Genomic DNA, 72,089 nt, shown 5'->3' with positions numbered 1-72,089 from the left:
TCTGTTTTTCTATTTTGCGCTAGTTTACTTTCATAACCTATCTTCCCTCACTTTATCATTTGTTAAGTTGTTCTTTGCTGGCTTTTAAAAGTTTCCGAATCCTCTGGCCTCCCACTAGTCTTGGCCAGACTGTATGCCTTTGTTTCCAATTTGGTACCATCCCTTATTTCCTTAGTTATCCACGGATGGTTATCTCCTCTCTTGCAGTCTTACCTTCTCATTGGGATATCTTTTTGTTGCGAATTATGAAATATCTACTTAAATGTCTGCCACTGTTCATCAACCGTCCCATACTTTTATCTATTTTCCCAGTCCGCATTAGCAATTACTGACCTCAGACCTTTGTAGCCTCCTTTTTTTAAGGTTTGTACAATGGTTTGAGAACCAACTCTCGCACTCTCCAACTGAATTTGAAATTCAACCGTGTTCTGGTCACTGATAGATTAGTATGGCACAGAAGGTGACAATTCAGCCCATAGAGTCTGCGCCGGCTCTTTCGAAGAGCAATCCCGTTAGCCCCACTCCCGCGCACTTTCCCTATATCCCTGCATGTTTTCCTCCTTCAAGTATTTGTACACTTTCCTTTTAAGGGCAACTATTGAATCTATATCTACCACCCTATCAGGCAGTACAACCCAAATCCTAACCAGTGGTTGCATAGAACGTTTCGTCCAAATATCGCATCTGGTTCTTTTGTCAATCACCTTACATCTGAATCAAGTACGATTTATTTACTCTATCTAAACCAGTGGTTCTCCACCTTTTTGTGTTAGCGACGCACTTTTGTATACTAGAATTTTTGGTGGCACACTTGAAGGGATTAAAAGGTGAACACAAAGCAAGTTTCAGAAAATTTAAAAAACATTTTATTAATCACAGTATATGAAGATATACAACATTGTACACATGTATGTTATTAATTATTTTTTATTCTGAATGTAACAATAACATAATAAACTATAATAATAAATCCTCACGTTAATTATAGATTAATTAGTATTTTGATATGATACTTGTCCCTGACGTTTTTTTGGATATGTCACTAATATTAGTGCGTATAACCGATAAGGCCTCTCTCATTTCGTGTTCAAGTTCGCTAAGTTTTTCCCTTTTTTTGCATTTGATATTCGTAAGAGTTGAGAATCCTAATTCGCAGAGATGTTGAAAACTGCATCAGAATTATCAAAGCTGTTTTTAATATTGCAGGATATTCTTCTTTAATAGAAATCCAGATTGCATCAAGAGACATATTAAGGCTGTGGTCTGTCGAAATGGAAGTCAATTTTTCTTCTTCTTGCAATGTAAAATTAAAATCTGACGTGCTAGTTGGAGAAAATGGATTTCTTACCCAATCATATTCTCTACATCCAAAGATGGAAAATATTTTTTGATGTGGTCTTCCAGTGATGCCAAATGCTCTATCACAATAGGCAACCTTTTTAACACTGTGATTTGGTATCAAAGGGAACATTTCAAGATTTTGTTTCTGTTGCTCTCTTTTTCTAGGTAGAAATGTTTTTTCTGAAAAGCTAATAGCTTGTCTGTAGAGGTGAGAATGTTTTCATTTCGCCCTTGCATACTGGTATTAACGCTGTTTGGAAAATTAACTGTTGCTGCCAAATATGCCAACTTAGCACACCACATTTCACTCTTAAGGTATTTGCAAAATGTATCATTTCCTTCTTTTTCAAAAAATACTGACAATTATTCTTTAAGTTCAAATACACGACATAAGACTTTTCCCCTTGAAAGCCATCTTACCTCTGTATGCAAAAGTAAATATTCGTGCTCTGCATCCATCACTTTGCAGAGCTATTTAAACATGCAAGTTTTTAAAGGTCTTGATTTCATATAATTTATGATATTAACAACTTGATCGAACACAGATTTTAATTCTAGCAGTAATGTCTTTGTAACAAGTGCTTCTCTATGCAAAAAGCATTGGGTGAATAATATATTTGAATTATGTTTTTTTGCAAGCGTAATGAATCCTTTGACAAATCCCAATATAGACTGAACACCGTCCATGCAGATTCCAACACATGAGTCCCATGAAATGTTCAAGTCTTCTAAATAAGAATTCACGGAATCAAATATGTCTTCACCTCTAGTATTTTCCGGGAGTTCTATTCAGCAGAGAAATCGGTTAAATATCTCGTTTTCATGAATGAAGCGAGCAAATGCTAACATTTATCACTAATGTCGGTGGACACCTCGAGTTGCACAGCAAAATTCGAGTTTGTAAGTTTCTTGGCTACATGTTCCCTATATCCCTTGCTTTTTTCCTCCTTCAAGTATATGTACAATTTCTTTTTGAAGGAAACGATTGAGTCTGTATCTACCACCCTATCAGGCAATACAATACAAATCCTAACCAGTGGTTGCATAGAAAACTTCGTCCAAATATCGCCTCTGGTTCTTTTGTTAATCACCATACATCTGAAACAGTTTATATTTATTTACTCTATCTAAATCGTTGATGATTTTAAACAGCTCTATCAAATCTCTTCTTAGACTTCGCTCCTCCAAGGAGAACAATCCCATATTTTGCAGTCTCTAAACATTAACTGAAGTCCCTCATGCTTGGGTCTAATATTGGTTGGGAAATGTCGGAGTCCATTAAATAAGAAGCAGTAGCAGGACATTTGAAAAACAAAATTCGGTGAGGCAGAGTCAGCATGGATTTATGAAGGGGAAGTCGTGTTTGACAAATTTTCTGGCGTTCGTTGAGTATGTAGTGAACAGGGTGGATAGAAACATAGAAACATAGAAAACAGGTGCAGGAGTAGGCCATTCAGGCCTTCTAGCCTGCACCACCATTCAATGAGATCATGGCTGAACATGCAACTTCAGTACCCCATTCCTGCTTTCTCGCCATTCCCCTTGATCAACCTAATAGGAAGGACTCCATCTAACTCCCTTTTGAATATATTTAGTGAATTGGCCTCAACAACTTTCTGTGGTAGAGAATTCCACAGGTTCACCAGTCTCTGGGTGAATACGTTTCTCCTCATCTCAGTTCTAAATGGCTTACCCCTTATTCTTAGACTGAGACCCCTGGTTCTGGACTTCTCCAACATTGGGAACATTCTTCCTGCATCTAATCTGTCGAAACCGGTCAGAATTTTAAACGTTTCTATGAAGTCCCCTCTCATTCTTGTGAATTCCAGTGAATACAAGCCCAGTTGATCCAGTCTTTCTTGGTAGATCAGTCCCACCATCCCTGGAATCAGTCTGGTGCACCTTCGCTGCACTCCCTCAATAGCAAGAATGTCCCTCAAGTTAGGAGACCAAAACTGTACACAATACTTCAGGTGTGGCCTCACCAAGGCCCTGTACAACTGTAGCAACACCTCCCTGCCCCTGTACTCGCTATGAAGGCCAACATGCCATTTGCTTTCTTAACCGCCTGATGTACTGCATGCCAACCTTCAATGACTGATGTACCATGACACCCAGGTCTCGTTGCACCTCCCCTTTTCCTAATCTGTCACCATTCAGATAATAGTCTGCCTCTCTGTTTTTACCACCAAAGTGGATAACCTCATATTTATCCACATTATACTTAATCTGCCATGCATTTGCCCACTCAGCTAAAGTATCCAAATCGCTCTGCAGCCCCATAGCATCCTAATGGCAGCTCACACTGCCATTCAACTTAGTGTCATCCACAAATTTGGAGATACTACATTTAATCCCCTAGTCTAAATCATTAATGTACAGTGTAGACAGCTGGGGCCCCAGCAGATAACCTTGCGGTACCCCACTAGTCACTGCCTGCCATACAGAAAAGTACCCATTTACTCCTACTCTTTGCTTCCTGTCGGACAACCAGTTCTCAATCCACGTCAGCACACTACCCCCAATCCCATGTGCTTTTACTTTGCACAATAATCTCTTGTGTCGGACCTTGTCGAAAGCCTTCTGAAAGTCCAAATATTCCACATCAACTGGTTCTCCCTTGTCCACTTTACTGGAAACATCCTCAAAAAATTCCATAAGATTTGTCAATCATGATTCCCCTTTCACAAATCCATGCTGACTTGGACCTATCATGTCACCTCTTTCCAAGTGCGCTGCTATGACATCCTTAATAATTGATTCCATCATTTTACCCACTACTGAGGTCAGGCTGACCGGTCTATAATTCCCTGTTTTCTCTCTTCCTCCTTTTTTAAAAAGTGGGGTTACATTGTTTACCCTCCATTCGATAGGAACTGATCCAGAGTCAATGGAATGTTGGAAAATGATTGTCAATGCATCCGCTATTTCCAAGGCCACCTCCTTCAGTACTCTGGGATCGAGTCCATCAGGCCCTGGGGATTTATCGGCCTTCAATCCCATCAATTTCCCCAACATAATTTCCCAACTAATAAAGATTTCTCTCAGTTCCTCCTCCTTACTAGACCCTCTGACCGCTTTTATATCCGGAAAGTTGTTTGTGTCCTCCTTAGTGAATACCGAACCAAAGTACCTGTTAAATTAGTCTGCCATTTCTTTGATCCCGGTTATGACTTCCCCCGATTCCGACTGCAGAGGACCTACGTTTGCCTTTACTAACCTTTTTCTCTTTACATATCTATAGAAACTTTTGCAATCTGCCTTAATGTTCCCTGCAAGCTTCTTCTCGTACTCCATTTGCCCTGCCCTAATCAAGTCCTTTCTCCTCCTCTGCTGAGTTCTAAATTTCTCCTAGTCCACGGGTTCGCTGCTATTTCTGGCCAATTTGTATGCCACTTCCTTGGCTTTAATACTATCCGTGATTTCCCTTGATTGCCACGGTTGAGCCACCTTCCCTTTTTTATTTTTACGCCAGACAGGAATGTACAATTGTTGTAGTTCATCCATGCGGTCTCTAAATGTCTGCCATTGCCCATCCACAGTCAACCCCTTAAGTATCATTCGGCAATCTATCCTAGCCAATTCACACCTCATCCCTTCAAAGTTACCCTACTTTAAGTGCTGGAGCATGGTCTCTGAATTAACTGTTTCATTCTCAATCCTAATGCAGAATTCCACCATATTATGGTCACTCTTCCCCAAGGGGCCTCGCACAATGAGATTGCTAATTAATCCTCTCTCATTACACAACACCCAGTCGAAGATAGCCTCCCCCCTAGTTGGTTCCTCGACATATTCCTTCTGCACTCCAGGAAATCCTCCTCCACCGTATTGCTTCTAGTTTGGCTAGCCCAATCTATGTGCATATTAAAGTCACCCATTATAACTGCTGCACCTTTATTGCATGCACCCCTAATTTCCTGTTTGATGCCCTCCCCGACATCACTACTACTGTTTGGAGGTCTGTACACAACTCCCACTAACGTTTTTTGCCCTTTGGTGTTCTGCAGCTCTACCCTTATAGATTCCACATCATCCAAGCTAATGTCTTTCCGAACAATTGCATTAATCTCCTCTTTAACCAGCAATGCTACCCCACCTCCTTTTCCTTTTATTCTATCCTTCCTGAATGTTGAATACCCCTGGATGTTGAGTTCCCAGCCCTGATCATCCTGGTGCCACGTCTCCGTAATCCCAATCGCACCATATTTGTTAACATCTTTTTGCGCAGTTACTTCATCCACTTTATTGCGGATACTCCTTGCATTAAGACACAAAGCCTTCAGGCTTGTTTTTTTAACACCCTTTGTCCTTTTAGAATTTTTCTGTACAGTAGCCCTTTTTGTTTTTTGCCTTGGGTTTCTCTGCCCTCCACTTTTCCTCATCTCCTTTCTGTCTTTTGCTTTTGCCTCCTTTTTGTTTCCCTCTGTCTCCCTGCATTGGTTCCCATCCCCCTGCATTTTTAGTTTAACTCCTCCCCAACAGCACTAGCAAACACTGCCCCGAGGACATTGGTTCTGGTCCTGCCCACGTGCAGACCGTCTGGTTTGTCCTGGCCCCAACTTCCTCAGAACCGGTTCCAATGCCCCAGGAATTTGAATCCCTCCCTGCTGCACTCTGCTCAAGCCACGTATTCATCTGCGCTATCCTGCGATTCCTACTCTGACTAGCACGTGGCATTGGTAGCATCCCGAGATTACTACTTTTGAGGTCCTACTTTTTAATTTAGCTCCTAGCACATTAAATTCGTTTCGTAGGACCTCATCCCTTTTTTTAACCAATGTCGTTGGTACCAATGTGCACCACGACAACTGGCTGTTCTCCCTCCCTTTTTAGAATGTCCTGCACCCGCTCCAAGACATCTTTGACCCTTGCACCAGGTAGGCAACATAACATCCTGGAGTCTCGGTTGCGGCCGCAGCAACGCCTATCTATTCCCCTCACAATTGAATCCGCTATCACTATCTCTCTCCCACTCTTTTTCGTGCTCTCCTGTGCAACAGAGCCAGCCACGGTGTCATGAACTTGGCTGCTGCTGCCCTCGCCTGATGAGTCATCCCCCCCAACAGCACCTAAAGCAGTATATCTGTTTTGCAGGGGGATGACCACAGGGGACCCCTGCACTACCTTCCTTGCACTACTCTTCCTGCTGGTCTTCCATTCCCTATCTGGCTGTGGAACCTTCTCCTGCGGTAAGACCAACTCGCAACACGTGCTACTCACGTCATTCTCAGCATCGCGGATGCTCCAGAGTTAATGCACACTCAGCTCCAATTCCGCAACGCGGTCCGTCAGGAGCTGGAGGCGGATACACTTCCCACACACATAGTCGTCAGGGACACCGGAAGTGTCCCTGAGTTCCCACATGATACAGCAGGAGCATTACACCCAAGCGAGTTCTCCTGCCATGAATTAACACTTAGATACACTTAAATTGGCAACAACAATGTTAAAAGTTACTGACTGATAAAAAAAAAGAAAAAGCAAAGCTACTCACCAATCACCAGTCAATCACTTACCTCCTAGGCTGTGACGTCAACTTTATGTTCCTTTTTTTTCCTTCTCCCTGTAGCTGCACAAGTACGCCTGTATAGGCCTCTGCTGATCCCCGGACTCACGCCTCAGCGACCACGAACTCCCGCTACCTCGCGCGGCCTTTATTGGCCTCTGCTGATCCCCGGACTCAAGCCTCAGCGACCACGAACTCCCGCTGCATTTATAGGCCTGTGCTGATCCGCGGACTCGCGCTGCCTCTCGCGGCCTTTATAGGCCTCTGCTGATCCCCGGACTCCCGCTGACTCTCGCGGTCTTTATAGGCCTCTGCTGATCCCCAGACTCACGCCTCAGCGACCACGAACTCTCGCGGCGTTTATAGGCCTCTGCTGATCCCCGGACTCACGCCTCAGCGACCACGACCTCCCGCTGCCTCTCGCGGCCTTTCTAGGCCTCTGCTGATCCTCGGACTCACGCCTCAGCGACCACGAACTCCCGCTGCCTCTCGCGGCATTTTATAAGCCGCTGCTGATCCCAAGACTCACGCCTCAGCGACCACGAACTTCCGCTGCCTCTCGCGGCCTTTTATAGGCCTCTGCCGATCCCCGGACTCACGCCTCAGCGACCACGAACTCCCGCTGCCTCTCGGATAAAGGGGAACCATTGGATAGGGTTCTTTGGACTTCCAGAAAGCATTTGACAAAGTGCCACATAAAAGGTTACTGCACATGATAAAAGATCACGGGGCTAGGGGTAATATATTACCATGGATAGAGGATTGGAACAAAGAACAGAGAGTCGGGACAAATGGTCCATTCTCTAGTTGGCAACCAGTAACTAGTGGCATGCCGCAGGGATCAGTGCTGCGACCTCAACTAATTACAATCTACATTTACTACTTGGAATAAGGGACTGAGTGTAACGTAGCCAAGCTTGCTGGCGATAAAAAGATGGAAGGAAAAGTAGTGTGTGAGGAGGATACAAGAAATCTGCAAAAAGACATAGACAGGCTAAGTAAGTGAGAAAACAATTGCCAGATGGAGTCTGATGTTGTAAAATGAGAGGTCATGCACTTTGGCCGAAAGAAAATAAACAACATTATTATTTAAATGGAGATAGATTGCAATGTGCCGCAGTACAGCGGGACCTGGGGTTACTTGTGCATGAAACACAAAAGGATAGTATGCAGGTATAGCAAGTGATCAGGAAGGCCAATGGAATTTTGGTCTTCATTGCAAAGGAGATGGAGTATAAAAGCAGGGAAGTCATGCTACACCTATATAAGGTATTGCTGAGGCCACATTTGGAATACTGCGTGCAGTTTTTGTTTCCGTATTTACAGAAGGATTTACTTGCTTTGCAGGCAGTTCAGAGAAGTTTCACTAGGTTGATTCTGGGGATGAGGGGTTTGACTTATGAGGAAAGGTTGAGTAGGTTGGGTCTCTACTCATTGGAATTCAGAAGAATGAGAGGTGATCTTATCGAAACGTATACGATTATGAAGGGGCTTGACAAAGTGGATGCAGAGAGGATGTTTCCACTGATGGGGCAGACTAGAACTAGAGGGCCCGATCTTAGAATGGGGGCACCCATTTAAAACAGATATGAGGAGAAATTTCTTCTCTCAGAGAGTTGTAAGTTTGTGGAATTCGCTGCCGCAGAGAGCTGTGGAAGTGGGATATTGAATAAATTTAAGACAGATTTGATCTTTTCTTAAACGATAAGGGGATAAAGGTTTATAGGGAGCGGACGGGGAAGTGGAGATCAGTCCATGGTCAGATCAGCCATGATTGTATTGAGTGGCGCAAAAGGCTCGAGGGGCTGTATGGCCGACTCCAGCTCCTTTTTATTATGTTCTTATGTGCTTATCATTTACTAAATCTCCTCTCCTCTTAACCTTTTCTGGTCTAAGGACAACAGCTCCAGTTTCTCTAGTCTCTCCATATAATTTCAATCCTCCATCCCTGATACATTTCCAGTAAATCTCTTCTAGATCCTCTCGGAATTCTTCACGTCCTACCAAAAGTATGGTGCCCAAATTTAGACACAATACTCTAGCTGGGGCTGAACTAGGGTTTCCAGTCATTCATCCCTGGTACCAATCTGGTAAATCTCCCCTCAACCTTCTCTGCTGTAAGGAGAACAACCCCAGCTTCTCCAAGTCTGGCCACGTAGTGAGAGCTTGCGTCCTACCATCCCGTGCACACAATGCAGCGAGCTCCAGGCTGGCGCTGGCCAGTCCTCAACAGCGAAATGACGGAGGAAAAAAGAGCAGCTGAAAGCCGACGATGTCTTGTAATTTTTAAAAAATTGTTAACTTATTTTTTTTATTTAAAAAAGGAAATATATCGTGACTGCCGCAGCCAGAACTTCGACCCAGTGACAGTTCCCCAGCCAACTACCTCTCCTGAAAGGTAAGCATTTTTTTTCTTGTCTGTTTTTTTCGGGTGGGGGCTTCAATATATATATTTGCCATCGCTCTGTCTCTTATTTGTTAATACATATGAAAACCCGCTGAAGGAATTGTGTGCAGAAAATTCCAGCTGGGGAATCGTCATCGATGGAAGCAGAAACTCTGCAAAGGGAACAATAATAATCGTTTGGACTGAGGGAGGAAAGAGTGGAGGGTGGAGTGGAGCAAGGGAGGGATGAAGTGATGGAACGGTGGAGGGATGGGCGGAGGGAGGGAGGGATGGTTGCAGGAAGGGAGCGCTTGATAGAGGTAGGGATGGAGGTATGTACGGAGGTAAGAATGAAGGGAGGGAAGGAAGGAGAGACGGGTGGATGGCGAGAGGGATGATGGGGGAAGTGATGGAGTATCTCCCAATTTACCCCATCAAAACTCTTCATGATTTGGAACACCTCTATTAAGTGGCCCATAACGTGATCGTCTCTAAGGAGAACAATCCTAGCTTCCAGTTGCTTTGATGGTGCAGCTCAAGTTCCGTGAGTCCTTCTACCTAAGGCACATCCAGATGTTCCTTGCGGAGTCGGTGTCACTTTTATATCGAACCAGTGGAAATCCCAGTGTGAGAATGACATCCCAGGCAAAATAAGAGAATTCGCCCCTGAAACTAAATAGATCGCTATAAGACTGGGCTCAGGCCCTGAACTTCAGACACGATGAGCTGAATGTGAACATTTTAAAGTACACGCTGTTAGATGTTCAAGGCTCGGCTCAGTGGGTTCACTCTGGCCTGCGAATCAGAAGGTCACAGATATTAATCCACACTCCAGAAACCTGAGCCAATAATCTATGCCGACACGCCCGGCGCCAGTACTGAGGGAGTGCTGCACTGTCAGAGATAACGTCTTTCGGGGCAGACAATAAGTTGAGGATTCAACTTTCTGCTCAGTTGGATTTAAAGGATTCATGGCACTATACTGAAGAGCACATGAGTTCTCCAGGGTTTCCAGTGCAAATATTTACACTTCAACCAACATCTGAAAAACAAATTATCTGATCAATATTTCATGCTCTTTGTTGGAGCTTGCTGCACACACATTGGCTGCCGCGTTTCCTACATTACAACAGTGAGCACACTTCCAAAGTAATTCATTGGCTGTAAAACAATTTGGGACATCATGAGGTCAAGAAAGTCACTATATAAATGCAAGGTGTTTCTAAATGTCAACATTTGTAAATACAAGTTGCGATATGTGAAAAGCCCAGATATTAATGTGATTGTAGGACACTCCTCTGGTCACCCATTTTACTTGTTTATTTTCAATGGTTTAAATCTTCCACTAAATGGAGATCCAGTGGAATAGCAGCCTTTTCAGAGATGTTCCATTAATTTTGGCAGTAGAGCTGTCAGAACTGAATTATTCATTTTACTATATATTCCTTTGGTATGAATGACATCTGTTCTAATTGAACAAAACTGAAGCAAACCTCACTGTTGGGAGAATTTTCTATTAATGTTGTACCAACTTTCAATATTTTTAAAATAAACACTTGTTGTGAGAGGAGACGCATCAATAAATAACTCTGTTGATCTGATTTTACAGCCATGAACATTTCATGGGACCCAGTGAGTCGGTTATGTAAATAAACACAGCAATAGAAGTCCCAGATTAGAGTATTGAGTGACAGAAACAATTTAAATGTTTCCCCACCAACACAGCATAGAAATAAACAGAGAAATAAATGCAAATTTCTTAACGGATTCCAGTAGAAATTTTTTGGGGGGGCATTTCTCTAAATTATAGGAGAATAAAGTAAAGATGATACCCATGGACAGAATGGGGAAAGATCCTATTCACCGCCTACAGTAACATCACAAATGTGTAAGTGGAGATTCCCTGTATCCTCTCCCTCTCCTATTCCTACTTTTCCTATTGTCTCTCAAGAATGGATAATTGGCCATCTCCCACAACTAGATATTAAAATCTAACAAAAGTTTTCCTTGAACCCTAATGTTACGCCTCGAATCAACTTGATTGGAATGCGTAGAGGGAGCTTTAACCAAGATGTGACCTCTGCATTAAACTACCTGGGAGTATTTAAACTGTGCTCTTCCTGCCCCAGTGTTTGATGGGACAGTGTAGAGCTCGCTTTACTCTGGATCTGACTCGTGCTGCACCTGCCCTGGGAGTGTTTGATGGGACAGAGTCGCGGGAGCTTTACACTGTATGTAACCTGTACGGTACCTACCTTGTAAGTATTTAATGGGACTGTGTATATAGTCCATTTTTCTGTATCTAACCCGTACTGTACCTGTCCTGGGAATGTTCGATGTGACAGTGTAGAGGTCGGTTTACTCTGTATCTGGCACATGCTGTACCTGACCTGTGAGTTACAGTGCTTAGTGCATTAATAACGATGACAGGGTCAAATTTAACAGAAGCAGAGACATTGTCTATTTTACTAAAGTGAAATGATGGGTCTAGAGTAATATATACAGCGTCCGTGTCTAGTTTAATATTAACAGAGACGGGGACTTGTGTAATAGAATCAAAGGCATTGCCTATTCCAGTAATATATGAGACAGGGCCTAATACAATATTAATAGTTCTATTACTGTAATAACTGAGGTAGGGCCTAGTGCAGTAATTGCTGATACAGGGACATTGTTTTATTCATTCCTGTCATGCGGGGGTGAGAGTCATTCGGCCCATATAGAGCATGCCGCTCTCTGCAAGAGTATTTCAGCTGGTCCACTCGACTGCCCTTTCACGTAGCCCTGTGATTGTTCTTTCTTCAGGAACATATCCAATTCCATGCCATGATTGAATCTGTCTCAGCAATCATTCAGACAGTGCAATCAAAGCCAACATTAATTGCCTATCCATAATAGGTCTTGAGAAGCAGGTTGTGAGCTGCCCCTTTGACCCGCTGTAGACCGTGTGGTGAAGGCACTCCCACAGTGTTAGAGAGCGGGTTGCACGAATTTGACCCAGCGATTATTAAGCAATGGTAATAAATTTCCAAGTCAAGATGGTGTGTGATTTGGAGGCGAACTTGGAGGTGATTGTGATCCCAGGAGCCTGCGGCCTTTGTTCTTCTAGGTGAAAGAGGTCGTAGGTTTGGAAAGTGCTGTCGAAGATGTCTTGGCGAGTTGCTGCAATGCACCTTGTGGATAGTAATCACTGCAGACATGGTGCGCCGGTGGTGGAGCGAGTAAATTTTTAACGTTGTGGCAGGGGTAATATAAACTTGAAGAGGGTCTCGCATAGTAATACCTGAGACAGTCCCTGGTGTATAGAATTATAGAATTATGGCACAGAAGAGAGTCATTCGGCCCGTATAGAGCATGCCGCCCTCTGCAAGAGTATTTCAGCTAGTCCACTCCCCTGCCCTTTCCGGTAACCCTGTGATTGTTCTTCCTTCAGGAACTTATCCAATTCCATGCCATGATTGAATCTGTCTCCACCACTCTTTCAGGCAGTGCATTCCAGATCCTAATTTTTCCACATGTAAATTTAGGTTGTTCTGCAATTGTGATAAATCTGTATCCTGTTCTCGACCCTTCCGCCAATGGGAACGGTTTCTCTCCAGCTACTCTGTCTCGACCCCTTATGATTCAGAACACCTCTATTTTGTCTCATCTCAAAATTCTGTGCTCTAAGGAGAACAACCCCAGCTTCTCCAGTCTATCCACATAACTGCAGTACCTTATCCGTGGAACCACAAGTAAATATTTTCTGCACCCGCTCTAAGGCGTTCACATCCTTCCTAAAGTACGGTGCGCAGAATTGGACACAGTAATAGGTTGAGGTCGAAACCGTGTTTTACACAGGTTCATCATAAATTCTTTGCTTATATATTCTATTCCTCTATTTATGAAGCCCAGGATCCCATATGTTTTTTAAAACACTTTCTCAACCTGCCCTGCCACCTTCAAAGATTTTTGCATATATAGCCCCAGGTCCCTACGTTCATCACAGCTTTTAGTATTGTACCCTTCAGTTAATGTTCCTCTCTTCGTTCTTCCTACCAAAATGTATAACTTCACACTTTTCTGCGTTTCATTTGCCACGTGTCCGTCTATTCCACCAGCATGTCGCTGCCCTCTTGAAGTCATCACTATCCTCCTCTCCTCACTGTTCACTAAACTTCCAAGCTTTGAATCGTTTGAAAATGTTGAACTTGTGCCCAGTACACCCGAATCCAGGTCATGAATATAAATCAAGAAAAGCAATGTTCCTAGAACCAGCCGCTGCGAAACACCACTGTATACCTCCCTCCAGTCCAAAAAAAACCCACAGCTCTCTGACTCCTGTCACTCAGCCAATTTCATATCCATGATGCCACTGTCCCTTATATTCTATGGGTTTCAACTTTGCTGGCAAGGATATTATCAAAGCACTTTATCAAATGCCTTTTGGAAGTCCATCACATCAACCAAAAAAACTGAGTCTGAGTCTACTGCAGTAAAAACTGCGAAGGGGTCTGGCGTAATGAGAGAGACAATAAGTCCGATCGTTACAGATTTATTAACCTCATGCCAGGTACAGGTGAAGTTTCATGCTTACCATCACTTGCACCAATAATCATACACTTGACGTGTATATCAGCGGATTCTGTGTGATGGTGAGGTGATCACTGGACAATAAAGCGCTGAGACTGGTGGCTGGATGCTCATTATTCTCGGTGTGATTTAATCCACTTTCCCACTGAATACTGCGGACATACATGGTCAACTTGATAACAGAATGGTCAGTGTGACATCGCTTTCTAAAGAAGAGCAAGCAAGACAATGTGTTATCAATAAATGTTAAAGGTATTAAACGATCTGCAATTAGCTGTTAAATAAAATAAAATGCTGAAAAATAATGGTTGGAGCTAATAGTTTACCTTTGTGGAATGCACTTGCACACCTTATGAATGATGTGCATTGTACATACACACACACACAAACACACACATATATACACACACACATGCAGACACTCACACGTATATACACACACATACATACACACACACATACACATGCATACATACACACACACACACACACACGTACATATACACACCCATACATACACACGCACACACACACACACACACACACACATACACACGCACACACACACACACACACACACACACACACACACACACACACACACACACAGCAAACACACAGACAGCAAACACTGTGTGTGTGCTCTTTTCAGTTGTTCGTCTTAAGCAGATGATTTATATTCCGGTGGATGTTTGGACCCTGCGGCCGCACATCCGGCGGTACTCTGAGATCACGGTTCCAGGCTCGGTCTGACACAATCAATGGGTCACGTGAAAGCTCAATAGAAAATACTGCAGGAAAAACAATCCTTAACATTAAAGAACTGGGAGCAATTGGCACAGGACAACACAAGTGTGAATTAGTAATCTTTAACACACCGAGTGCCACTAAGTAGTGCAAAGTGCAGTGAATTGCTCCCCTTCAGTCCTGTCCCTCAATCCCAGTCCATCTCTGGGAGATTGTTACAATGTTCACCCCATCCGCTCACACAAATATTACAGACACAATACCAGATCAATTTGACATTGCCCACAACTCTTGTTACCTATTAGTGAAACGAAACCTATGTTCTAACCAAAAAAGTATTGCATCCTCCCACCCACACACATAAATATCTTTATTTTTATTAATATCTATCCACCGTCTATATATCTTTGTCTATCTAACAGACGCATGGTCAAGTGCACAAATAACGAAGACAGGGTCTGTTCTACAATAAATAGAGATACATTCCTTGGCGTGCGAGTTTATCCCAAAACTATCTGAGACCGGAGCGAAGTGAGACACACTGAGCCTAGGCCGACACAAACAGATATTGTAACATTAGAAAACCATAAGCATATAAGAAATAGAAGCAGGAGTCGGCCATACGGCCCCTCGAGCCTGCTCCGCCATTCAATATGATCATGGCTGATCCGATCATGGATTCAGATCCAATTCCTTGTGTGCTCGCCGTAACCCATTAATCTCTTATCGCATAAAAACTGTCTATCTCTGTCTTAAAATTATTCAATTTCTCGGAATCCACAGCTCTCTGAGGCAATGAATTCCACAGATTTACAACCCTCTGAGAAAAGAAGTTCCTCCTCATCTCAGTGTTAACTGGTCGGCCCCTTATTCTAAGATTATGCCCCGAGCTCCAGTCTACCCTATCAGTGGAAAGATCCTCTCTGTCGCCACCTTTTCGATAAGATCACTACTCATTCTTCTGAATTCCAATGAGTAGATGCCGAACCTCCTCAACCATTCCTCGTCAGTTAAGCCCCTCATCTCCGCATTCAACCTAGTGAACATTCTCTGGACTGCCTACAAAGCAAGTATAATCTTTCGTAAATGTGGAAAACAAAGCTGTACGCATTTTTCCAGGTGTGGCCTCACCAATACTTTGTACAACTGTAGCAAGACCAACCTGCTGTTATACTCCATCCCCTTTGTAATAAAGGCCAAAATTCCATTTACCTTCCTGATCACTTCCTTTACCTGCATATTAACCTTTTGTGTTTCATGCACAAGTACCCCCAGGTCCCGCTGTACTGCAGCACTTGGCAATATTTCTTCATTTAATTAAAACGTTGCTCTTTGATTTGTAATGCCAAAGTGCATGATCTCACACTTTCTTACATTATACTCCATCTGTCAAAGTTTTTCCCACTCACATGGCCTGTCTATGTCCTTTTGCAGATATTTTGTGTCCTCCTTACATATTGCTTTTCCTCACATCTTTCTATCGTCAACGAGCTTCTCTGTGTTATACTCGGTCCCTTCATTCAATTCGTTAGTATTGATTGTAAATAGCTGGGACCCCAGCACTGATCCCTGCGGCACGCCACCATTTACTGATTGCCAAACCGAGAATGAACAATTTAGCCCGAATCTCTGTTTTCTTTTAATTAGACAATCCTCTATCAATACTAATATATAAACCCAACCCCGTGAAGGTTTATCTTGTGAAGTAACCTTTTATGTGGCACCATGTCAAATGCCTTCTGGAAGTCGAAATACACCACATTCACTAGTTCCCCTTTATCCACCCTGTTCGTTACATCCTCAAAGATTTCCAGCAATTTTTGCAAACATGACTTCCTCTTCATAAATTTATGCTGACTCTGCCTGACCGAATTATGCTTTTCCAAATATCCTGCTAAAGCTTATTTAACAATTTCCCAAACACAGATTTTAGGCTACCTGGTCTATAGTTTCCTGCTTTCCGGCTTCCTCCTTTTTTAAATAGGCGCTTTACATTTGCAGTTTTCCAATCTGCTGGGACTTCTTTTGAAGTGCAATGATACACGACCTAGTGCAACATGAAGGGAGACTGGGTCTAGTGTAATATAAACAGAGGCAGGGCCCAGTGTAATACACACAGAGTCAGGGTCTAGTGTATTATAAAGACAAGGTCTAGTGTAATATAAACAGCTACTGTGCCCAGTGCAATATACATAAAAAATAAGAAATATCCTCTCTGGATTCACCTTGTTGAGCCCCCTCGTTATCCTATGTTTCAGTAAAATCACTTCTCATTCTTCTGAACTCCAATGTGTACCGGCTCAACCTACTCAACCTATCTTCATAAGTCAGCCTCCTCATCTCCGGACTCATCCTAGTAAACCTTCTCTGGACAGCCTCCAATGTAATTATATCGTTCCTGAAATATGGAGACCAAAACCTTACGCAGTACTCTCGTACAATATCCTCTACAGTTCTGCCCACTCACTTAGCCTGTCTAAATCCCTTTGCAGATTTTTGTGTCGACGTCACAATTTGCTTTCTCACCCATCTTTGTATCATCAGCAAACTTGGCAACATTACACTCAGTGGCTTCATCCTAGTCATTACTACAGATTGTTAATAGTTGAGGACCAAGTACCGATCCCTGCGGCACCCCACTAGTCACTGTTTGCAAACCAGAAAATAACCCAAATATCCCGATTAACCGATCAGCTAGTTAGCCAATACGCTATCCATGCGAGTATATTAACCACAACTCCGTGAACTTTTATCTTGTGCAATAACCTTTTATATGGCACCTTATCGAATGCATTCTGGAAATACAAATACACCACATCCACTGGTCCCCCCTTATCCACTCTGCTCGTTACATCTTCAAAGAACTCCAGCAAATTTTTCAAACATGATTTCCCTTTCATTAAACCATGCTGACTCTGCTTGATTGAATGATGCTTTTCCAAATGTCCCGCTACTGCTTCCTGAATGGACTCCAACTTTTTTCCCAATGGCTGACGTTCGTCTCATATAGTTTCTTGCTTTTTGTCTGCCTTCAGTTTTAAATTGTGACGTTATATTTGCAATTTTCCAATCTGCTGGGCCCGCCCCAGAATCCAGGACATTTTGGTAGATTACAGCCAAAGCATCCACTATCTCTGCAGTCACTACTTTTAGGACCCGAAGATGTAATCCGTCAGCTCCAGGGGACTTGTCCGTCTTGAGTTCCATTATTTTACCAAGTACTACTTCATTAGTGATCATGATTGTAATAACTTCCTCCCTCCCTATAGCCATTGATGTTCCACTATTGGAATGTTTTTAATGTATTATACCGTGAAGACAAATACAACATATTTCTTCAACGACTTTGCCATTTCCTTGGTCTCCGTAATTAATTGCCCAGTCTCATTGTCTCGGTGACCAATATTTACTTTAGCCAAACTTTTCCTTTTTATGCACCTGTAGAAACTCTTACTATCTGTTTTTATATTTCGTGCTAGTTTACTTTCAGAATATATCTTCCCTCTCTTTATCATTTATTATTTCTTTGCTAGCTTTTAAAAGTTTCCCAATCCTCTGACCTCCCACTAGTCTTAAATTTGATACCTTCCCTTATTTCCTTAGTTAGCCACGGATGGTTATCCCTATCTCATGCAGTGTTGCCTTCTCATTGGGATATATTTTTGTTTCGAGTTATGAAATATCTCCTTAAATATCTGCCTCTGCTCATCATCTGTCCCATCCCTTTATCTATTTTCCCAGTCCACTTTGGCCAACTCTGCCCTCATAGTATCCTTCATTTAAACTTAGGACGCTGGTTTGTGAACCAACTCTCACCCACCAGCTCCCCCCACCCCACCCTCCACTAATTGAATGTGAAATTCAACCATGTTATGGTCACTCATCGATTAGTACAGCACAGACGGTGGCCATTCAGCCGATATAGTCTGTGGCAGCTCTTTCAAAGAATAATCCAGTTAATGTCAATCCCAAGCTCCTTCCCTATATCACTGCATTTTTTCTCCTTCAAATATTTACACAATTTCCTTTTGAAGGCTACTATTGAATCTGTATCTACCACCCTATCATGCAGTACATTCTAAATCCTAATTCGTGGTTGGGTAGAGAATTTCGTCGACATATAACTTCTTGTTCCTTTGTCAATCGCAATCCCTCTGAAACATTTTCTGTTTATATACTCTGTCTAATCCATTGATGATTTCAAAACCGTCCATCAAATCTTCTCTTAGACTTTCATCCTCTAAATGGGGAATCCCATCTTCTCCTGTCTCACCACATTAACTGAAGTCCCTCATCCCTGGTACCATTCTATTACATATGCCCTCAATCTTGCCCACTCCAAGGAGAGCAATCCCATCTTCTCCAGTCTCCACTTTAACTGAAGTCCCTCATGCAGGTACCAATCTACTGAATCTCCCCTCACCCTTCTCTGCTGTATGGAGAACAGCCCCAGCTTCTCCAAGTCTGTCCGTGTAGCGAGAGCTTGCGAGCTACCATACCATACACACAATGGCAACAAGCTCCAGGCGGGCACTGACCCATCCTCAACAGCGAGAATGGGGAGGGAAAACGAGAAGTGAAATTCGACGATGACTTAAAACAATTTTTAAAGATGTTACCCATATTTTTTTTTATTTATATAAAGGAAAATTATCCCGACTGCCCCAACTCGAATTTCTACCTAGTGCCATTTCTCCAGCCAACTCCCTCTCTGGAAAGGTCACCATTTTATTTCTCATCAGTTAAATATATCGATTTGCTGTCGCTCTCTCTCTTATTTATTAATATATATGAAAGCCCGGTGGAGGAATTGGGTGCAGAACATTCCAGCTCAGGAATCCTCATCGTTGGAAGCAGAAACACTGCAAAGGGAAAATAAGAATCGGCTGAGCTGAGGGAGGGATGGAGGTAGGGAGGAGTGGAGCATGGGCGGGGTGGTGTGATGGAGGGGTGGAGGGATGTTTGGACGGTGGGAGCGATGGGTGCGGGGAGGGAGAGATTGATGTGTGGAACAATGGAGGTATGGAGGACTGGAAATGGAAGGAGGGTGGCAGGGATGGTGGGACGGATTGATGAAGGGAGGGAGGAAAGGAGAGATGGGTGGAGGGTGGGAGGGATGGAGGGAGAGAGGGATGATGGGTGGGAGGGAAGGAGAGACGGGTGGTGTGAGGGAAGGATAGTGGGAGGGAGTGATGGAGTATCTCCCATTTTACCCGATCAAAACTCTTCATATTCTTGAGCACCTCGAATAAGAGGCCCATAACCTACGCGGCTCTAAGGAGAACAATCCTAGCTTTCAGCTGCTCTGATGTTGCAGCTCACACAGTGTAAAACTCAAGTTCCGTGAGTCCTTCTGCCTCGGGCACTTCCAGATGTTCCTTGTGGAATCGCTGGCACTTTTATATAGACCCAGTGGAAACCTCAGTGTGGAAATGACATCCCGGACAAGATAAGAGACCTCACGCATGATAATAAACTGATCGGAGTAATACTGTGCTCAGGCCCTGAACTTCAGGCAGGATGAACTGAATGGCAACATTTTAAAATACAAGCTGTGATATGTTCAAGCCTCGGCTCAGTGGGATCACTCTCGCCTCTGACTCAGAAGTTCACAGATACTAAACCCCACTCCAGAGACCTGAGGCCATAATATGTGCCGTATGACCGATGCCAGTACTGAGGGTGTGCTGCACGGTCAGAGCTGCCGGCTTTTGGGGCAAACATTAAGCTGATGCCCCATCTTCCCATTCAGGTGGATTTAAAGGATTCATTTCACTATCTTAAACAGCTGAGGAGTTCTCCAGGGTTTCCACGGAAAACATTTGTCCCTCAAAGAACATCTGAAAAACAGATCATCTGATCATTATTCATTGCTGTGTATGGGATCTTGCTGTGCACAGAATGGTTGCCACATTTCCAACAATACAACACTTCCAAAGTAATTCATTGGCTGTAAAGCATTTGGGACATCATGAGGTCACGAAGGGCGCTATATAAATGCTAGCTTTTCTAAATGTCAACATTCTTAAATAGAAGTTGCGATACGTGAAACGCTCAGATATTACTGATGGTCACCGGTTGAAATTGCTTAGTTTCAATGCGTTTAATCTTCCACAAAATGGAGATCCAGTGGAATAGCAGCGTGTTCAGAGATGTTCCACTGATTTCAGCAGCAGAACTTTCAGAACTGAATTATTCATTTTAATATTTATTTCCTTTGATATAAATCACATCTGTTCTAATTAAACAAAACTGAAGCCAACGTCACTGTTCGACATATTGCTACTTCTGTGTACCCACAGTCAATATTCTTAAAATATGCCCTTGTTGTGAGTTGAGACTAATCAATAAGTGACTCTGTTGTCATGATTTTGCTGCCATGAAAAATTCATAGGAACCATTCAGGCCTTTATGTAAATAATCACAGAAATAGATGTCCCAGATTAGAGTATTGAGCGACAGAGACACAATAATGTTTCCCCACCAACACAGCATAGAAATAAAGATAGATAGAAATGCAAATCTCTCAACAGACTCGCAACAATTGTTTTTTGGTACATTTCACTAAATTTTATTAGAATAAAGGAAAGATGATATAATGGAAAGAATGGGGAAATACTCCTTCTCGTCAGCATGTACAGCAACATCACTAATGTGATACTGGAGGTTTATGCTTAAAGGTATACCTGCCCTGGGAGTGTGTAATGGGACATAGTACAGTGAGCGTTACTCTGTATCTAACACGTGCTATACCTGCCATGGGAGTATGTGATGGGGCAGAATAGAGGGCACTTTACTCTGTACCTGACACATGCTGTCCCTGGCCTGGGAATGTTTGATGGTGCAGTGTAGAGGGCGCTTTATTATGTAGCTAACACATGCTGAACCTGGCCTGGAAGTTACAAAGTTTAGTGCAGTAATAACTGAGACAGGGTCCAGTGGAATATAAACAGAGATATGGTCTTGTTTAATAATGTAAAAGGATGGGGCTAGTGTAATACAATCCATGTCCTGGTCTAGTTTAATATAAACAGAGACAGGGTCTTGTGTAATAGGAACAAAGACATGATATATTCCAGTAATATCTGCTCCCGGGCCGAGTACAATATTAATAGTTCTAGTGCAGTAATAACTGAGATAGGGCCCCGTGCAGGATTACTGATACAGGGACATTTCTTTATTCGCTCCTTGCATATGGGTGTGGGTGTCGCTGACAAGGCAAACATTGATGGTCCATCCCGAATTGGCCGAGCTGCCACCTTGAACCGCTGCAGTCCATGTGGTGATGGAACCCCCCACATTGTTCGGGAGGGGGTTCCACGAATTTGACCCAGCGACTATGAAGGAACGGTAATAAGTTTCCAAGTCAGGTTGATGTGTGATTTGGAGGGATACATGGAGATGATGGTGTTCCCATGACCACGCTACCCTTGCCCTTCCAGGTGGAAGAGGTCGCAGGTCTGGAAAGGGTTGTCGAGGATGTCTTGGGGAGTTGCTGCAAAGCATCTTGGCGATTTTAATCATTGCAGGCATGCTGCACCGTTGGAGGAGGGAGGGAATATTTAACGTGATGGATAGGGTAAAATAAACTTGAGAATGGTCTACTGAGATGTAGTGGAGTATTCTTGTGTCCTCGTCACACATTGCTTTTTCTCCCATCTTTGTATCATCATAAAACTTGGCTATGTTACTCTCGATCCCTTCTTCAAAGTTGGTAGATTGTATACAGATGGGTTCCCAGCACTGATCCCTGCAGCACCCCAATATTTACTGATTGCCAACCCTAGAATGAACCATTGATCCTGACTCTCTGTTTTCTGTCAGTTAGCTAATCCTCTATCCTTGCTATAATTTCAGCCCCAACCCCGTCAATGTTTATCTTGTGCAGTAACCTTTTATGTGGCACCTTGTCAAATGCCTTCTAAAAGCCCAAACACATCACATCCACTGGTTCCTCTTTATCCACCCTGTGTGTTACATCCTCAAAGATTTCCAGAAAATGTGTCAAACATGACTTCCCCTTCATAAATCCATGCCAACTCTGCCTGACCGAATTTTTATTTTCCAAATATTCTGCCACTGCTTCTTTAATAATGGATTCCAACATTTTCCCAAGCACAGCTGTTAGACTAACTGGTTTATAGTTTCCAGCTTTTAGCCTGTCAATAGGGGCATTATATTTGCAGTTTTCCAATCTGCTAATCACCGTAAATCTGTGCCCTTTGTTCTCGATCTTTCCACCAATGGGAACAGTTTCTCGATATCTACTCTGTCTCGTCCCATTATGTTCTGAACACCTCTATGAAATCTCATCTCAACCTTCCTGCTCCAAGGAGAACAATTCCATCTTCTCCAGACTATCCACTTAAACGAAGTACCGTGTCACTGGAACCACAATTGTAAATATTTTCTGAATCCTCTCTAAGGCCTTATATCCTTCCTAAAGAATTGGACACAATACTCCAGGTGAGGCTTAACCAGTGTTTTATAAACGTTCATCATAACTTCCTTTCTTTTGTACTTTATGTGTGTATTTTTGATGCCTAGGATCATGTAAGCTTTTTTGACCATTTTCTCAACCGGCCCTGCCACCTTCAATGATTTGTGCACATATACCATCAGGTCACTGTGTTCATGCAACTCCTTTAGAATTGTACGCTTTGGTTTATTTTTCCTCTCCTCATTCGTCTTATAAAAGTGATTAATTGCATACTTTTCTCCGTTTCATTTGCCACGAGTGCACCCCTTTCATCAGCATGTCTATGTCCTCTTGAAGTCATCACTATCCTCCTCACTGTTCACTGTATTTGCAAGTTTTGTATCATCTGCAAATTTCGAAATTTTACCCTGTACTCCTAAGTCTAAGTCATGAATATAAATGAAGAAACGCAGTGTTCCTTGTACCAAACGCTGCAGAATATCACAGTATACCTTCCCCCAGTCCAGCAAAAAATAACTGGTAACCACTACTCTGTCATATATCATGCTGTCACTGTCCACTTTATTCTATGGGTTTAAATTTTTATGGCACTTTATCAAACAACTTTTAGAAGTCTACCACATAAACCGTATAAACTGAGACTGGGTCTAGTGCACTAAAACCTGCGACGGGGTCGGGATCTGGTGTAATGAGAGAAATAATGCCAGATAATTACGGATTTATTAACCTCCTGCCAGGTACAGGTGCACTAATCATAGAAGTATAGAAACATAGAAAATATGTGTAAGAGCAGGCCATTCGGCCCTTCGAGCCTGCAGCACCATTCAATATGATCATGGCTGATCATATATCTTCAGTACCCCACTCCAGTCTTCTCTCCATACCCCCTGATCCCTTTAGCCGTAAGGGCCACATCTAACTCCCTTTTGAATATATCCAACTAACTGGACTCAAAAACTTTCTGTGGCAGAGAATTCCATCGGTTCACATTTCTCTGGGTGAAGAAGATTCTCCTCATCTCTGTCCTAAATGGCTTACCCCTTATCCTTAGACTGTGACTCCTAGTTCTAGACTTCCCCAACATCGGGAACATTCTTCCTACTTCTAACCTGTCCAATCCCGTCAGAATTGTATATGATTCTATGAGATCCCCTCTCATTCTTCTAAATTCCAGCGAATATAAGGCTAGTCAATCCAATCTTTTTTCATAGGTCAATCCTGCCATCCCGCGAATCAGTTTTGTGAACTTTGGCTGCGCTCCCTCAAGGAGTACATCAGTGTTTTCTGGGTGATGATGAGGTGATTACAAGACGATAAAGCGCAGAGACTGGCGTCTGGATGCTCATTATCCTAGGTGTGATTTAATCCCGTTTCACACTGAATACTGCTGACAGAAATGGTCACCTGGTAACAGAATGGTCAGATTGACATTATTTTCTAAACAAGATCAAGCAAGAGAATGGGTTATCAATACATTTTAAAGCTATTAACCGACCTGTGATTGCATTTTGAATAAAGTAAAATGCTGGAAAATATTGGCTGAAGCTAATCATTTATCTTTGTGGAATGCACTTGCACACATTATGAATGTCTGCAATTGTTTTGTACACACTCACATACATCACACACACACACGCACACACACACACACACACACACACACACACATTCATAAACACACAAACGTACATATACACAAACACACATACACATATACCAAACACTTTTTGTGTTCTCTTTTCAGTTGTTCATTTCACTAGGTGAGAATTTTTTTCCGGTGAATATTAGGACCCTGCGGCCGCCCATCCGGCGGTGCTCTGAGGTCACGGTTCCAGGCTCTGTCTGACACACTCAGTGGGTCACGTCACAGCTAAATAGAAAATACTGGATGAAAAACAATCGTTAATGTTAAAGAACTTGGAGAAATGGACACAGGAAAACACATTGTGATTTAGTAACCTCCAACACACGGATGTTGCCAGTAGTTCAAAGTGCACACCTTCCGTCCTGTCCCTCAATTCCAGTCCATCTCTGGGAGATTGTTACAAGGTTCACCCCATCCTCGCAACGCAAATATTATCGTCATAATACCAGATCAATTAGAGATTGCACACACGTGTTGATAGCTGTTAACAAATCTAAACATATACTTCCAAACAAAAAAGTATTGCATCCTCACACCTACACATATACACATCTTTATTTATATTAATATCTATCGATCTCTCTTCATATCGTCTGCTTATGTAACAGACGCATGTGCAAGTGCAGTAATAACTGAGGCAGGTTCTATGGTATAAGAAATAGAGACAGGATCCAGCGCACTAATAGTTTAGACAAGATCCAAAGTAACATGAAGAGAGACAGGAATTTATTATAATATATTTCAGCCATGGTCTATGGCAGGAATAACTGAGACAGTGCCTAGTATAATATAAACAGAGCCATGGTCCAGTGTAATATAAATAAGGAACGAGTCTAGTGTAATATACACTGAGATAGGGACGAGTGTAATATAAATAGAGACAGGGCCTAGTGTAACATAAACAGAGACAGGGGCTTGTGTAATATAAACCATGACTGGGTCTAGTGTAATATAAACAGAGACTGGGGCTAGTGTAATATAAACAGAGACAGGTTCTGGTGTAATATAAACAGGGGCAGGTTCTAATGTAACATAAATAGAGACAAGGTCTAGTATAATATAAATAGAGATAGGGACGTGTGTTAATTAAACAGAGACAGGGTCCAGTGTAATATAAACAGAGACTGGGTCTAGTGCAGTAATAACTGTGACAGGGTCCAGGGTATCGATAACCAAGAGAGGGACTGCTGGGAGGATGAGTAAACTGACCACAACACGGAGTTAATGGGGCCATTCAAGTGGTTGGGTAAAAATACATTTTGGGTGCAATAGCAAATTGTGATGAAGACACTAAAAAAATCTGCAAGGTGATATAGACAGGCTAATTGAGTGGACAAAAATTTGGCAGATGGATTATAACGGTGAAAATCTCAGATTATCTACTTTGGCAGAAAAAAATGAGAAAGCAAATTATAATTTAAATGGAAATAAATTGCAAAGTGCTGCGGTACAGAGGGACCTGGGTGTACTTGTGCATGAAACGCAAAATATTACTATGCAGGTAAAGCAAGTAATCAGGAAGACAAATGGAATGTTGGCCTTTATTGCAAATGGAATTGAGTACAAAAGCAGAGACGTCCTGCTACAACTCGACAGGGTATTGGTGAGGCCACAGCTGGAGTACTGCGTAAAGTTTCGTTCTCCGAATGTAAGGAAGGTTATACATGCATTGGAGACTTTTCAGAGGAGGTTCATTAGGTTGATTCCGGAGAAGAGCGGATTGATGTATGAAGAAAAGTTGAGTAGGTTGGGCCTATACATGTTGGAGTTCAGAAGAATGTGAGATGATCTTATCGAAACTTATAACATAATGAAGGGGCTCGAGAAGGTTGATGCAGAGAGGACATTTCCACTCACAGGGGAAACTAAAATTAGGAGGCTTAATCTCAGAATAAGGTGCTGCCATTTAAAACTGAGATGAGGAGGAATTTCTTCTCTCAGAGACTTGTAAATCTGTGTAATTTTCTGCAACAGAGAGGTGTGAAGGCTGGGTCATTGAATGTATGTGAGGCAGAGATGGACAGATTTTTGAGCAATAAGTGATTAAAGGGTTAGGAGGAGCGGGCAGGGCATTGGAGCTGTGTCCATGATCAGACCAGCCATGAACTTATTAAATGGCAGAGCAGGCTTGAGGGGACAAATGGCCTACTCCTGCTCCTATTTCTTATATTCTTATGTTCTTGTGTTCTAAAGTCTTAGCGTGATATATAAAAAATGCCTTGACTAGTGCAATAATAACTGCGGCAGGAACAAGTGTTTTATAAACCGAGAGGGGCCTTAGTGTAATATGAACCGAGAGATGATGTAGATATAGAATCGCAGAATGGAAGAATGATACAGCACACACCGTGCACATTCAGCTCTCTGGTGCCTATCCCTGACTGAGTTGAAACAGCTAACCAATTGGTCCCACTACCCCTGCTATTTCCCAATAACCCTGCATTATTTCCAGTTCAACTATTTATCCAATTCACTTTTGAAATTTATTACCGAAAGCAGCACCCTATCAGATAGAGTATTCTAGATCATAACAGCACATTGTGTATTTCTTTTTCCTCATTTCGCCTCGGGCTCTTTTGCCAATTCCTTAAATGTGTGTCATCTTGTTACAGACCCGTCAGCCACTGCAAAATTGTCTTCTTATTTCAAGTGTCAGAATCATTCACGGTCTTGAACATGTTTGTAAAAGCTCCTTTTAACCTTCTCCGCTCTAATGACAACAATCTCAATGCCCCGAGTGTCTTCACTGAATTGAAGTATTTTATCCAAGGTACTATTCTAGTAAATTCCCCAAGCACCCTTTCCAAGGCCGTTCAATCTTTCCTAAATGTGGCTCTCAGAATTAAACACAATACTCCAGCTGGACTATAACCAATATTTTACAGATGCTTAGCTGTATGTTCCTTGCATTTGCACCCTATATCTCTATTCATAAAAACGAACGATAGTGTATATCTTCTGCATTCCAGATCAGAACCACTTGCTACATTAAAACATCTCCACATCTCCCTTCTGTTTTTTTGTTGCAAATGATCTTAAATATGTATCCTCTGGTTACCGACACTCCTGTCAGTGTAAACACTGTCTCACTTTTAACCGTATCAAATCCCTTCATAAAGGGAAGGCTATAACAGGCAGAGGCATTATTTTCTAATTGCTGCCAGAGATTGATTGGTAGATTTTGGTTCGGTTAGGAGATTACGGGTGACGGAACCAAAGCTGGTCGATGGAGTTAAGATGTCGATCATCCGTCATCTAATTGAATAGAGGCATGGCATAGTTCAGTACTAATTGAGAAAGTGTATCGTGTAATTTAAAGAGAAGAATGGTCTAATGCATTATTAACAGAGACAAAACCTACAGCAATATAAAGAGGAGACGTCGTTTCGTGTAGTATTAACTGTGACAGTGCCGAATGTCATATAACTAGAGAGATGGTATCGATTGTAATAACGGAGAGTACCCAGTGTAGTATAAACATAGACATTGCTTAGTGCATTATAACTGAGGCAAGGTTTCATGTAATATGAGAGATACATACCAGAGGGCAGCAACAAATGAGATAGTATTTAATATAAGACTATATGAAAAGGGGCACAGCGCAGTGCTGTAATAACTGAGACAGGGCCTAATGTATTATGAAGAGAGACGTGTTCTCATGCAGTATAACAGAGAGAACATTGTGTAATATAAACAGAGACATGGTTTAGTGCAGTAATAACTGAGGCATGGCCCAGTGTAATATGAACAGATGCAGGGCATAATGCAATATAACTAGACACCGGGTCAAGAGCAATAATAAATGAGGCAGGGCACTGTGCAATATTAACATAAGCAGAGTCTAGTACAGTACCAATAAAGGTCAACATACCATTTGTCTTCCTGATTATCTGCGGTAACTGCATGCTAACCTTTTGTGTTTCATGCACAAGGACACCCAGGTCCCTCTGTATTGCAGCACTTTGCAATTTTTCTTCATTTATATTAGAATTTGCTTTGCTATTTTTTCTGCCAAAATGGATAACATCACATTTGCCCACATTATATTCCATCTGCCAAATTTTGACCACTCACTTAGCCTGGCTATATCGCTTTGCAGATCTTTTGTATTCTCCTCATAGTTTGCTTTCCCATCCATCTTTCTATCATCAGCAAATTTGGCTATATTACACTCAGTCCCTTCATCCATGTCATTAATATAGAATGTAAATAGTTGAGGCCACAGCACGATCCCTGCGGCACCACACAACACTATTTGCCAACCGGAAAATGACCCATTTAAGTCAGTTCTCTGTTTTCTGTTATTTAACCAATACTCTATCTATGCTAATATATCACCCCCAAACCCTGTGAAATTTTATCATGTGCAGGAACCTTTTATGTAGCAGCTAATCGATTGCCTTCTGGAAATGCAAATACACTGCATTCACTTGTTCTACTTTATCCAGCCTGCTCGTTACAACCTTAAAGACATCCAACAAATTTGTCAAACATTATTTCCCTTTCATAAAACCATGTTGACTCTGCTTGATTGAATTATACTTTTCCAAATGCCCGTTCCTGCTTCCTTAATAATGGACTACAGCATTTTCCCAACGACAGATGTTAGCCAAACTGGTCTATCGTTTACTGCTTTTGTCTACGTCCTTTTTTAGATGGCGACAGGATCTAGCATGAAATAAACAGTGACAACTTCTAGTGTAATATAAACAGAGACAGGCGTTGTGTAATATAAACATAGGCAGGGTCTAGTGTAAGATAAACAGGGAAATGGGCTCGTGTAATATATAGCAAAAGACAGGGTCTAGTGCAGTAATAACTAAGACAGGGCCCTACTTTATATAAACAGAAATACCGTTGAATGTAATGTAAAAAGAAACATGGTTTAGCAGAATGGTAACTTAGACAGGGCCTAGAGGCCTTTAAAAAGAGACAGGTTCTAATTTAACATAAACAGAGACAGATTTGAGTGTAATATAAAAAGGGACATGGTCTAGTGTACTGTAAACAGGGACAGGGCCTAATGTAACATAAACAGAGACAGGGTGTAATGTAATATAAGCAGAGGCAGCGTCTAGTGTAAAATAAACGGAGGCAGGTTCGAGTTTAATACAAACAGAGGCAGGGTCTAATGTGACATAAACCGAGAGAGGATCTAGTGTAATATAAACAGAGATATGTTCTCGTGTAATATAAATACGGACAGTATCTAGTGCATTATAAACAGAGACGTGGTCTAGTGTAATATAAACAGAGACAGAAAGTCTAGTGTAATATAACCAGAAACAGGGTCGAGTGTATTATAAACAGAGACATGGTCTAGTGTAATAAAAACTGAGACAGGGTCGAGTGTAATATATACAGAGACAGGTTGTAGTATAATGGAAACTGAGACAGCATCTCTTGTAATATAAACAGAGACGTGGTCTAGTGTAATATAAACAGAGACATGATATAGTGCAATATAAACAGTAACATGATCTAGCGTAGTATAAACAGAGACAGGGTCTAGTGTAATATAAACAGAGGCAGGATGTAGAGTAATATAAACAGTGACATGGTCGAGCATAGTATAAACAGAGACAGGATCTAGTTTAATATAAACGAGACAGGGTCTAGTGTATATTAAACAGAGACAGGATCTAGTGTAATTTAACAGAGATCGGTTCTAGTAGAATAGAAACAGAAAGATCTTGTGTAATTTTTAAAAAACGGGCCTAGTACAGTCAATACTAAGAGAGGGCCCAATGTAATATAAACAGAGACACTGTTGAATGTAATATAAAGAGAAACATTGTTTAGCAGAAAGGTAACTGCGTCCGTGCCTACAGCCCTGAAATCAGAGAAAGGTTCTGTGTAATGTAAACAGAGACTGGACTAGTGCAGTAATAACTGAGACAGGGTTTAATATAATAAAAAGAGAAACAGGCTCTGATCTAATATAAACAAAGACAGAGTCTAGTGCAGAAATAACTGTGACAGGGTCTAATATAATATCAACGGAGTCAGGGCCCTGTGCAGTAATAAATGAGACAGGTCTTAATAAAATCAAAACAAAGACAGTGCCTAGTACAATATAACCTGAGGCATGGTCTTGGGCAGTAATAGCTGTGTCCTCCGGATAATAGCCCTCCTGCAAGTGTAAACATTGTCATAGAATCGTAAGAACATAAGAACATAAGAAATAGGAGCAGGTGTAGGCTGACCTGATCATGGACAGAGCTGCACTTCCCTGCCCGCTCCCCATAACCGTTCATTCCCTTATCGCTCAAAAATCTGCTGATCTCCGCCTTAAATATAATCAATGATCCTTCCTCCACAGATCTCTGGGACAGCGAATTACACAGATTTGCAATCCTCTGAGAGAAGAAATTCCTCCTCATATCAGCTTTAAATCGGCAGTCCCTTATTCTAAAACTATGTCCCAAATTTTATTTTCCCCGATGAGTGCAAATATCCTCTCTGCATCCACCCTGTCGAGGCCCACATTACCTTATGCGTTTCGATAAGATCCCTTCCCATTGTACTTAAATCCAATGTGTATATGCCCAACCTACTCAACCTATCTTCATAAGTCATCCGCATCATATCCGGAATCAACTTAGTGAATCTTCTCTGAACAGCCTCCAATGCACGTATATCCTTCCTTCAATACAGGGACGAAAACTGTACGCTGTGCATCAGGTGTGGCCTCACCTATACCCTGTACAGTTGCAGCAGGCCTCCTTTGCTTACATACTTTATGCCCCTTGCAATAAAGGCCAGAATTCCATTTGCCTTCCTGATTACTTGCAGTACGTGCATACTAACGTTTTGTGTTTCAAGCACAAGGACACACAGGTCTCTCTGTCCTGCAGCACTTAGCAATTTTTCTCCATTTAAATTAAAATTTGCTTTTCTAATTTTTCCAGCAAAAGTGGATAACCTCACATTTTCCCACATTATACTCCATCTGCCAAACTTTTGCCCACTCACTTAGCCTGTATATATCCCTTTGCCGATATTTTGTGTCCTCCTCACAATTTGTTTTCCCACCCATCTTTTTATCATCAGCAAACTTGGCTACATTACACTCTGTCCCTTCATCCAAGACATTAAAATAGATTGTAAAATTTGAGGACACAGCACCGATCCCTGCGGCACCACACTAGTCACTGTTTCCCTACCGGAAAATGACCCATTTATCCCGACTCTCTGTTTTCTGTTAGTTATCCAAAGCTCTATCTATGCTAAGACTTTCGCCCCAACCCCTTGAACTTTTATCTTGTGCAGGAACCTTTTATGTGGCACCTAATCGATTGCTTTCTGGAAATCCAAATATAACACATCCACTGGTTCTCCCTTATCTACCCTAATCGTTACATCCTCAATGAACACAAGCAAATATGTCAAACATGAATTCCTTTTCATAAAACCATGCTGACTTTGCTTAATTGAATTATGCATTTCCAAATATCTCGCTACTACTTCCTTAATAATGGAGTCCTGTATTTTCCCAACGACAGATGTTAGGCTAACTTGCCTATAGTTTCCTGCTTTTTGCAGTCTCCTTTTTAAAATCGCACAGGATCTCGTGTATTATAAACAGAGATAGGGTCTAGGGTAATTTAAACAGTGACAATGTCTAGTGTAATATAAAAAGAAACAGGATCCAGTGCAATATAAATCGAGACAGGATCCAGTGCAATATAAACACAGACAGGATCTGGTGTAAAATAAACAGAGACAGGGTCTCGTGTAATATATAAAGAGACATGGTCCAGTCTAATATAACAGATACAGGGTCTAGTATAATGTAAACAGAGACAGGCTCTACTGTAATATATAAAGAGACATGGACTAGGGTAATATAAACAGAGACAGGGCCTGGTGTAAAAGAAACAGAGGTAGGGTCTCATGCAATGTATACAGAGGCATGGTATATAAACAGAGTTAGGCTCTGGTATATTATATACACAGACAGGATCCAGTGTAGCATGAGCAGAGACAGGGTCTAGTGTAAAGTAAACAGAGACAGGGTCGAGGGTAATGTAGACAGACACAGGGTCTAATGAAATATAAACAGAGATAGGGTCTCGTGTAATATAAACAGAGACATGATCTGGTGTAATATAAACAGAGACGGGGTCTAATTATAATATAAACAGAGGCAGGGTCTGGTGTAATATAAACAGAGACAGGGTCTGGTGTAATATAAACAGAGACAGGGTCTAGTGTCATTATTACAGCGAGAGCATCTAGCGTAATATAAACAGAGACAGGGTTTGGTGTAATATAAACAGAGACAGGGTCTGGTGCAATATAAACAGAGACAGGGTCTAGTGTAACATAAACAGCGAGAGGGTCTAGCGTAATATAAACAGAGACAGGGCCTAGTGTAATATAAAGAGCGACAGGGTCCAGTGTAATATAAACAGAGACATGGTGTAGTGGAGTAAAAACTGAGAAACAATCTGCCGTGATTTCATAGTGTCACAGACAATTATAGCTTAAAGGAAGCTATTCGGTCCATCGTGCCTCTGCTGACCCTGAGTGAAAACCAATTCTGCACTTCTCGGCTCCTGATCTTATGCCAATGCTATAAAATCTAGGACCTCTGCTTAGTGGGAGCCGATATAATATATCATAGAATCTTAGAAATTGACAGCATGGAAGGAGGCCATTTCAGCTCATTATATAGCGCCAGCCAACCAAGAGCTATCCTGCCGTGTTCAGTAGCCTGTAGGTTACGACACGTTAACTGAACATTCAAGAATCTTTTATATATGGTGAGATTTCCTGCCTCTACCAATATTTCATATAGTGCGTTTCAGACTCCACCACCCTCTCGGTGAAGACATGTCCCCTCATATCTCCTCTACATTAGAAAACTAGTTATCATGTTGAAGACATCTATTAGGTCGCTAGTTAAACTTCTCTGTTACAAGGAGAACAGTTCTAACTTTTGAACTCTCTAATTGAAGTCCCTCATCGCTGGTAACAACCGGTTAAACCTCTTCAGTACCCTTTTTAGTGTCTGTACATCGTTATGGAAATGTGGTGCTCAAAACTGTCCATAATATTCCATCTGAGGTCTAAGGCCTAATATAAGCAGAGATAAGTTGCAATGAATTAATAACTGAGACAGCGTCTAGAGTGATTTAAATAGAGACTGGGCCTAGTGCAAGATATAGAGAGACAGGCTCTAGTGTAACATAAAAAGAGACAGGTTCTAGTGTGAAATAAATAGATATATGGGCGAGTGTAACATAACCAACGAAAGGGTCTAGTGTAATATAAACAGAGACAGGGTCGTGTAATATAAACTGAGACAGGTTCTAGGGTAATATAAACTGAGACAGGGTCTAGTGTAATATAAACAGAGACAGGGTCTGGTGTAATATAAACAGTGACAGGGTCTGGTGCAATATAAACAGAGACAGGGTCTAGTGTAACATAAACAGCGAGAGGGTCTAGCGTAATATAAAGAGAGACAGGGTCTAGCGTAATATAAACAGAGACAGGGTCTAGTATAATATAAACAGAGACATGGTGTAGTTGAGTAAAAGCTGAGAAACAATCTGCTTTGATTTTATAGTGTCACAGACAATTACAGCTTAAAGGAAGCTATTCGGTCCATCGTGCCTCTGCTGACCCTGAGTGAAAACCAATTCTGCTTTTCTCCGCTCCTGATCTTATGCCAATGCTTTTAAATCTAGGACCTCTGCTTAGTGGGAGCCGATATAATATATCATAGAATCTTAGAAATTGACAGCGTGGAAGGAGGCCATTTCAGCTCATTGTATAGTGCCAGTCGACCAAGAGCTATCTTGCCAAATCCCACTTTCCAGCTCGTGTTCAGTAGCCTGCAGGTTACGACACATTAACTGAACATTCAAGAATCTTTTATATATGGTGAGAATTCCTGCCTCTACCAATATTTCATATCGTGCTTTTCACCACCCTCTCGGTGAAGACATGCCCCATCATATTGCCTCTACATTAGAAAACTAGTTATCATGTTGAAGACATCTATTAGGTCGCTAGATAAACTTCTCTTTTACAGGAGAACAGCTCTAACTTTTGAACTCTCTAATTGAAGTCCCTCATCGCTGGTAACAACCAGTTAAACCTCTTCAGTACCCTTTTTAATGTCTGTACATCGTTATGGAAATGTGGTGCACAAAATTGCCCATAATATTCCATCTGAGATGTAAGGCCTAATATAAGCATAGATAAGTTGCAATGAATTATAACTGAGCCAGCGTCTAGAGTGATTTAAATAGAGACTGGGCCGAGTGCAAGATAAACAGAGACATGCCCTTGTCTAACATAAAAAGAAACAGGTTCTAGTGTAATATAAAGAGATATATGGGCGAGTGTAACTTAACCAGCGAAAGGGTCTAGTGTAATATAAACAGAGACAGGGTCGTGTAATATAAACTGAGACAGGTTCTAGGGTAATATAAACAGAGACAGGGTCTAGTGTAATATAAACAGAGACAGGGTCTGGTGAAATATAAACAGAGACAGGGTCTAGTGTAACATAAACAGCGAGAGGTTCTAGCGTAATATAAACAGAGACAGGGTCTAGTGTAATATAAACAGAGACATGGTGTAGTGGAGTAGAAACTGAGACAGAGTCTCGTGAAATATAAACGGAGAAAGGGTCTCGTGTAATATAAACAGAAACAGGGCCTGGTGTACTATAAACAGAGACAATATCTAGTGTAATATAAAGAGAGATGGGGTCCAAGTTAATATAAACAGAGACAGGGTCTCGAGTAATGTAAACAGGGATAGGATCTAGTGTAATCTCAGCAGGGACAGGATCTAGTGCAGTAATACATATTAAATCTCTGGCTTGTGGTTAATGTACGTCCTACCAGTGGAAAAGATTTCTAACTATTTACTCGATTAAAGCTCCTCATAATTTTGATCACCCCTATTAAATCACCCTAAACATTCTCGGATCTAAGGAGCACCGTCCCAGTTTCCTGCTGCTCGACTGATGCACCTCACGGACATCCAGATGCGAAGTCGCTAAGATTTGATATGGAAATCACATTTTACAAGTGCCGGAATATCATCCCAGGCAAGATAAGAGCATTATCCCCGGGAAATAAACCGACTGTGCAGGACTAGTCTCAGGCACTGAACTTTGGACACTCGGAACTAAATTACAACATCTAACAAATAAAGCTGTGGTGTGCTAAAGCCCCGCTACAATGGGATTACAGTAGCCTCTGAGTGAGAAGGCTGTGGGTTCAAACCCCTCTCCAAAGACTGAGCACATAATCTCGGTTGACACTCCTGGTACCAGTACCGGGGTGGCGGGGTGGGGGAGGGGGTAGTCTTTCGGATGAGACGTTACATCTGCTGACTCTTCCCTCACAGTTGGATGTAAGAGATTGAATGGTACGATTTTAAATAACAGTGGAGTTCAACCCGATGTCCATTACACATATTTATCCATTAACCAGCATCACTAAAATATAGATTCTGTGGTTATTATCACATTACGTTTGTGGGAGCTTCCTGTGCGCAATTTACCTCCACGTTTCCTACATTACAAAAGTGACTACACTTCAAATGTACTTCATTGTAAAGTGCTTTTGGACAGTCCGAGGACATGAAAGTCGTGAAAGTTATTTCTAAATGTCAACATTTAAATACACTTTGCAATGGGTTACTCCTCTGGTTGCAGTTTTTACTTGTTTAGTTTACATGGCTGGAATCTTATGCTAAATGGACATCCAGTGAATTACTGATCTGTTCAGAGAAGTTCCACTGACTTTGGGAGCAGAATATTCAGAATTGAATTTTTAATTTTAATATTTTCTCTTTGATATAAATCACATCTCTTCTAATTGAACAAACCAAAAACCGATGTCACTGCTGGAGATATTTCCATTTCTTCATACCAACTGTCAATATTCATAAAATAAACCCGTGCTGTGTGTTAAACTAATCAGTTAATGACTTTGTGGATCTGGTCTTGCTGCCATGAACACGTCATGGAAACCAGTGAGGTGTTTATGTAAATAAACACATAAATAGAAGTCCCAGATTAGAATAGTGAATGATAGAAACACAATAAATGTTTCCTCATCAATACAGAATAGAAATAAACAGAGAGAGAAATGCTAATGTCTCAACGGATTCCAGCAACAATTGATGTTTCGGAGATTTCTTTCAGTTATTGGTGAACAAATTAACGATGATATCCACGGTCAGAATGGGGAAAGATTCTAGTCACCGTATATAGTGACAGCTCAAATGCATTAGTGGCAATTCCCTGTTTCCCCTCCCTCTCTGCTTCTCTCTGCTATCCCCACCTTCTGCCTTGCCTCTAAAGAATGCGTCATTATCTTTACCTCACAATACGAAGTCAATGTCTATCACAAATGTTCCCTAAGGTCTATTTCCAGGCCTCAAACCAAATTGGTGGGTGTGCGGAGAGGCAGCATTATAATAAAATATATTGTGTGAACTCAATGATTTGGGGGTGTTTGATGGGACTCTGTAGCGAGACCTTTACTCTGCATCTAACCATTGATGTACCTGCCCTGGGTGTGTTTGATCAGATGGGGTAGAGGGAGCTTTACTCTGTAGCTAACTTGTGCTGTACCATCCCTGGGAGTGCTTGATGGGACAATGTGGAGGGAGCTTTACTCTGCATAGACCAGTGCTGTACCTGCCCTGGGAGAGTTTGATGGGTCGGTGCAGAACAACCTTTACTCTCTATCTAAACCGTGCTGTACGTGTACTGGGAGTGTCTGATGGGACGATGTAGAGGGAGCTTTACTGTTTCTCGACTCATGCTGTAACTGCGCTGGGAGTGTTTGCTGGGACAACATCGAGGGAGCTTTACTCTGCATAGACCCGCGCTGTACGTGCCCTGGGAATGTTTGATGGCACAGTGTGACATCACTATCCCAGAAAAATGTTATTATCAGTGCACCTTCCTGAAACTTGCATTTCGTTTTTGCCTGTTTGACATGTTCACGTCAGCAACACGTAAACAAAGGGTGACATCATTGTTCACAACAATGCAGCGTCATCAACGTGAATTGGTCGCCATAGCTACATCAGTGCGACCTATGACCCTCAGCCACTCGGATTGTTCAATTTGAACTATGTAGACACATCTATACCCCAAGCTGCAGTGTCGTAATAACCGAGACAGGTCCAATTGTAACATAGACAGAGAGAGCATATAGTGTAATATATACAGTGGCAGGGTCTAGTGTAAAATAAGCAGACACAGCGTCTAGTGTAATATGAACAGAGGCAGCGTCTAGTGTAATATAAACAGATACAGGGTCTCGTGAAATATGAAAAGAGACAGGGTCTTGTGTAATATAAACAGATACAGGGTCCAGTGTAACATGAAAAATACAGAGTCTAGTTTAACATAAACAGAGGCAGTGTCGAGTTTATTAAAAAAAATACAGGTTCTAGTATAATATAAACTGAGACAGGGTCTAGTGAATAAAAATAGAGACAGGGGCTAGTGTAATATAAACAGAGACAGGGTCTAGTATAATATAAACAGAGGCAGGGCCTATCTATTATAAAGAGACAGGGGCTAGAATAATATAAACTGTGTCAGGGTTCAACATAACATAATAAAGGATATCTTGCTGTAATAATAACTAATACATGATCTATTGTATTATAAACGTTGACATTTTCTATTGCAATGTAAACTGAGACAGAGTCCAGTGTAATATAAACAGCACAAGGACTAGTGAAATATTGACAGAAATAGGGTATATGGTAATATAAACAGAGGCAGCGTCTAGTTCAGTAGTAACTGTGACAGAATCTAATGTATTATAACGGACGGTCAGGTACTGTGATAACTGATACAGAGCCTTGCATAATATGAACAGGGACAGGATCTAGTGCAGTGTAACTGAGACAGGATCTACAGTAATAAAATAGATCCCGAGACTAGTGCAGTAATAACTGAGACAGGGCCTTGTGCAATCTGAATAGAGAGATGGTCCACAGCAGTTATAATTAAACAGAGTCTAGGGTAATTTAACCACGCAGAATGTCTAGAATAATTTGATAGCAACATTCCAACCTTGCAAATCTTCATGTCTTTCTGACTGTCTATCCGTCTGTCTATCTGTCGTTTGGTCGGTCGGACTGTCCGTCTGTCCATCCGTCATTCGATTCGTACTTCTATCCATCTATCTGTACTTCTATCTAATATTGCACTAGACCCTGTTCCTGTTTATATTACATTATAACCAGTCTCTGTTTATATTACACAAGATCCTGTCTCTGTTTATATTACACTAGACCCTGTCCCTGTTTATATTACCCTAGACCCTGTCCCTGTTTATATTACCCTAGACTCTGTCCCTGATTATATTACGCTACACCCTGTCTCTGCTTATATTACACTAGACGCTGCCTCTGTTAATATTGTACTAAACCCTGCCCCAGTTTATATTACACTAGACCCTGTCTCTCTTTTCAATTACACTAGATACTGTATCTGTTTATAATTATCTAGACACGATCCCTGTTTATATTACACTAGACCATGTCTCTATTTAAATTACAGTAGAATTTGTCCCTCTGTATATTATACTAGACCCTGTATAGAAACATAGAAACATAGAAAATAGGTGCAGGAGAAGGCCATTCGGCCCTTCTAGCCTGCAACGCCATTCAATGAGTTCATGGCTGAACATGCAACTTCAGTACCCCATTCCTGCTTTCTCACCATATCCCTTGATTCCCCTAGTAGTAAGGACTTCATCTCACTCCTTTTTGAATATATTTAGTGAATTGGCCTCAACAACTTTCTCTGGTAGAAAATTCCACAGGTTCACCACTCTCTGGGTGAAGAAATTCCTCCTCATCTCGGTCCTAAATGGCTTCCCCCTTATCCTTAGACTGTGTCCCCTGGTTCTGGACTTCCCCAACATTGGGAACATTCTTCCTGCATCTAACCTGTCTAACCCCGTCAGAATTTTAAACGTTTCTTTGAGGTCCCCTCTCATTCTTCTGAACTCCAGTGAATACAAGGCCAGTTGATCCAATCTTTCTTGATAGGTCAGTCCCGCCATCCCGGGAATCAGTCTGGTGAACCTTCGCTGCACTCCCTCAATAGTAAGAATGTCCTTCCTCAGGTTAGGAGACCAAAACTGTACACAATACTCCAGGTGTGGCCTCACCAAGGCCCTGTACAATTGTAGCAACACGTCCCTGCTCTTGTACTCAAATCCCCTCGCTATGAAGGCCAACATGCCATTTGCTTTCTTAACCGCCTGCTGTACCTGCATGCCAACCTTCAATGACTGATGTACCATGACACCCAGGTCTCTTTGCACCTCCCCTTTTCCTAATCTGTCACCATTCATATAATAGTCTGTCTCTCTGTTTTTACCACCAAAGTGGATAACCTCACATTTATCCACATTATTCTTCATCTGCCATGCATGTGCCCACTCACCTAACCTATCCAAGTCGCTCTGCAGCCTCATAGAATCCTCCGTGCAGCTCACACTGCCACCCAACTTAGTGTCATCCGCAAATTTGGATTTACTACATTTAATCCCATCGTCTAAATCATTAATGTACAGTGTAAACAGCTGGGGCCCCAGCACAGAACCTTGCGGTACCCCACTAGTCACTGCCTGCCATTCTGAAAGGTCCCCATTTACTCCTACTCTTTGCTTCCTGTCTGACAACCAGTTCTCAATCCATGTCAGCACACTACCCCCAATCCCATGTGCTTTAACTTTGCACATTAATCTCTTGTGTGGGACCTTGTCGAAAGCCTTCTGTAAGTCCAAATATACCACATCAACTGGTTCTCCCTTGTCCACTCTACTGGAAACATCCTCAAAAAATTCCAGAAGATTTGTCAAGCATGATTTCCCTTTCGCAACTCCATGCTGACTTGGACCTATCATATTACCTCTTTCCAAATGCACTGCTATGACATCCTTAATAATCGATTCCATCATTTTACCCACTACCGATGTCAGGCTGACCGGTCTGTAATTCCCTGTTTTCTCTCTCCCTCCTTTTTTAAAAAGTGGGGTTACATTGGCTACCCTCCACTCCATAGGAACTGATCCAGATTCAATGGAATGTTGGAAAATGACTGTCAATGCATCCACTATTTCCAAGGCCACCTCCTTAAGTACTGACCCTGTCTCTTTTTACATTAAACTGAATGCTGTCTCTGTTTTTTTACACTCGATCCAGTCTCTGTTTATATTACGCCAGGCACTGTCTCTGTTTATATTATCCTCGACACTGTCTCTCTTTTTATTACACAGATCATCTTTCATTTTCAAATATATATCATTTCCCGATTTGAAAGTTATAATTGAATCTGCTGCCATCACCCTTTAAGACAATACATTCCAGGTTATTACAACTCGCTGCATAAAAAATCTCCTTATCTCCCATCTTTTATTTATTTTATCAATCATCTTAATCTTTGTCCTCTGGTTAGTCCTGCCGATGGAAACCCTACCTTCCTATCAACACTATGAAACCCCTTCACAATTTTGAAAACCTCTGTTAATTCCGCCCTAAGCATTCCCTGCTATAATAAGAATAATCCCATCCTCTCTCGTGTCTACATAATTGAACTCCCTCATGCCTTGCAGCAATCTCCACTGCATCCTCGGCAACAGCCCGACAATCTTCCTAAAGTGTGCATTGAAATAATGCTATCTTTCTTTGCCCTTCAGATTATTTCGAAGGATACATGCTCCTTTCAAATTTGACTAACTGAGAAGTAATCTGAGCATTAATTATATTGTTAAAATGCTATTACTTGTGTTGACAATGCAGACGGTGACTGAAATGCTCAGCAACATCCGTCTCCACATGACTCATCTTTCAATATGATCACTGACGCCACCTGCTGATAAAGGATATCAGCTGTAGGCCCCAGAGCTTAATTTAAACATGATTCACAATTCCAACCACTATAACGTACTTGAACGTTTACGCAGAGGATTTGTTTTTAGAGCGAACCACAAGAGGTGCAGATGATCAAAAAGTATCAAGGGCGGAATTTGCAAAATGATTTTGCAAATTCACCTTCAGTTCATAATACAGAGCCGTCAGATTAGATAAACTTCCATAATGAATAAAAACCTGACAGGAAAAATGGTGCAAATGTGGCTAACAAAGGAAATTAAAGATAGTATTCAATTAATTGAACTTGCGTAGAATGTTGACAAAACCAGTAGTAAGCCCGAAAATTGGGAAGATATTAGAATTCTGCAAAAGATGCACATGCAACTGATAATATGGGAGAAAATATAAAATTAAATAAGCTATCAAAAACCTAAAAACAGACTGTTTGTACTTCTACACGTGTATAGAAAGATGACTTAAATTAGTGTACTTTACAAAACAAAGTTAGGTAGGACAGTAAACAGTGAGGAGCAAGTAAGGAGGCCGCAAAGGCATATTGACAAGGTAGGTGAGTGGGCAAGGACATGACAGATTGAATATAATGTGGAGAAGTGTGAAGTTACGCATTTTGATAGGACAAATAGAAACGCAGAATATTTTTTGGATGCTGTGAAAGTGGGTAATGTTGCTACTCAGAAAGACCTGGATGGGCTTGTACACGAATCACAGAAAGCTAACATAGAGACAAAGTGACCAATTAGGAAAGCAAATGGTAAGCAACATTTTATTGCAAAAGGATTGGAGTATTAGAGCAAAGAAGCCTTTATGCACTTCTATAGGGCGCTGCTGAGACTACACCTGGTGTATTGTGTGCAGTTTATTTCTCCTAAACTAAGGAAGGATATACTTGCCTTAGAGGGAGTGCATCAAAGGTGCATCAGCCTGATTCCTGGGATGGCGGAGCAGGGGTCGGGGGGGTGGGGCGGCGGCTGTCCTATGAGGAGAGATTGTGTATCTAAGGACCATATTTTCTAGAAAATCAGAACATAAGAACATAAGAATTGGGAGCAGGAGTAGGCCATACGGTTCCTCGAGCATGTCCCATCATTCAACGGGATCATAGCTGAACTTCTACCTCAACTGCACTTCCCTGCACTATCCACATATCTAAATGGAAACATATGCAGGGCTTCGGAGAAAGGGCGTGGGTTTGGCACAATTGTACAAAGTACTTCAAATGTGGTATCACCAAGTTTAGCATAACTTTTGCACTTTTCAATTCTATCCCTCCAGAAATAAACCCGCGTGCATGTTTCCTTCTTTTTATGGTATTATTAATTGTGTTGCTACTTTTAATGATGTGTGTATTTGCACTCTCAGAGACTTTGGTTCCTCCATCTCACTAGGATTCTTATTTTATAAGTGATAAGTGACCTTATTTTTCTTACCAAAACATAATACCTCATAATTATCTGTGTTGAAATTAATTAGTCAATTCATGCATTCTTGCAATTCGTAGCAGTGTTCCACAGTATTTAAACCCCGACCCGCCCCCCACTCGTGCATTTGAAAATTTAGAAATTGTGTTTTCGACTCCAAAATCGAAATCATTAATATAAAATGTGAACAGTCGTAGACCCAGCACTGATCCATGTGGGATCCCCCTTTCTTTCTTTCTTTCTATCTATCTATCTATCTATCTATCTATCTATCTATCTATCTATCTATCTATCTATCTATCTATCTATCTATCTATCTATCTATCTATCTATCTATCTATCTATCTATCTATCTATCTATCTATCTATCTATCTATCTATCTATCTATCTATATCTCTCTATATATATCTCTATATCTCTATCTCTCTATCTATTACAGGGTTATGTGCGGTACTGATACTCCAGCTGACTGCCACTACTGACATTGTATCTGAGACATTGGATATATTTCCTTTCCTGGGATATGGGAACAGTTACACACATTTACATGTCGAAAAAAATTAAACTTAACTCCAGTACTGTTACTGGGCAGATGTGTATAAAAATGTGTATTTTGATAATGTAAAGGTTTTAAAGTTGGCTTCCAGGTATGCGGTCAGTAGTGAGAAAACAGACCTTTGATGGACTGCACAGAACCCCACATGCTTCATGTAAATGCCACTGGTGTTCGATGCTCGCTGACGGCAGTCGGTTGGGTTACTGCCAAAAGTTGTGTGATTCAGATTAGCGTGAACAAGAATGGGAGAAAGATCGTATTTAACTGTTTGAACATTAAATTATTCAGTAGCACTTTTAAAACAAGAAACATTTTACATGGTATAACATCTCGAGAATGATTGTCCGTAAATTTCATGCTCACCATTTTATAAAATAGGATTGGAAAATAATGAATTGATCCACACGGTATCGACTGTAAACTATTTCCAAATAAAGACCATTCTAGACATCCAGTCCCGTTAATCAGTACAGCATGAAGTACTGGAGTGAGGTTTAATGGCCCCACCCTACATTGCAGAGAGATGAGTGAGATTCGCAAAGTAACTAAAACAGATTTAATTGCTTTGAATATTCTCACAGAGAAGTGCCAGCTGCACTTCTTTAATATTCTCACAGAATTCTGCGCCTGGTCTAAACTAATGTCTCCATTATTCCTCATTAGTAGCCGCGCAGTGTGCGGTGTAATTTGAGCTGATTTGGATCCCTGAATAACCCCTCTCATAGCCCGGCTACCATTGGGTTGTGAAATGCCCAGATTGTGATCTGTTTCTGCTGGAGATGAAGCATTTGTTCCTGTGATATTCTGTAACATACCGCTATGTCCTGATACACCGTGTTCCTGTTACCCGTGTCTGTTACACATTCGGTCGCTGATAAAGTTAGCTGCAAGGGTTTGGATGTCGAGGTTTGCTGATCACATTATCGGTTCTGATTCACAAGTTTCTCTCATAAAACACTGGTCAGAAGCGGGCACACCTTTCTTATGTGTCTCCTTCAACATCTGTGCTTAGTGATCAGGCAAGCGGATTCATTTTACAGCTAATTTTATAAAGGACTGTCTGGGGTTCGCAGACTAATGGGCAGTTAGTGAAATGCAATGAGAATAAATTGTATAATGTGAGAAGTATGATCTCATCTCCAGACCAAAAGTGTGTAGCTTTAGCCAAGTGCACCGTAAATAGAATCACATTACATAGAAACATAGACACATAGAAACATAGAAAATAGGTGCAGGAGTAGGCCATTCGGCCCTTCTAGCCTGCACCGCCATTCAATGAGTTCATGGCTGAACATTCAACTTCAGTACCCCATTCCTGCTTTCTCGCCATACCCCTTGATCCCCCTAGTAGTAAGGACCTCATCTATCTCCTTTTTGAATATATTTAGTGAATTGGCCTCAACAACTTTCTATGGTAGAGAATTCCACAGGTTCACCACTCTCTGGGTGAAGAAGTTCCTCCGCATCTCGGTCCTAAATGGCTTACCCCTTATCCTTAGACTGTGACCTCTGGTTATGGACTTCCCCAACATTGGGAACATTCTTCCTGCATCTAACCTGTCTAACCCCGTCAGAATTTTAAATGTTTGTATGAGGTCCCCTCTCATTCTTCTGAACTCCAGTGAATACAAGCCCAGTTGATCCAGTCTTTCTTGATAGGTCAGTCCCGCCATCCTGGGAATCAGTCTGGTGAACCGTCGCTGCACTCCCTCAATAGCAAGAATGTCCTTTCTCAGGTTAGGAGACCAAAACTGTACACAATACTTCAGGTGTGGCCTCACCAATGCCCTGTACAACTGTAGCAACACATCCCTGCCCCTGTACTCAAATCCCCTTGCTATGAAGGCCAACATGCCATTTGCTTTCTTAACCGCCTGCTGCACCTGCATGCCAACCTTCAATGACTGATGTACCATGACACCCAGGTCTTTTTGCACCTCCCCTTTTCCTAATCTGTCACCATTCAGATAATAGTCTGTCTCTCTGTTTTTACCACCAAAGTGGATAACCTCACATTTATCCACATTATACTTCATGTGCCATGCATTTGCCCACTCACCTAACATATCCAAGTCGCTCTCCAGCCTCACAGCATCCTCCTCGCAGCTCACACTGCCACCCAACTCAGTGTCATCCGCAAATTTGGAGATACTACATTTAATCCCCTCATCTAAATCATTAATGTACAGTGTAAACAGCTGGGGCCCCAGCACAGAACCTTGCGTTACCCCACTAGTCACTGCCTGCCATTCTGAAAAGTACCCATTTACTCCGACTCTTTGTTTCCTGTCTGACAACCAGTTCTCAATCCATGTCAGTACACTACCCCCAATCCCATGTGCTCTAACTTTGCGCATCAATCTCTTGTGTGGGACCTTGTCGAACGCCTTCTGAAAGTCCAAATATACCACATCAACTGGTTCTCCCTTATCCACTCTACTGGAAACATCCTCAAAAAATTCCAGAAGATTTGTCAAGCATGATTTCCCTTTCACAAATCCATGCTGACTTGGACCTATCATGTCACCTCTTTCCAAATGCACTGCTGTGACATCCTTAATAATTGATTCCATCATTTTACCCACTACCGATGTCAGACTGACCGGTCTATAATTCCCTTTTTTCTCTCTCCTTCCTTTTTTAAAAAGTGGGGTTACATTGGCTACCCTCCACTCCATAGGAACTGATCCAGAGTCAATGGAATGTTGGAAAATGACTGTCAACGCATCCACTATTTCCAAGGCCACCTCCTTAAGTACTCTGGGATGCAGTCCATCAGGCCCTGGGGATTTATCGGCCTTCCATCCCATCAATTTCCCCAACACAATTTCCCGGCTAATAAGGATTTCCCCCAGATCCTCCTCCTTACTAGACTCCCCGACCCCTTTTTTAACCGGAAGGTTGTTCGTGTCCTCCTTCGTGAATACCGAACCAAAGTACTTGTTCAATTGGTCCGCCATTTCTTTGTTCCCCGTTATGACTTCCCCTGATTCTGACTGTAGGGGACCTACGTTTGTCTTTATGAACCTTTTTCTCTTTACATATCTATAGAATCTTTTGCAATCCGTCGTAATGTTCCCTGCAAGCTTCTTCTCATACTCCATTTTCCCTGCCCTAATCAAACCCTTTGTCCTCCTCTGCTGAGTTCTAAATTTCTCCCAGTCCCCAGATTCGCTGCTATTATTGGCCAATTTGTATGCCACTTCCTTGGCTTTAATACTATCCCTGATTTCCCTTGATAGCCACGGTTGAGCCACCTTCCCTTTTTTATTTTTATGCCAGACATGAATGTACAATTGTTGTAGTTCATCCATGCGGTCTCTAAATGTCTGCCATTGCCCATCCACAGTCAACCCCTTAAGTATCATTCGCCAATCCATCCCAGCCAATTCACGCCTCATAACTTCAAAGTTAGCCTTCTTTAAGTTCTGGACCATGGTCTCTGAATTAACTGTTTTATTCTCAATACCAATGCAGAATTCCACCATATTATGGTCACTCTTCCCCAAGGGGCCTCGCACAACGAGATTGCTAATTAACCCTCTCTCATTACATAACACCCAGTCTAAGATGGCCTCCCCCCTAATTGGTTCCTCGACATATTGGTCTAAAAAACCATCCCTTATGCACTCCAGAAAATCCTTCTCCACCGTATTGCTTCCAGTTTGGTTAGCCCAATCTATGTGCATATTAAAGTCACCCATTATAACTGCTGCACCTTTATTGCACGCACCCCTAATTTCATGTTTGATGCCTCCCCAACATCACTACTACTGTTTGGAGGTCTGTACACAACTCCCACTAACGTTTTTTGCCCTTTAGTGTTCTGCAGCTCTACCCATATAGATTCCACATCATCCAAGCTAATGTCCTTCCTACCTATTGCCTTAATCTCCTCCTTAACCAGCAATGCTACCCCACCTCCTTTTTCTTTTATTCTATCCTTCCTGAATGTTGAATACCCCTGGATGTTGAGTTCCCAGCCCTGATCATCCTGGAGCCACGTCTCCGTAATCCCAATCACATCATATTTTTTAACATCTATTTGCACAGTTAATTCATCCACCTTATTGCGGATACTCCTTGCATTAAGACACAAAGCCTTTAGGCTTGTTTTTTTAACACCCTCTGTCCTTTTAGAATTTTGCTGTACAATGGCCCTTTTTGTTCTTTGCCTTGGGTTTCTCTGCCCTCCACTTTTCCTCATCTCCTTTCTGTCATATGTTTTTGCCTCCTTTTTGTTTCCCTCTATTTCCCTGCATTGGTTCCCATCCCCCTGCCATATTAGTTGAACTCCTCCCCAACAGCACTAGCAAACACTCCCCCGAGGACATTGGTTCCGGTCCTGCCCAGGTGCAGACCGTCCGGTTTGTACTGGTCCCACCTCCCCCAGAACCGGTTCCAATGCCCCAGGAATTTGAATCCCTCCCTGCTGCACCATTCCTCAAGCCACGTATTCATCTGAGCTCTCCTGCGATTCCTACTCTGACTAGCACGTGGCACTGGTAGCAATCCCGAGATTACTACTTTTGAGGTCCTACTTTTTAATTTAGCTCCTAGCTTCTTAAGTTCATTTCGTAGGAACTCATCCCTTTTTTTACCTATGTCTTTGGTACCAACGTGCACCACGACAACTGGCTGTTCTCCCTCCCTTTTTAGAATGTCCTGCACCCGCTCCGAGACATCCTTGACCCTTTCAGCAGGGAGGCAACATACCATCCTGGAGTCTCGGTTGCGACCGCAGAAACGCCTATCTATTCCCCTTACAATTGAATCCCCTATCACTATCGCTCGCCCACTCTTTTTCCTGCCCTCCTGTGCAACAGAGCCAGCCACGGTGCCATGAACTTGGCTGCTGCTGCCCGCTCCTGATGAGTCATCCCCCTCAACAGCACTCAAAGCAGTGTATCTGTTTTGCAGTGGGATGACCACAGGGGACCCCTGCACTACCTTCCTTGCACTACTCTTCCTGCTGGTCTTCCATTCCCTCGCTGGCTGTGGACCCTTCTCCTGCGGTAAGACCAACTCGCTACACGTGATACTCACGTCGTTCTCAGCATCGTGGATGCTCCAGAGTGAATCCACCTTCAGCTCCAACTCCGCAACGCGGACCGTCAGTAGCCGGAGGTGGACACACTTTCCGCACATGTAGTCGTCAGGGACACTGGTTTTGTCCCCGTGTTCCCACATGGTACAGGAGGAGCATATCACGTGACCGAGCTGTCCTGCCATGACTCAACCCTTAGATACACTTAAATTGCCGACAACAATGTTAAAAGTTACTGACTAAAAAGAAAAAGAAAAACTACTCACCAATCAGCAGCCAATCACTTCCCACGTTGGCTGTGACGTCACCTATTGATTTCTTTCTACTTCTTTTTTGACTTCTCTCAGCTGGAGCTGCACAAGTACGCCTCTCTCGACTCCCGCCTCTCTCGACGCTCCCCGGACTGCTGAGCCTTTTATAGGCCGCTGCCTCTCTCGACTCCCGCGTCTCTCGACGCTCCCCGGACTGCTGAGCCTTTTATAGGCCGCTGCCTCTCTCGACTCCCGCGTCTCCCGACGCTCCCCGGACTGCTGAGCCTTTTATACCCATCTTTTATACCCATCTCCCGCACTCGGTTACATAGAGTGATAACAATTCAGATTATAGGGGATACTTTATTGGTACAGATGCATGGATATATAGCAGGAGATGGAGAAACACAAACTGGCCGTGTCTTTAGAACCTGATAATGTATTTCAATCTCAGAGATTCACGACCCTGTGAAGCAGTGAGGAAATAAATTGATTTTATTTACAGTCCAGATGTGAGTCCATTCTGTTGGTGATGTGGAAGGAGTGACGTGGACCCAGAATCCGCCTCTATCAGGGAATCAACGGGCGGCGCCTGTAACCTCGCCCCCACCTCCCGGGTATTTAACTGCCGGTCACTGGGACCGCAATACAACAGTCTGGGAGTGCGTTTGCCCAGTGAGTTCTTGCCGAAATCATTCACCACACATTGCCAGGAGGATGAGGTCGGCTATTTCTCTCAGTCTGTTGCTGGCTTTCTTTTCCCGTGAGTAGTTTTTATTGTCCAAGTCTTTCATTGTTCCTGTCTCAGTGTTAGTCTCTCTGGAATGTTACAGAATTAGGAATCGTTTCAACAGGATTGATCCTCGGGGTTTCTGATTATTTCTACAGGTGTCCAGTCGGATATGGTGTTGACTCAGCCCGAGGCAGAGACCAGGATTCCCGGGGGCTCCCTGAGACTGACCTGTAAAACCAGCGGCTTAGATCTTGGTGGCAGCTACATGTACTGGGTCCGCCACGTTCCCGGACAGGGGCTGGAGTGGCTGATTAGATATTACAGTTCATCGGACAAGCATTACACCCCGGGGACTGAGGGCCGATTTACTGTGTCCAAAGATACTTCAAGCAACATCTTCGCGTTGGACATGAAGAAACTGCGGAGCGAAGACACCGCCATCTATTACTGTGCAAGGCACCACAGCGAGAGGAACCAGGGCTGGACCCGTACAAGAACAGATCGAGGGGGAATTCAATAACGTCCATCATAACCTGACGGTCAGTAATTGTGTCAAATGCAATGATAACGGCATTGTTCAAAACCAGACCACAAACCGCTTCTTACAAAACTAAGACACTGATAATTCAATGGTGAAAATATAACACTGTAACCAATGTACTGAGGGAGGTTTCGGTTGTGCTCCTGCTTAATGTTAACAGTGTCAACAATTGCCCAGCTGGACATGATGCTCGATTCACTGTGCCTGATACCTGCAGGGAGCTGGTGAGAACTGTGTTCTCCTTCTATTTGTTCTACAAACTGTTGGCTAAATTCTAAACTTGATAAGAAGCGAATTTGTATTTGAAGTGCATGTGTATTTCGAATGAATGTTGAGAATCAGTACTGAGCAGAGACTGAATGCAATATTTGTACGGGTTCCTATCACTGTGGGACCACGGGAATAAGGACGCCATGGGCTACTGGGGACCAGGGACCATGGTGACGGTGATTGCAGGTAAGGAACATTCCTACATTCTGCAACTGTTGTATTTGTGCCTTTATTTTACATTTCTCTTTATTTTAATAATTATTTCGTTCACTGAAACTTGGGTTCGGTGGGTTCTCTATTGAGATTTTTCAATGTTTTATGTAATTCTGCTACAAAGTGATTATAGAATTCAACTGTTTCTCCACATAAGTTGTTGTTGAAGTGATTTGGTGTTTATCTGCTAACGAGTTTCTGTGCTTGAGTTACGTTAAATCCTTTAAAGTTGTTACACTGTTTGACACTTCTGCAATGTTTAATCTCGGTGACCTATGATTGCTGCGATTTTTCTGATCGAATACAAACATTGTGTTTAAATATTTTTGAAAGAACATTTTAAACACATAACATAAATCTTAGCGCTCAATATATATTCTTAAGGAATTTAAAGATTTTAGTGAAAATTACATTTGTCATCTACTGACCGAATGTTCCCGAATGCACAGATTCAATACTTGAAGTGTTGCTGTAATTAAGGACTGAAAATTTAACACATTTCCAGATGGACCTGATTTAAATTAATATTACTAACATTATAATGATGTAGTAATATCACCCATTATTATTAAAATATGCTATAATATTAACATTAATGTATTTTACATGATCCATCAAATCACAATTCTGCTGTCATTATTTTATATTTCAGTTGAAGTCAATCATAAGTTATTTTAGTTTTAGGCGGCTTCGGTGATTCTGTAAAGAGACTTTTTGCAATGATACATTTAATTCTGCTGAAATGGTTTAGAGAATGAAGGATCTGTTCATGAAAGGTTCTGTCCGCCCCTCAGTGATGTGATTTAGTATTGATCTGCTGAGGAGAGTTTGTGCCGGTGTTATTCAGAATACCAAAAATTTGTGAAACTATTTCGCGTTTCTACAATGTTTAATATCGGTGACAGCGGGCAGCAGCAGGTTCCTGATCGAATACAAACAAGATATGTGTTTGAAACTGTTTGAAAGCAGATTGTAGGCAGAGAACAGGAAGGTTTTAGGAATCAGAAATCATTGAAATATATTTTAACATAACAATTATTGGTGATAATTATATATTCAACTATAAATTTATGTTTACGATGCTGATATTTACTGAGTGAAACGTAACTGTAATTACCAGCTATATAATTAGCAATTATTCAGGTTGTAGCTGAAATAAATTACGATTAACAAACCGATTATAATATTATAATGCGATAATATCTTCCAATGTTATTAAAATATGTTATAATATCAATATAATTTTCTTAATATTATTTGCCTTCCAAAATCCTGCTGTACACTGGGCTCCATTAAGAGGAGCAGAAACTTTTAGAGGCTGGATACAATTATTAATTATGCCTGCAATTAGTTCACTGACAACATATTGATTCCACCGTGTGTTCAGTTTGAGTCGGGAGTTCAGTTACTTTTTACCTCCTGTTTACAGAGATGATCGGCAGTGTCTTTAATTATAACTCAAAGCCGTGTTGTAAATTGCATTTTGTCAATTTAATATGAAATTCTTACTGTGCAACCGAAATTTGTTATTGAATCACTATTGTGTTTTGTTTGATACCGATAGAATTATCACTAAACTAATCTTAAACAGTTTGCAAGATCAGCGGCTGTGAGTCAGGCGTCACCGGCAGTCAAATAATTATTCATGTGATTATATTCAAATTCAAGACTGCATAGGCTGGAGATAGGCAAATAATCCATTGAAATTCAAGCAGATTAATTTACTTAAAAAATGTTCATCTTGTTTAGAATTTAACACAACTTCCTTTCTCCCAAAGCGGTGCTATATAAGGGATAGAACGGTAGACAAAGCACAGGTCATATCTGAGAATTATGTTAATTATTATTAATATTAAATTGATGAACAAAGTCTCTCCTCCATTTTCTCATTCAGGTTCAGTGTGGCAGATGGCCTGAATGATTTGTTATCCTACAGTTTTACACTAACCATTCTGGAAATTAGTTTCAAGAAATAGCAGAATGTATTTAATAATTAATTTGGGGGCATTGTGTGAATAATGGGAGTGAACTGTAAATGATTGTCTGTGTTATTAAATAGCAGAAGTTCTGCTACTGACTGCAAACTGGTTTTAATTAAGAAAACCATTTTTGGGAAGTTAAGATTGTGGAGAATATTTCAGCTCGAGAGTCCAGTTTAGTAAACAAGTGGTTTACAGCACATCGGACTTGTGACCCGGGCCGGACAGTGAACTATTTAAAATAGTCCACTCCTCAATCCATCATGTGCAATGTACTCTGAAAATAGACGCAGTTTTTGTTATGTCAGAATATGTAGAATTTAAAAATGTATCGGTAGAGAACGGGACAGACGTAGAACTGCGTAATTAGCGTCAATTAGTCAAATGTGATTTGAGTTAAGTAAAAATAATTTATTTTTCTGATTGTATTTATGTATTAATATGCTGCTTAATATTTTACTGTTGATGAATTGTTATGGTAAGTTGAGTAAACCTTAATATATCACAAGTTGCCAGGCAGAAAAGGTTTTTAAATTATTATTCATTAATTGTATCAGTAAGACTGAAATTCAAGCACATTAAGTTAATTTCAAAAGTTCCAGGTACGTGTGCTTCTGAGGAGGAAGTGCCAGACAGGTACTCAGAGTATTTCCAATAATCAGCTAACACGAACACAAACTTAAAATGTAATATTCGTTCTAATTCATTAAACATAAATGATCTCTTGCAATTGCATTGCATACTGGTCAACATTACAGTTATTACACTAACACAAGGGTTGGAGAGAATGTTTAATTAATTCCTAAATTAATTTAGAAGATAATGCATGTATAACTCGGCTGTGCTGAGTTCGATAAGCTATCGCTTAATATTTTAGTTGATTTTGCCTCGATGATTTTACAGGTTATATTTACTATTGCAAATATGTCAAATCAGTGGGTGATCAGGTTTCAATGTATATGTCTCCTGGATTGTGACATTCTTACGCAGTTAGCTAGTCCCGTTTAACGCGCAGCACTTTCCGTGGAATGAGAATTATTTCCAGATACTTATTTTCAGGGAAATTAATTTTTACACGGTTTACAAGATAGTCGACCGAGAGGGAGGAATGGCTGGATGTTGAATAGTTTCTCAAATAAAGATCAGTTTAATTTCAAAAAATCTGCAGAGTTGAGGTGGTTGGTAATTGACAAGAAATAAATTAGAAATCAAACAGCTTCATTGAAATTAACAGATAGAACTGGTCTCTCTCACTGGAGCACCGTTGTTGCACCGTTTGTGTCAGTTCTGTTCCTGTGCGCCTGCTCACTGTGTGAGAATCATCAGTCCTCCTGACGGGTTGCAAAACTTCTGGATTGTGATCGTGTATTGCGGGGAGTGTCATTTAACTCAGTTATTTAAAAAACTGGTATATGTGAGAAACGTAAAAGATTGACTTTAAGGTTGAGGAGTCGCCGCTGAAATGAGATCAGTAACCCAGCTTTTGACAGTCAGAAGGAGCAGTTCCGAAACACCACGGGGGGACAATAGAAGAAGCTTTAATCAGTTTCTAACCCGGTTGTACCTACCCTGGAAGTGTTTGATGGGACAGTGCAGAAGGAGCTTTACTCTGTATCTAGCCCATGCTGTACGTGCCCTGGGAGTGTTTGATGGGACAGTGTAGAGAGAATGTTACTCTGTGCTGACCCATGCTGTACCTGTTCTGGGCGTGTTTGATGGGACAATGTAGAGGGAGCTCAACTCTGTATCTTGACCGATGCTGTATCTGCCCTGTGTGGATTGATGGCACAGTGCAGAAATAATTTTACTCGGAATCTAAACCTTGCTATATTTGACCCGTCTTACAGGGTAGTGCAGTTTAATATGCATTCATCCTTTGCTTTACATGACCTTACAGCGCCAGACAGACCAGTGAAGAGGGAGATTTACTCTATCGAATCTGTCCTGTATCTGATTCGAGTGATTTTCGAAAACAAATTGAAGAAACCTCAATCTGCATCTAACTAATACGATATTGAATTAGTTATTGTTATACAGTTGAGCATCAGCTAATTATTGAATGAGATTGGTCTGATCCTAAGCTTACTTTCAGAACAAACAGTTTCAGGAAAGCAGTGCCTCGTCTGATCAGATGGATGCTCCAATTTATTTTGGCAATTTTGTACCTGCACTGGGACTGTTTGATGGGACACTGTAGAGGGAGATTAAGTCTGTATCTACCCATGCTGTACCTGCCCTGGGAATGTTTAATGGGACATTCTAGAGGGAGCTTTACACTGTACCTGTATTGGGAGTGTTTGATGGGACATTGTAGAGGAAGCTTTATTTTTTATCCAAGCCGTACTGGACCTGTCCTGAATGTGTTTAATTGGCAGTGTGGAGGGAAATCTACTGTTTATCTAACTCGTGCCGTAACTACACTGGGAGTGTTTGATATGACAGTGATGAAGGAGCTTTACTCTGCAACTAACCCATACTTTACCTTATCTGGCATTGCTTGATGGGACATTGCAGAGATAGCTTTAATCAACATTTAACCTTTTATTTAGAAGGACGTGGAGCTTAATTGGGTCCTTCAATATAGATTGATCTTCTATTTAATCAGAGCTATAGGTGAGCTGGTGTGCTTTAAAGGGGAAGTGTATGGGAAGCTTTTCTTTGTACGTGTGATAATTGTGCTGAGTATAATCGGTCAATTTGATAATGCATTTTATGGGGAGACATTTCGTAGCACATCTCTGCAGTACTTGAGCTGGGAATGTTTGACGGGATAGTACAGATAACATATTACTCTGTGTGTAACCCTTGCTATACCTGGCCTGACCCACACGACAGCATAGCGGGAGCTTTGCTCTTGTATCGTGCTGTATCTGACCTGAGAGTGCTTGGTCAGGCAATGTTCAAGGCACCGTTATCTGCCACTAACAGATAGCAGATAAACTACTCGTGCCAGATATAAACAATAAATCGTCCGATTGCCCAGATTAAACAACGCACATTCATTGATGTTTATATTCTTTCTGAAAAAATGCCAAATTTTTAATGAGTTATTCATGTTTGAACATTCTGAGCATCAGATTTCTATTGAACACGATTGGCCTGATCCTCAGCTCACTTTCAGAACAAACCGTTTCAGGAAGTGAATAACGCTCCAGAAAGCAGCGGCTGTTCTGATCTGTTGGGAGGCTGTAAGTTATTTTCACAATTTAAATGGAGGATATCGAGACTCCCGCTTCAAATAACAGTCATGAGGACCTCGTGTTTAGAAACATTATGTTGTTCAATTCATCTTGAGCAGGTTAAAGGTAGGGACAAACTATGAGAGATGCAGCTATTGGCCTGGGTCACAACACAAGGTGCACAGTCACTGAGCTGCAATTCTGTGAAACATTTAAAGAGATAGAGTCAACCTGCAATAAGTCATCATTCGCAATGAACTTTAAGCCTTTATAACAGCATGCGATTGACTAATATGCGTCAGATTTATAAGATCCCTTTATTTTAAATATCCTCTTTCATTATAACGAACAGTAAAAATAGATCTGGTAGAGGTGTCCAAAATATGAAGCGTTTCCTTCCATTAAATCTAGAAGCACTATTCACACTGACTCGTGTAGAATGATAGCATCTCACAGCACTGAAAAGGCCATTCAAGCATCGTGCCTGTGCCGGCTCTGAAAGAGCTGTCCAATTTAATCCAACTCCCCTGGGTTTTCCTTGTAAACGTGCACATGTGTCCTCCTGACATACAGGAGGATCTGCTTGGAGCATTCCTGAAATTACCAACCCTCTGTGTGAAACAATTGCCCCAATTTTCCCTTTTGATCTTTTGCCAATTATTTTAAATCTGTGACCTTTGGTTACCCACCTACTTTCCAGCGGAAGCAGTTTCTCCCTACTTGCTCTATCAAAAACTATCATAATGTTGAATATCTCTCTTACGTTTCTTCTTAACCTCTGTTCTAAGGAGAACATCCCTGCTTTTCCAATCTCTCCACATAACTGAAGTCCGCATCCCTGGCATAATCCTGGTAAAAGCCTCCCCTCTACACTCCCCAAGGGCTTGACATCCTTCCTACATTGTTGTTCCAGAATTGTGCACAATTCTCCAGCTGAGGCCTAACACGTGATCTGTATGTTTAGCATAACCGCCTTGTTTTTGTAGTCAATTCCCCATTTAGAAAGTCAAGTATCCCATAATGTTTCATAACTGTCTTACCAGTTTGCCCTGCCCCGTTCAAAGATTTGTAAATATGTACATCTACGACTCTCTGTTCGTGCATCCCCTCAAAACAATACTATTTAGATTACACTGCCTCTCCATCTTCCACCCAATGTGCATCGCTTCTCAATGATTCGCATTAAATTGCAATTGCCATGTCCCGGCCCATTTCACTGGTCCATCTGTCTCCTCATGGAGTCTGCTGCTTTCATGCTCACTATAGGCTACGTTGCCAGGTTTTGCCTCATCTTCGAACTTCGAAATTGTATTCCCGATAACCAAGTCCAGGTCGTTGTTATATAACAAGAACAGCAATGGGAACTGAAATGGGCCATTTAAGGAGAAACTTCCAATTAACCGGATTTTGGAATGGTATTTTATTCGGATTATTAATTGAATGGGATGGAGGAGGAAACTCAAGAGGCATGCATTCAATAGGATGGGATAGAGCCCAGATCACATTGCACTGAGTGACATCGCTCTTCCTCAAATGCTGAGGAAATAAGGGAGAAATTCGACTCAATCGCGATTCATCTCCAGCTTGAATCTTAGAAACTAGACTATGGAAATGCTATCTGTTGAATTATGTGGTAGGCAAATTTAGAGGGTTTTTTGCTAACGTCCGAAGCAGGAATTCCGCTGTTACTTTGAAGTGCAGTCACAATTGTTTTGTTGGGATACACTGCAGGCAATGTGCACAGAGAGAACTTCCCCAAACTGCAATTAAATAAAGGACCAGAAATGGTGCTGATTGAGAAATAAATGCAGGCCGAAATAGCAGGAACATGCCTCTGTTCTTCTATTGTATGAACCAATGAAGGATTCTTTATTGGCGAGTTGTGTAAAGGTTCTTGTTGTGTAATGTGATAGAGCTCGGGGATAGAAAGGTGTGTTCCTGACCAGGGCATCGACAGGTGCTTATAAAGGAACTGACAGAAGCTCAAATGCCCGTGTAGTCTTTGATGGGAAAATGGTGGAATTAGTTTATTCTGCAGTCAAATTTCGAGTTGTTTCTTTCTTTTATAAGCATGGATTACAGAGTCTAACTTGTTCAATGGGCCATTCTTTCTCAGTAACACCGTTTCCCCCCAATCTCTACGCCCTGCTCTCCTCCTGTGAACAACCCAGCACCGATGGCTCCATCACATACGGCTGTTTGGCGATGGACTACTCCCCCGATATCACCAGCCTTTCCTGGAAGAAAGATAAAGATCCTATCACCACTGCATTGAAGACCTACCCGTCAGTGTTCAACAAGAAAGGAATCTACACCCAGAGCAGCCAGTTAACCATCACCAAGTCAGATGTGGGGAGCAGCACAATCTTCTGTGAGGTTCGACGTGGTGTGTCGGTCTGGGCCATCACAATGCCAGGTTAGTGATGTGGGTTACAGGGCAAACAATGATAAGATGACAAATTATGCTCAACTTGTATAGCAATTTGGTAAGACAACACCTAGAGTACTGTGTACAGTTCTGCTCTCCCTATCATACTTAGAATACTGTGTACAGTTCTCGTCTCCAAATCACACTTAGAGTATTGTGTACAGTTATGATTTCCACATAATACTTAGAATACTGAGCACAGTTCTAGTTTCCTTATCACATTTAGAATATTGGTCACAATTCTGGTTTCCATCTCATACTTAGATTAGTGTCTAAAGTTCTGGTCTCCATATCATACTAAGAATATTATGCACAGTTCCGGTCTCCATATCACAGTTAGAATATTCTTTAAAGTTCTGGTTTCGATCTCATACTTAGAATACGGCATAAAGTTGTGGTCTCCATATCATGCTTAGAATACTGTGCATGGTTCTGGACCTCATATCGCACTTAGAATATTATGCACAGTTCTGGTCTGCATATTACACTGAGAATACAGTGCACAGTTCTGCTCTCTGTAAATGCCTGGTTAGTGTTAGTCTGATAGCAAAGAACCTGTTAAAATATAAGGACACTTTGCATTTCTTAATCATTTATTTTACAAGCAATGTCAGTAATATGTTTTTTTTTGAAGATCCTGAACCGGACATCGGTCCTCCAACTGTTGTCCTCACGCTGAGTTCCACTGAACAAATCACCACCAGCAGATATGCAAGCGCCGTGTGTTCAATCATCGATTTCCGGCCAAAGTCACTGACCGTGAATTGGCTGAAGAGTGGACAACTCCTGGATTCGGGCTTCGTCACCTCTCCCGTCTTTGAGGTGAACGGGAACTTCTCGACGGCCAGTCGGCTGACAGTCCCCGCCGAGGAATGGTTCACCGGCTCGGTCTACACCTGCCAAGTCACTCATGAAGGGGTCACGCAAAGCCGTAACTTCAGCAGATCTCAGGGTAAGAGGCACAATCCCGGGAGGTTCCAGACCATTCTGAGCGCTGACCTAGTCAGGTGTTTCATTGGAATTAGTAAAAAGCAGAGGACTGTTCCAAATTTCCAATCATGCAGTCTGTGTATTCTTGCGATACAAACTTGCCTTTATACAGCGCCTTCAGCGACCACAGACTGAACCAAAGCGCTTGCCAGCCAATGAATTAAGTTGTGAAATGTTGTCATAGTTGTAATGTACAAAGTTCGGCAGTCATTTAGTGCACAGCAAGCTCCCAAAAACAACAGTGTGATAATGACCATTTTTTTTTGTTGAGTGATATTTCTTGAGGGATAAATATTCCCAGGCTACCAGGGAGAACTCCTCTGCTTTTCATTGAAATAATGCCAAGGTATCTTTTACCTCCACCTGAGAGGCCAGATGGATCCACGGTTTAACACCTGATCCAACTGACGGCACCTCCGACATTGCGCCATGCTCCCAGTACTGCACTGGGAGACTCAGCTTACATTTTGTGATCAAGTATCTGGAGTGTGAATTCAATCCACTATCTTCTGGTTCAGGATTCCTCATTGCTCAGCTTTATTAACCTCGCCAAAGAAGTTTTCCCCTTGCTCTGATGTCAGGCAGTGAGTGAAGTGTCCTTAGTCACAGGTTTATCCTGAGTTGGCTGATCATATACGGAGTGTCAGTAGGAGTCTGGAACCCTTTCCTGCCAACTGTCCAGGAACCCTGCTAGAATGAGCATCTACCCCATTCAGAGCACTGAGCCCAGTTCTGGGCTCCGCACCTCAGGAAGGATATACGTGGATGCGCTAAACTGCACGTTTACCCGAATTAAACCGGGCCTATAATGTAAAATGATCTGGAGACGAGTATAGAACGTTAAGAGATGATCCAATTGAGGTGTTTAAGTTTATCAATGGAATTGATCGAGTAGATATAGAAACATTTATTTAGTTTGATGGGAGAGTCCAGAACAAGTAGCAGAACCTTAACATTAGAGTTAGGCCTTGCAGAGGTAATGTCACAAAGAATTTCCTCACAGGAAGAATAGTGCAAGTCGGGATTTCCCTCCCCAAAAGCTGCTGATGCTTGCTTTCAATTGAAAAGTTGAAAATTGAGATTGATAGATTTTTGTCAGGCAAGGTTATCAAGGCGGGAAGATGGTGTTGAGTGTTGATCAGCCATGATCTAACTGGATGGCGGGATAGGATGGATAGGCTGAATGGCCACCTACTGTTCCTATGTTGCTATTAATGCCCTGAGGTCATATTTCACTCTGACTTTCTCTCACCAGACATGATAAATATTCAGTATTTACAGAAATTAAAAAAACTACTTCACACCATTACAAATGATGCCCCACCATAAAGATTCCTTGGAACTCCATTCTCCCGACCTTGCACTTCTCCTCAGACGGGGGCTGTGACTGGTTACTGCACATTTTCACCGCAACAAAAAACGCAGCAAGATACCAGAAACTTAACATTGTTTCCTGTTGTCCCATAAATCTTGAAATTAATTTGACACTGGTTTTGAACCAGTATAATGCTGGTGTCGACCTCTTGAACCTCGGGCTATTCGGGCTTCAGCTATTATAACCAGCAGAGATGAATTTGGGTGCAAGTATCTATAGACGGGTGTAAAGGAGCAAGGGATTTCAGGAAGAGCGCTATTCAATGCCTAACATAATTGCGCCCTAAAGAATTCCCATTTTACTCCGGGTATTTGCTTCACAGCCCGTTACAGGTGTCTCTGGCTGCAAATACACAGGAAATGTTACAGTTCTCCTGGAATCGTTGCCAATTAATTGTCCTTCCAATAACGGTGTTAAAGCAACAGCGGGAGGTTGATACCTCAAATGTGATATATTCCCCTTGAAAGAGTTAAGGCTAAATATTGGTGTCCTGATTCTGAAGCTGCAGCTTTTCCTGACTTTCATTCCTGTTTCGCAGTGGATGTCCCATGCAGTGATTCAAAAATCACTCTTCGCCCACCGTCACTGGAACAGGTCTTACTGGAGGCGACGGTGACCTTAACCTGCGTCGTGTCTGACGCTCCTTATGGGCTCACCGTGTCCTGGACCCGAGAAAAGGAGGCTTTGAAATCAGAGATTGCCGTCCAACCGGGAGAGGATCCCAACAGCGTGATCAGCAACTTAAACATCTCGACACAAGACTGGCTGAGTGGGGATAAGTTCTACTGCGTTGTGAGCCATCAGGATATGCCGACTCCGATCAGAGATTCCATCCACAAGGAAAAGGGTGAGCGGGGCGATTGTTGCAATAAATGAGATACTGTGACTAAGGCATGTGCAAGAGCCAATCATTATATAAAATGTTTAATGGGCTACTTTGATCATTCAGTTTGGTAATTCCACGAACTCTGCACTCTGTGACCTGACATTATGTATTTTAGGGGAAAGTGGATAAGTCCATGAGTGAGAAAGGAATAGAAGGGTATGTTATTAGGATTAAATTAAGTGAGCTAGGAGGTGGCTTGTGTGGAACATACACACCGGCATAGACCAGTTGGCCAAATCTCCTCATTCTGTGCAGTAAATTCTATGTAATTTTCCAGACCAATCCTTCAAGATTTCAGAGAGAAAGATTGTGTTCCCTCTGCTGCGGGATGAAAAACCAGAAAGGCCCCAGAGGGGAAAAGGAAAAGCGTTAAAATTCAACGCAGTGTCCATTTCTCTCACATCTAACCACCTGAAATTGGCTAAATTTAAATAAGGAAGGCGAGTTGTGGGCGGTGGTCTCACAGGCCACCCGGGAGAACGGGAGGATTGGAAGCCGAGTGAGGAGGTCTCGGATCGCGGGGGGTGGGTTAGGCAGGGACCCTGGATCCAGGGGTAGGTGTAAGGGCAATTACCACCTGGGTGCAGCAGTCCCCGCCTCGCTGTAACTGCAGGGATTTACACAGTGTGTCAAACTGGACCAGCGACTGTTAAACAGCAAATGGTGGTTAAAATTGAAGATTCCATTCTCATTTAAATATTTTACTCAACTATAATATTACAACCGGGAGTGGGCGCGTTGAGGTCGGGATATCGATTTTTACCAATTTAGCCACCTCCACGACCACAATCCGCCCGCTCCGTTAGGTTAAAGTTCACCCCCATTGTCTCTGGAACTGTCCAGTTCATTGAACTTTATTCTAACTGTTCTACAGCAAAAGATCGGCGGGAACCGGCCGTGTCTGTCCTCCTGCCCTCGGTAGAAGAAGTCTCCGCTCCGAGGTTGGTCAGCCTCAGCTGCTTAGTGAGAGGTTTCTCCCCCCGAGAGATCTTTGTCAAATGGACCGTCAATGACAAGCCGGTGGATTCCGGCAACTACAAGAACACCGAGGTGATGGCGGAGAACGGCAGCAGCTCCTTCTTCATGTACAGCCTGCTATCCATTGCAGCCGAGGAGTGGGCCAGCGGCGCTTCTTACTCCTGTGTGGTGGGACATGAAGCGATCCCCTTGAAGATCACCAACAGAATCGTCAATAAATCCAGCGGTAAACCCAGTTTTGTGAACATTTCCCTTGTTCTGATGGACACCGTCAATTCTTGTCAATGACAATCTCTCGATTGCCTTTCAGTTCTTAAATAGAAACCAATAAAGTGTTCTCCTTCCAACAGTGAGCTAAACACACTGCCGCTCAATTAATTGTGTTTCCTATTTTGGCCAATGTGAGGGCGAAGTAGGGGGTTTGCTGTTCTCTGGTCCAAGGCTTGTACAGCCAGAGCTCCCAGTGCAGAAACACCATGGGCTAGAGACAGCGTGAAGCTCTATCTTTACAGGATTCATGAAAGTAACTTCACAAACTTCCTACCTTTCCTATTTCCGATAAATAAAGGCAGCACATTTATATCTCGGTGTCCCTATTTCTCGGGTTGTCTACCGCAAATTCAGAATTGAAGTCAGTTTCATATTGCAGCCACGGGGAACTGAAGTGAGTGCCACACACGAACACGAACTGTACCTCCACTCCCCACCTGAGAGAGGGGAAAGGGTAATTGTTAACCAACTTTAGAACCACTTCCCTAACTAGAGAGAGGGGGGGGGGACGGTAATTGTTGGGCCACTTTAATACCATTCCCCCAACAGCGAGTGAGAGGAACAGCAATTGTTAACCCACTGTACACTCCCTCCTCCACCAGAGATAGGGAAATGGGCAATAGTTAACCCACTGTATCAGGCACTCCCCCAGCAGAGATTGTGATGGGTAATTGGTAATCTACTGTCGCTCCCCACTCCCCCAGCTGTGAGAGAGTAAAGGGTAATTATTAGCTTACTGGACCTATCACATCCACCAGCGAGAGGGGAAAGGGCAATGTGTAATTCATGTAATCACCACTGCGCCCCCTGCAGGGACATGGGAAGTGAACCACCCTATTTTATATGGACTAAGTTGGCATCAGTACAATGTGAGATTCTAAACCATGGTCTAAATATTTTAAATTTGCCACATGAGTATTATATTCTGAAATAACTATTTATTCCACGTAATATTTTTAAATAGGGTTGGGGGTGCAGCAGTCCCTGTTAATTGTAAACAAACATGTTGAATTCTAATGGGCCATATCTAAACTGGTGATTGAATCCACTGCGGGTTTCTCACAGTTGTGTCCCTGATGTTTCTGAGGCCCATCGGTTGAATCGTTGCATTCTTTCAGCTGACGTCACATAATTCCTCAAACAGAACACATTTACACAGAGCCAGGGAGAATAAATGTGAAAGTGAGTTTGTGTGTGTTCACATGGAAGTATGTTGATGACTTTGTGTAAGTGTGTGTGTTTTTGTGTAAGTGCACAATTACACATAAACACACATAGACTTACATATAAAGACATACATTAACACTCTGACACATAATATTATACATAACTAGAATATAATGAAAACCATCTTTGTAAAATCCAGTTATTGATACTCTCTGAAACTTCGAACAGTAGCAATAATAGATATCAATCCAAACACACACTACACAAAACACAGTTACACACACTTACACACATAAAAACACACGTCAATCCACACACACACTTACACAAAGCACACTTACACAAAACACACTTACACACGCATAAACACACACACCAATCCAAACACACACTTACAAAATGCACACTTGCACACACTTACACACACATAAATACACACATCAATCCATACACGCACTTACATAAAACATACTTTCACACACATAAACACACACATCAATCCACACACACACTTACACCAAACACACTTACACACACATAAACACACAGACACCAATCCAAACACACACTTACAAAAACCACACTTGCATATACTTACACACACATAAATACACACATCAATCCATACACGCACTTACATAAAACATACTTTCACACACATAAACACACACATCAAGCCACACACACACTTACACCAAACACACTTACACACACATAAACACACACACACCAATCCAAACACACACTTACAAAAAACACACTTGCATATACTTACACACACATAAATACACACATCAATCCATACACGCACTTACAAAAAAGATACTTTCACACACATAAACACACACATCAATCCACACACGTACTTACACCAAACACACTTACACACACATAAATACTCACATCAATCCACAGACACACTTACACAAAACACACTTATGCACACATAAATACACATATCAATCCACACACGCACTTACACAAAACACACTTACACACACAAACATACACATCAATCCACACACGCACACACACATAAACACACAGGTCAATCCACACACACACTTACACAAAACACAGGTGCAAACACTTACACACACTTACAAACACTTATACACATTTACAAAAATCACATTTACACACACATAAACACACTGTGTACAATGTGAGATTCTAACCCATGGTGTAAAGATTTTAAACTTGCCACATGAGTATTCTATTCTGAAATAACTATTTATTCCACGTAATATTTTTAAATAGTGTTGGGGTGAAATTGTACCTGTTAATTGTAAACGAACATGTTGAATTCTAACGGGCCATATCTAAACTGGTGAATTAATCCTCTGCGGGTTTCTCACAGTGTCCCTGATGTTTCTGAGGCCCATCGGTTGAATTGTTGCATTCTTTCGGCTGACGTCACATTATTCCTCAAACAGAACACATTTACAGAGTCGGGAGAATAAATATGAAAGTGAGGTTGTGTGTGTTCACATGGAAGTGTGTTGATGATTTTGTGTAAGTGTTTGTGTTTTTGTGTAAGTGCACAATTACACATAAACACACATAGACTTATATATAATGACATACGTTAACACTCTGACACACAATATTACACATAACTAGAATATAATGAAAACCATCATTGTAAAATCCAGTTATTGATACTCTCTGAAACTTCGAACATTAGCAATAATAGACAATAATCCAAACACACACTACACAAAACACAGTTACACACACATAAAGACACACTTCAATCCACACACACATTTCACAAAACATACTGACACGCACTTACACACCCATAATTACTTCACATCAATCCACACATACACTTACACAAAATACACTTACACACACTTACACACACACATCAATCCAAACACACAATTACACAAAGCACACTTACACACACTTACACGGAACACACTTACACACACATAAGTACACACATACCAATCCAAACACACTTACAAAAAGCACACTTGCACACACATAAATAGACACATCAATCCATACACGCACTTACACAAAACACGCTTTCACACACATACACACACACATCAATCCACACATACACTTACACAAAACACAGGTACACACACTTACACACACATTAACACACACATCAATCCACACACACACTTACACAAAACACACTTACTCACACATAAACATACACATCAATCCACACACGCACTTACGCAAAGCACACTTACACACACATAAACATACACATCAATCCACACACGCACTTACCCAAAACACACACACACACACACTACACACACATAAACACACACGTCAATCCACACACACACTTACACAAAACACACGTGCAAACACTTATACACACTTACACAAAACACATTTACAAACACATAAACGCACACATGAATCCACACATGCACTTACACAAAACACACGTACACACACTTAAACACACATAAACACAAAAATCAATCCAAACACACTTACAAAAAGCACACTTATACACACTTACACACACACATTTTCACACACGTCAATCCAAACACCCACTTACAAACACACACTTCCACATACATCAATCCAAACACTCACTTACAAAAACACACTTACACACACTTACACACACATAAACACACACATCAATCCACACACACACTAACATAAAACACACACACACAAACACACACAAACTTACCTGCAAACCCACTGTTACATGTAAACACGCACACGCTTACACCTAAACATAAACGAACACTCAGACATAATCACACACTTACACTTACAGACAAACACACACATGAACTTACATACATATACACAAGGATACACATACACTTACACAAATGCACACACGTGAACACACTTGCACACAAACATACACACACAAACATCAATACACAAACCCTTAGACATGGACGTGCTTATACATAAACTTACCTGCACCCAACTACACCAAATCGCACACTCATAATTACAGATAAACACACGCTTCCATATAGACACAGGCCCACTTACACAAAATAACACAAAGATTTACACAGGCATACTCAATCTTACAACTGCACACGTGCACAAACTTACACATCAACAAACACAGTTACACATAAACACACACACACACACACTTTTACACATAAACGTACACACACAGAGAAAAGCACGCACACAATTACATAAACACACACAGTAACACCCTCACAGAGACACAGAAACATGAACTAATCCAAAACAAGAGATAGTCATGCACTCACATAAACAGTAAAGAGCACAAACAAAAACGTCCGGCTATAGACGAATGTCAATTAAAATGCAGTTTTTGGCCGGACAAAGTACCAATGCTTGGCCAGAATAAATAATACCTGATACCATAATATCTCACATTTCACTATTCTATCCTTACACATACACTGGATCAATATAGTTCTTGCAAACCGATATGTTAATTATGGACAGAGCATTGTCTTAACAAATAAATAAACAAGGTAAAAACTCACAACTGATCTCTTAAATAGCCCCTTTGGCAGGCTCCAAATAATTAACTACCTTAACCTACCGGTAAAGCGATAGAGATCCAGCTGTAATCCTCACTCGATATTTCATCATATTATTCTGGAATGATCAAGCGTAACGAAGTCATCCAAAATCAATTAGCCTCTGAGATTGAAGAAAAACTATCATATTTTCCAAAACGGACGAAAAGAGGATCATAAAGAAAGAACGACTGTGGAGTGAGGCACAGAGAGAGGTTGCTGAGAGTGATTAACTTAACACAAGGTATACATTCAAAGTTAAATTAGAGTATAAACTAATACCTTACGGGAAAGAAAAGAGGAAATAAATTAATAGTATGACATCCCGCATTAAAAACGATCTGAATATATTTCCTCCCCTACATCCCCGTAGATTCCTCAGACCACATCTGGAGTGAAGAGTACGAGGACGAGAGCGACAAAATCTGGACAACCGCTTCCACATTCATCATCCTGTTCTTCCTGAGCATTTCCTACAGCACTGCCATCACTCTGGTGAAGGTGGGAAGATTCAATCCGCTCACACTTCCATCTGACGGAAGCCGTTTGACAAATCCTGAGATAAATGCCCTAGAGCACTAAACCTCAGCTTCATTCTTTTATCTCTCTATTACAGTCAAGTGATGGTCTGACTTTCGGCCGCCGTGGATTTTCTTCATCTGTTTATCATCTCTGTGTCACTAAAAATAAACTATGTCCTCTTGGTGATTCTCAGAGTAAAATGCCTCAAGTTACTAGATCCGAATCAGTAGCTGAGAAATATATAACTGGGATTTCCGGCTTTGAGTTTGAAATATGTACGATAATTGTGGCTGTAATGTAACTGTATCTCGGGATTTCACCGTGCCTTGAATATTTCGTGTGCAAATAAGTAACTTTACTCATTTTATTCACAATTTTTCCCTTCCCTTTATGCTGAACCCCTGTTTTCTCTCCCTCTGGTGTCTGTCACAACAGTACAGATAGCTGGCAGCTCCGACATAAGAACATAAGAAATAGGAGCAGGAGTAGACCTAATGGCCCCTCGAGTTTTCTGCGCAATTCAATACATTCAGGGCTGATAATCGACCTCAACTCCACTTTCCCGCCCGATAGCTATATCGCTAGTTTTGCTTGAGCCAAAAATCTATCTATTTGGGTCTTGAATATATTTAGAGACTCAGCATCCACAGCCCTCTGGGGCAGAGAATTCCAAAGGTTCAGAACCCTCTGAGTGGAGGAATTCCTCCTCGTCTCTGTCTTAACTGGCCGATCCTTTATCTTTAGACAGTGCCTCCCTAGTTCTGGACTCTCCAGCCAGGGAGAAACAACGCTTCAGCATTTATCCTGTCAATCGCTCTCAGAATCTTATGTTTCAATCCGATCACCTCTCATTATTCTAAACTCCAGAGAGTACAGGCCCAATCCATCTGAGTTCGGTTCTCAATGTTCTGCTCAGTTGTATTCACTTTGTGTTCACTTTTTTAAACTTCCCTGTAAATTGTTTTCTATGACATTGTTAATAAATCTGGAATCACAAATAAACTAACTTGGAATTTGCTCTGTTTATTTCTCCATGGCTCCATTTTCCCTGTCACACTGTGTTTTATTTACCTGACAGGTATGTTTCACCCGTCCTGTCTGGGTTGTGATTGAAACCAAGTCTCATTGGTGAAAGACCCACTGCGCCACCCAGTGTCCCTGGAGTAAAGACACCTCTACCGCTGCCTTGTTGTATCCGGTCCCAGAGGCGCAATTACTGCACAGCGACCAGATGCACCATGCAGCCTCCTCGAATATTATGGTCTGTCGCAGTCACATGGCAGGTTCTATCAAAGAGCAGGACTCTGCTCCATCACAGCTTGTCACATTTCAGTACACGACAGAGTAAGTTTCCCTCTCCAGTATCCCATACAAATCTCCTAGGGCAGGTACAGCATGGGATTGATATAAGGTAAATGCCCCTATACACTGTCCAATCAAATACTCACAGGGCAGGTAAAGCACGCATTAGATACAGAGTACAGCTCCCTCTACACCGACCCATCAAACATTCCAAGTGCAGGGAGAGCACGGTTAGATATAGAGTAATGCTCCCTCTACACTGACCCATCAAACTCTCCCAGGGCAGGGAAAGCATGGGTTAGATACAGAGTAAAGCTCCCTCTACACTGATCCATCAAACTCTCCCAGGGCAGGGACAGCACGGGTTGGATACAGTGTAAATCTCCCTCTACACTGACCCATCAAACTCTCCCAGTGCAGGGACAGCATGGGTTAGATACAGAGTAAAGCTCCCTCTACACTGACCCATCAAACTCTCCCAGGGCAGGGACAGCACGGGTTAGATACAGTGTAAAGCTCCCTCTACCCTGACGAATCAAACTCTCCCAGGGCAGGTACAGCACGGGTTAGATATAGAGTAAAACTCCCTCTACAGTGTCCCAGCAAAAGTCGCAGGGCAGGGATAGCACTGGTTCGAAATCTGACACAAACACCGTGCACAACCTTGGGGAATCATTCCCAGAGCTCGGTGGTTTTCAGACATACACACGCTCTCTCGACCTTTTTCTGTTATACACCGCGACTCTCTCAATTTTCCAGTTGAACAGCTTTTAGACAGTATTTCAGGCAGATAAGATCCGGCACGGCACGGTGCCCATGGGTATTATGGAGCCCTCTCCGCCGGTGTGCTAGGTGGGGGCAGAGTGTGTGATCGCCGGGGAAAATCCAATTCTGATCTAATACCATTTTAGTTTTGACCAGGCTAAGTATGCGAGTGGAGCCCTCCTCTCGGGGAGAGCATTTGTACAATGAATTTTGGTTTTGGACTGTCCTCTTTAAATGACTCCCGAGTCCAAACGTTTTAAACAGAACGAGGAGCAAAATAACCACCTGCAATCCTGCTCTAATCTCAGCAACGCCCATTAACACTGGCACTCTGTCTCCTGTTTCCAGAATGCAGTTAGCCCTACTGGAATTAGTAATGGGGAACATGGAGATGGCAGAAACTCTGAACAATATTTCGTATTAGTCTTTACAGTCGAGGACGCTAGCAATATTCCGACAGTGGATAGTAAAGGGCCAATAGGACGGGTGGAACTTAACACAATCACAATCACTAAGGCGATGGTACTCAGTAAGATAATGGGAATAAAGGCGGATAAATCCCCTAGACATGAGGGATTGCATCCTCGGGTCTTAAAAGATGTAGTGATAGGGATTGTGGATGTATTGGTTTTAATTTACCAAAATTCTCTGGATTCTGGGGAGATCCCAGGAGATTTGGAAATTGCAAATGTAATGTGCCTATTTAAAAAAGGAAGTAGACAAAAAGCAGAAAACTATTGATCAGTTAGACTAAAATCTGTGGTTGGGAAAATGTTGGAGTACATTATTAAAGAAGCTGTAGCAGGACATTTTGAAAAGCAAAATTCGGTCTGGCAGAATCAGCATGGACTTATGAAGTGGAAGTCAGTTTTGACAAATTTGATGGAGTTCTTTGAGGATGTAACGAACAGGGTGGATAAACCAGAAACAGTGGAAGTGGTGTATTTGGACTTATGGAGGCATTTGACAAGGTGCGACATAAACGGTTAATGCACAAGATAAACGTTCACGGGGTTGGGGGTAATATAGTAGCATGGATAGAAAAGTGGCTAACGAACATAAACAGAGAGTAGGGATAAATGGGTAATTCTCTCATTGGCAACCAGTAACTAGTGGGGCGCCGCAGGGATCAGTGCTGTGACCCCAACTATTTACTATCTATATTAACGACTTGGAAGAAGGGACTGAGTGAAACATATTCAAGTTTGATGACGTTACAAAGATGGGAGGAAAAGCAATGTGTGAGGAGGACACACAAAATCTGCAAAAGGACGTAGACAGGCTAAGTGAGTGGGTCAAAATTTGTCAGATGGAGTATAATGTTAGAAAGTGTGAGGTCATGCACTTTTGCAGAAAAAAATCGAAGAGCACGTTATTATTTAAATGGAGAAAAATTGTAAAATGCCGCAGCACAGCAGGACCTGGGGTATTTGTGCATGAAACACAAAAGGAGAGTATGCAGGTAGAGCAAGTGATCAGGAAGGCCAATGGTATCTTGACTTTTATTGCAAAGGGGATGGACTATAAAAGCAGGGATGTCTTGCTAATGCTATATAAGATATTGGTGAGGCCAAACCTGGAATACGACGTGACGTTTTGATTTCCATATTTACGAAAGGATATACTTGCTTTGGAAGCAGTTCAGAGAAGATTCACTAGGTTGATTCCGGGAATGAGGGGGGTGAGTTATGAGGAACGGTCGAGTAGGTTGGGCCTCCACTCATTGGAATTCAGAAGAATGAGAGGTGATCTTATCGAAGAGTATAATCTTAGGGGGCTTGTCAGGATGGATTTAACGAGCATGTTTCCACTGAACTAGAGGGCATGATCTTAGAATCAGGGGCCGCCCATTTAAAACAGAGATGAGCAGAAATCTCTTCTCTCAGAGGGTTGTAAATCTGTGGAAATCGCTGCCTCAGAGAGTTCTGGAAGCTGGGACATTGAATAAATTTAAGGCAGAAATAGACGGTTTCTTAAACGATAAGGGGATAAGGGGTTATGGGCAGCGGGCAGGAAAGTGGAGCTGAATCCATGAACAGATCAGCACTGATCCTATTGAAAGATGGAGCAGGCTCGAGGGACCGTTGTGTCTACTCCTGTTCCTATTTCTTATGTTCTTATGTTCTTATGTTCTACTCTGCTCCATTCC

At 41.9% G+C, this 72,089-nt stretch overlaps 1 gene segment (V, D, J or C); it reads left to right on the top strand.

Annotated features, from left to right (window-relative positions):
- The first annotated feature begins 49,538 nt into the window (after nt 1-49,538).
- Nucleotides 49,539-62,681, top strand: LOC139235508 (Ig heavy chain C region-like). The segment is given in 7 exon segments: nt 49,539-49,584; nt 49,710-50,036; nt 50,507-50,551; nt 57,853-58,152; nt 58,799-59,116; nt 61,068-61,376; nt 62,290-62,681. Coding segments are annotated over 7 exon segments (1,737 nt in total).
- Nucleotides 62,682-72,089: the final 9,408 nt, after the last annotated feature.

The sequence above is a fragment of the Pristiophorus japonicus genome, chromosome 23 (genome assembly GCF_044704955.1).
Source record: "Pristiophorus japonicus isolate sPriJap1 chromosome 23, sPriJap1.hap1, whole genome shotgun sequence".
In the NCBI taxonomy this organism is placed as follows: domain Eukaryota; kingdom Metazoa; phylum Chordata; class Chondrichthyes; family Pristiophoridae; genus Pristiophorus; species Pristiophorus japonicus.
Note: the sequence above shows the minus strand (reverse complement) of the source record. Positions and strands in the feature narration are given on the sequence as shown.